Source organism: Heteronotia binoei, chromosome 13 (genome assembly GCF_032191835.1).
Source record: "Heteronotia binoei isolate CCM8104 ecotype False Entrance Well chromosome 13, APGP_CSIRO_Hbin_v1, whole genome shotgun sequence".
In the NCBI taxonomy this organism is placed as follows: Eukaryota; Metazoa; Chordata; class Lepidosauria; order Squamata; family Gekkonidae; genus Heteronotia; species Heteronotia binoei.
The window spans coordinates 3839085-3908497 of NC_083235.1; the positions used below are offsets into that span (position 1 = coordinate 3839085).

At 51.1% G+C, this 69413-nt stretch overlaps 4 protein-coding genes across 4 annotated transcripts in view; 1 reads left to right on the forward strand and 3 right to left on the reverse strand.

The window, feature by feature from the left end:
- The first annotated feature begins 2610 nt into the window (after positions 1-2610).
- PSPN (persephin) lies at positions 2611-12287 on the forward strand. Its single transcript, XM_060253237.1, has 2 exons — positions 2611-2746; positions 11865-12287. The coding sequence occupies exons 1-2, from the start codon at positions 2611-2613 to the stop codon at positions 12281-12283; spliced, it is 555 nt and encodes a 184-aa protein (XP_060109220.1). The 3' UTR covers positions 12284-12287.
- A 4417-nt stretch (positions 12288-16704) lies between these two features.
- Positions 16705-24608, reverse strand: ALKBH7 (alkB homolog 7). The gene is made up of 4 exons (XM_060253238.1): positions 24441-24608; positions 19984-20157; positions 18567-18691; positions 16705-17143 (listed from the first exon to the last, which is right to left on the reverse strand). Exons 1-4 carry the CDS (start codon positions 24606-24608, stop codon positions 17014-17016), a joined length of 597 nt encoding a protein of 198 aa, XP_060109221.1. The 3' UTR covers positions 16705-17013.
- A 4241-nt stretch (positions 24609-28849) lies between these two features.
- LOC132581029 (afadin- and alpha-actinin-binding protein-like) lies at positions 28850-60387 on the reverse strand. The gene is made up of 14 exons (XM_060252062.1): positions 60253-60387; positions 58811-58888; positions 57068-57243; positions 55200-55415; positions 51074-51184; positions 46242-46377; positions 42997-43072; positions 41382-41532; positions 41208-41268; positions 40041-40189; positions 35993-36166; positions 32882-32999; positions 30656-30845; positions 28850-29420 (listed from the first exon to the last, which is right to left on the reverse strand). The coding sequence occupies exons 1-14, from the start codon at positions 60380-60382 to the stop codon at positions 29255-29257; spliced, it is 1932 nt and encodes a 643-aa protein (XP_060108045.1). The 5' UTR covers positions 60383-60387; the 3' UTR covers positions 28850-29254.
- A 6012-nt stretch (positions 60388-66399) lies between these two features.
- Positions 66400-69413, reverse strand: part of CLPP (caseinolytic mitochondrial matrix peptidase proteolytic subunit) — an 18475-nt gene continuing 15461 nt past the window's right edge. The window contains exons 6-7 of the mRNA XM_060252234.1: positions 69195-69300; positions 66400-66874 (exon numbers count right to left, since the gene is read on the reverse strand). Coding sequence (XP_060108217.1) covers positions 66702-66874; positions 69195-69300 — 279 coding nt within the window. The 3' untranslated portion in view covers positions 66400-66701. The remainder of the gene's footprint in view (positions 66875-69194; positions 69301-69413) is intronic.

Below are 69413 nucleotides of genomic sequence, written 5' to 3' on the forward strand. Positions count from 1 at the left end.
AAAAACACACGAGAAGCCATGTTGGATCAGGCCAATGGCCCATCCAGTCCAACACTCTTTGTCACACAGTGGCCAAAAAAACCAGGTGCCATCAGGAGGTCCACCAGTGGGGCCAGGACACTAGAAGCCCTCCCACTGTTGCCTCCCCACAAGCGCCAAGAATACAGAGCATCACTTGCCCCAGACATAAGAACATAAGAGAAGCCGTGTTGGATCAGGCCAGTGGCCCATCCAGTTCAACACTCTGTATCGCACAATGGCCAAAAAAACCCCAGGTGCCATCAGGAGGTCCACCAGTGGGGCCAGGACACGAGAAGCCCTCCCACTGTTGCCCCTCCCAAGCACCAAGAATACAGAGCATCCCTGCCCCAGACAGAGAGTTCCGTCTATACCCTGCAGCTAACAAGTTTATCCAATCCCCTCTTGGACGGAAGGGGTTCCTGCTTGGGGGTTTGCAGGTGGGCAGGAGATGGGAGTGGCCCAGGGAACTCTTTTGGCTTGGAGATTTCTAGCATCACCATATAGTGACACCTAATAACATGTTTCCGCCTCTCACCTCACTCAGCCGCTTAATCGCCCCCCACACACACATGGCTTTCCCTCCCCATCCTACATTCACTCCCAAGTTCTATTATGCTCCTATTGATTCAGGTCTCATTTTGGGCAGGAGGACACAGGAGTGGAGATCCAGAACCTCTGAATTTTATTGTGCTCTTTCTTTCTTACATCTCCCCCCAAAAAACTTGCTTCTGGGCTCCGTTGTTCAAACCCCCTGGAAGAATTCTGCTGAACTCTAAGATCTCAGCGGAAGCTGGGTTCAGGTAGCTGGCTCAAGGTTGACTCAGCCTTCCATCCTTCCAATGTGGGTAAAATGAGTCCTCAGCTTGCTGGGGTGAAAGCGTAGATGACTGGGGAAGGCAATGGCAAACCACCCCGTCAAAAGTCTGCCGTGAAAACGTCGTGATGAGACGACACCCCAGAGTTGGAAACGACTGGTGCTTGCACAGGGAAATACCTTTACGTTTTACCTTTAAGATTTGACAAACTTTCTAATATTTTTCACCACAAAAACAAATGGGAAAAAAGCAAGACATATTAAGCAGACAGATGGCTTTCTATGTTTCACGCCACTGTGGCCACGTAGGAAAAAGTCATTTTAAAATTACGATGGGAGTAAGGTTTTATCGAGACAATTCTAATTCAAGAAGCATTTTAAGGTAGACCCTGAGGTAATATAATTCAGTACACCTTCTGGTGATGTGTGGCATACAAATGAGTTGGGCTAATGACTTCTGGCGCCTGTTTTTCTACAAAATGACCCAAGATATCGTCCTTTTGGACTGACTTGTCCCAAACGAGATGCTCCCCAGCTCATCAGCTTTCCCTCGGGGAGTTAATTTTAAAAACTGCTCTGCCACCCTTCTGATAGTAATAACCAACAGCCCTTGTGCTCAAGTGAAGCAATCTGTCCCTTTTGCACAGATTTGACTTGTCCCAGAAACTTCCCCGGTGCCTGACAAATCTAAACCTTTCCTCCTGGCACCAATTTCTCATCCACGCCTTGAGACCCCTGACCTGGGTCCTTCTAGCTGGCCCTGCGCATGGAACCAGGAGCATTTCTGAGAAGGCTACTTCTGAGGCGACTTTCGAGAAGGCTGCCTCCCTCTGGCTGGCAGCTCTAGCTGAGGGGTGTCCAAAGTGTGGTTTGGAGCCACAGGTGGCTCTTTCACACATATCGTGTGGCTCTTGAAGCCCCCAATCCCACCCCATTGGCTGGCTTGGAGAAGGCATTTGTCTGAAGAAGAAGAAGAAGAAGAAGAAGGTGATGATGATGAAGATGATGGTATTGGATTTATATCCCACCCTCCACTCCGAATGTGAGTCTCAGAGCGGCTCACAATCTCCTTTATCTCCCTCCCCCACAACAGACACCCTGTGAGGTGGGTGGGGCTGGAGAGGGCTCTCCCAGCAGCTGCCCTTTCAAGGACAACCTCTGCCAGAGCTATGGCTGACCCAAGGCCATTCCAGCAGGTGCAAGTGGAGGAGTGGGGAATCAAACCCGGTTCTCCCAGATAAGAGTCCGCACACTTAACCACTACACCAAAACTGGCTCTCTTTTGGAAAAGGCATTTGTCTCTTTAAACCACTTCTCCAAGCCAAGCCAGCTGACAGCTCGGGTAATGCATTTAAAGTTGCTTTCTTTTCACCTCTCCTTCCCCCATCTTTTTGCCGGCCTGCCTGCCTGCCTTCACTCCCTCCCACCCTCCCAGCTCTCAAACATCTGATGTTCATCTCTTGCGGCTCTGAAACATCTGATGTTTAGTCTATGTGGCTCTTACATTAAGCAAGTTTGGCCACCTCTGCTCTAGAGGCACGGCTGGAACCTGCCTGAAGCATCTCTGGAAAGCTGCAGTGATTTACGGGCCTTTTCTCAATGACACCTTAAGCCATCATCCGCTTCCTCCATCGGTAGCCGTGAACGAGAGCAAGGGTTAACGCTTGTCCTCCAACTGGTGATTCCCCCCTCCCTCCCACAGTTCCAAAGAAGATATAAATAAAGGGAAAGGAGTCCTTTTCCCTATAGAACTTGGCCAGAGAACCGGCGAAGGGATGGCCACTGTCCGATTCCTTGATGCCCTCGCGCTCATCCTATTGCTCCAACTCATTTCTTCCAGGCCTGCTGAAGGCAAAATGATACGGAAGAAGCCGGGGATTAGGACCGGAGACGTGCTGCAGACGCCTCCAGGTATGGCAAAGGGTAATCAACACATGGAAATTCACTGCCACAAGAGGTGGTGGTGGCTACAAGCATACACAGCTTCAAGAGAGGATTGGATAAGCATCTGGAGCAAGGGTCTCTCAGTGGCTATCAGCCTCAGCGTATCGTTGGAACTCTCTGTCTGGGGCAAGTGATGCTCTGTATTCTTGGTGCTGGGGGGCGGGGGGGGGGGAACAATGTGAGGACCTCTAGTGTCCTGGTCCCACTGATGGACCTCCTGATGGCACCTGGGTTTCTTGGCCACTGTGTGAAGCAGAGTGTTGGACTGGAGGGGCCATTGGCCTGATCCAACATGGCTTCTCTTATGTTCTTATATCTGGGGCAAATGATGCTCTGTATTCTTGGTGCTTGTGGGGGGGCACAGTGGGAGGGTTTCTGGTGTCCTGGCCCCACTGGTGGACCTCCTGATGGCACCTGGGGTTTTTTGGCCACTGTGTGACACAGAGTGTTAGACTGGATGGGCCACTGGCCTGATCCAGCATGGCTTCTCTTATGTTCTTATGTCTGGGGCAGTGATGTTCTGTATTCTTGGTGCTTGTGGGGGGGCACAGTGGGAGGGCTTCTGGTGTCCTGGCCCCACTGGTGGACCTCCTGATAGCACCTGGTTTTTTTGGCCACTGTGTGGCACAGAGTGTTGGAGTGGATGGGCCATTGGCCTGATCCAACATGGCTTCTCTTATGTTCTTCTGTGACACAGAGTGTTGGACTGGATGGGCCACTGGCCTGATCCAGCATGGCTTCTCTTATGTTCTTTATTGCCTTCGATAGCAGGAAAAGGCTGATGCCTGGGAAATGGACATTTTCTTGCACGTATGAATGTATGCATGTATGCTGTGTGTATGCGTGTTTATCAAGGGTGACTGTAGGCTGGGGGTGCTTATGGTGTGGTTCAGGAAACAAGCAGCGTGGGCTCTAACCCCTGATCCTTTACAGATCCCCTGGTTATGACCAGCTGCCCTAATTCCCCCACCCCATCCACCCACCCATCAGTCCTTGAATAACGGCAGGGCTAGCTTGATGGCGTAAGAAGTTGCTTGGGAAGCAACAGCTTTGGGGCCACCAACACAACCACCTGTGAGCCAAGAGGTGTTCCTCAAGGCCTTCTGAAGAGACAAGGGTGGCAGAAAGTACCATCAAGTTGCAGCCAATTTAGGGCAACCCGGTAGAGTTTTCAAGGCGAGAGATGTTCAGAAGTCATTTGCTGTTGCCTGGACTTCCTTGGTGGTCTCCCAACCAAGGACTAAGCAGGGCCCAACTTGCTTAGCTTCTGAGATCTGATGAGATCAGGTTAGCTAAGGCCATCCAAGTCAAGGCAAGAAACAAACAGAGATGGTTTGCCCTTGCTGGTCTCTGCATAGCAACCCCGGACTTCCTTGGTGGTCTCCCATTCAAGTACTAACCACAGCTGACCCTGGTTAGCTTCTGAGATCTGATGAGTATCCTAATGCCCCTGTATAAATCAATGGTGCGGGCTCATTTGGAGTCCCGTGTACAATTCTGGCCACCGCACCTCAAAAAAGATACTATAGCATTGGAAAAAGAGCAGAGAAGGGCAACTAGAATGATTCAAGGGCTGGAACACTTTCCCTATGAAGAAAGGTTAAAACGCTTGGGGCTCTTTAGCTTGGAGAAACGTCGACTGCGGGGTGACATGATCGAGGTATACAAGATTGTGCATGGTAGAGAGAAGGTAGAGAAAGAAGTCCTTTTCTCTCTTTCTCACTTGTGGGCATTCAATGAAATTTCTGAGCAGTCAGGTTAGAATGGATAAAAGGAAGTCCTTCTTCACCCAAAGGGTGATTAACATGTGGAATTCACTGCCGCAGGAGGTGGTGGCAGCTACAAGCATAGCCAGCTTCAAGAGGGGATTGGATAAGCATCTGGAGCAGAGGTCCATCAGTGGCTATTAGCCGCACCGTATTGTTGGAACTCTCTGTCTGGGGCAGTGATGCTCTGTATTCTTGGTGCTTGTGGGGGGGCCACAGTGGGAGGGCTTCTACTTTTCTGGCCCCACTGATGGACCTCCTGATGGCACCTGGTTTGTTGGCCACAGTGTGACACAGAATGGTGGACTGGATGGGTCATTGGCCTGATCCAACATGGATTCTCTTATGTTCTTATGTGACACAGAGTGTTGGACTGGATGGGCCATTGGCCTGATCCAACATGGATTCTCTTATGTTCTTATGTGACACAGAGTGTTGGACTGGATGGGCCATTGGCCTGATCCAACAGGGCTTCTCTTATGTTCTTCTGTGACACAGAGTGTTGGACTGGAGGGGCCATTGGCCTGATCCAACAGGGCTTCTCTTATGTTCTTATGTGACACAGAGTGTTGGACTGGATGGGCCATTGGCCTGATCCAACAGGGCTTCTCTTATGTTCTTATGTGACACAGAGTGTTGGACTGCAGGAGCCACTTGCCTGATCCAACATGGCTTCTCTTGTGTTCTTATGTGACACATAGTGTTGGACTGGAGGGGCCATTGGCCTGATCCAACATGGATTCTCTTATGTTCTTATGTGACACAGAGTGTTGGACTGGATGGGCCACTGGCCTGATCCAACATGGCTTCTCTTATGTTCTTATGTGACACAGAGTGTTGGACTGGATGGGCCATTGGCCTGATCCAACATGGCTTCTCTTATGTTCTTATGTGACACAGAATGTTGGACTGGATGGGGCACTGGCCTGATCCAACAGGGCTTCTCTTATGTTCTTATGTGACACAGAGTGTTGGACTGGATGGGCCATTGGCCTGATCCAACATGGCTTCTCTTATGTTCTTATGTGACACAGAGTGTTGGACTGGATGGGCCATTGGCCTGATCCAACAGGGCTTCTCTTATGTTCTTTTGTGACACAGAGTGTTGGACTGGAGGGGCCTTTGGCCTGATCCAACAGGGCTTCTCTTATGTTCTTATGTGACACAGAGTGTTGGACTGGAGGGGCCACTGGCCTGATCCAACATGCCTTCTCTTATGTTCTTATGGAATGAGCATCCAGAACTGTGCGGCTATCTTCAAGTGGGGCCCAGACAGAACTCCAAAAATATGTGATGGCACTTGCTGTGAGAACTGCCAGACGGAAGGGGCAGTTTGTCCCTTTCATCCATGGCATCAGCAAGCGCAGAGAAAGTCTTGATGGGCCACCAGAAGGTACTGAGGAGAAAGATCTGGGCCACAATCTCTGATAAGAGATGACTGGATAATCTTCAGTCTTCCCCCTCATACAGGCTAACCCACCATAAATAGGTTTGCCAATCCACAGGTGGGGGCAGGGGATCCCCCAATGTTGAGGCCCTCCCCCCACTTCAGGGTCATCAGAAAGGGGGGGGGAGGGAAATGTCTGCTGGGCACTCCATTATACTCGATGGCAGGGGTGGCCACACGTGGCTCTTTCACACATATTGTGTGGCTCTTGAAGCCCCCACTGCCCCGTCAGCTGACTTGGAGAAAGCATTTGCCTCTTTAAATCAGGAGAGCCAGTTTGGTGTAGTGGTGAAGTGTGCGGACTCTTATCTGGGAGAACCGGGTTTGATTCCCCACTTCTCCACTTTGCAGCTGCTGGAATGGCCTTGGGTCAGCCAGAGCTCTCTTATCTGGGAGAACCGGGTTTGATTCACCACTCCTCCACTTTGCAGCTGCTGGAATGGCCTTGGGTCAGCCATAGCTCTCTTATCTGGGAGAACCGGGTTTGATTCCCCACTCCTCCACTTGCAGCTGCTGGAATGGCCTTGGGTCACCCATAGCTCTCTTGTCTGGGAGAACTGGGTTTGATTCCCCACTCTTCCACTTGCACCTGCTGGAATGGCCTTGGGTCAGCCAGAGCTCTCTTATCTGGGAGAACTGGGTTTGATTCCCCACTCCTTCACTTGCACCTGCTAGCATGGCCTTGGGCAGGCCAGAGCTCTGGCAGAGGTTGTCCTTGAAAGGGCAGCTGCTGTGAGAGCCCTCTCCAGCCCCACCCTCCTCACAGGGTGTCTGTTGTGGGGGAAGAAGGTAAAGGAGATTGTGAGCCACTCTGAGACTCTTCGGAGTGGAGGGCGGGATATAAATCCAATATCTTCATCTACCTCACAGGGTGTCTGTTGTGGGGGAGGAAGGTAAAGGAGATTGTGAGCCGCTCTGAGACTCTTCAAAGTGGAGGGCAGGATATAAATCCAATATCTTCTTCTTCTCTCAGCCCCACCCACCTCACAGGGTGTCTGTTGTGGGGGAGGAACGTAAAGGAGATTGTGAGCCGTTCTGAGACTCTTCGGAGTGGAGGGCGGGATATAAATCCAATATCTTCATCTACCTCACAGGGTGTCTGTTGTGGGGGAGGAAGGTAAAGAAGATTGTGAGCCGCTCTGAGACTCTTCGAAGTGGAGGGCAGGATATAAATCCAATATCTTCTTCTTCTCTCAGCCCCACCCACCTCACAGGGTGTCTGTTGTGGGGGAGGAACGTAAAGGAGATTGTGAGCCGCTCTGAGACTCTTCGAAGTGGAGGACGGGATATAAATCCAGTATCTTCTTCTTCTTCTCCACGCCAAGCCAGATGGCGGCTTGAAGAATGCATTTAAAGTTGCTTTCTTTCCACCTCTCCTTCCATTCTCATCTTCCTTCCTTCCTCCTGGCTCTCGAACATCTGATGTTCTTGTTTTGTGGCTCTCAAACATCTGACATTCATGTCTTACGGCTCTCAAATGTTTGACGTTTATGTCTTGAGGCTCTCAAGCATCTGATGTTTATTCTATGTGGCTCTTACATTGAGCAGGTTTGGCTGCCTCTCCTCTATGGGGACCGATTCCCATAGATTATAATGGAGAATTGATCTGTGGGCATCTGGAGCTCTGGAGGGGCTGTTCTTTGAGATAGAGGCACCAGATTTTCAGCATAGCATTTGGCCCCTCTCCTCAAAACACCTGCCAAGTTTCAAAAGGATTAGACCAGGGGGTCCAATTCTATGAGCTCCCAAAGAAAGTGCCCCTATCCTTCACTATTTAAAATGGAGGGAAGGCAGTTAAAAGGTGTGAGGTCCCTTTCATCGTGATGGTCAGAACTCCCTTTGGAGTTCAATCGTGCTTGTCACAACCTTGCGCCTGGCTCCACCCCCAATGTCTCCTAGCTCCACCCCCCATAGTCTCCAGATATTTCTTGAACTGGACCAGCAATGCTAGGCCCAATCTGCAGATACCTAAATCTGCGGAATGGGGTCTTGCGGACTATACAGCAGGTAGGGTTGCCAAGTCCAATTTAAGAAATATCTGGGGACTTTGGGGGTGGAGCCAGGAGACTTTGGGGGTGGAGTCAGGAGACATTAGGGGTGGAGCCAAGATCAAGGCTGTGACAAGCATAATTGAACTCCAAAGGGAGTTCTGGCCATCACATTTAAAGGGACGGCACACCTTTAATTGACAAAACAGATCTTTCTACAAACCTGAGAATGGTATGCAGAAAAATCAGAAAGCTAAAGAAAAATACTCTGGGTGGTTTGTGGCCATTGCTAGGCAATCACAACACTATTGCCAGGTAAAGCCTTGGTTTCTCTCAGTAAAAGCACTGGGACAAGGCAGCACTCTTTCCAGGGCTGTTTGGCCTTTGAGAGAGGACTCATCATGATCAGACCTGTAATAAATCCCTAGTCCAAGGGTGTTTGCTTAATGGGGCTGCAGAACACAAAATTACAAAATCCTGACAATGTGAACCTTCACTCACCAGTCTGGTAAGGTGCCACCAACCCCTTTTACCATCCCAACAGTCAGAAGACAAGAGGCAAACTTCTAACCTTCCTGGAACTAAACAAGAAAGTCAGCCCTGCAAGGTTGGACACTTGCAAAAATGAGTTTCCACAAACAATTAAACTGTAGGCAAGCACTTGGCCTAGGAACTTAAATTAGGATTGAAGCCACTTGAGCACAAAAGTTCACAAATATAATTAAAAATAGATTTATTTAAAGTGTGCAAGAATATTTCAAAAGAGAACAAGCAGCAGGAAATCAGATCAATAAAGTTATTTGTATGAGACTAACTACACAAAAATACAAATTGCAAGATGTTACCATTCCAAAGTTGCTCAGCAAGCAAAGTCTGTCTCCAGAGTTTGCATGGGCAGAGTGTCTGATCCATGTCAAGTAGTTTTCAAAGAATGCATCCAAAATCAAGGAGCAAGAAGCTACTCATGCCTTGCCAGTTGTGAACTGCTAATTGAAAAGGCTAACACTGAAGATGGGATCCAACGTGGTTTGGGTCTGTAAGGAGTGGAAAGTGGTCTAAAGGCCCCACCAGCGTGACTACCGCCAGGCCAGCCAGGGACACTCACCTGCTGCTGCTGCCGCGGGAGACTGCCGCCCGAGTGGAGTGGAGCGGCGCCGATAAGGGCGCGACGGCGCCAACGCCAGGCCAGCCAGGGACACTCACCTGCTGCTGCTGCCGCCGCCGCCGCCGCGGGAGACTGCCGCCCGAGCGGAGTGCAGCAGAGTGCAGCGGCAGCGAGGAGGGCGCGACGGCGCCAAGCCAGGCCAGCCAGGGACACTCACCTGCTGCTGCTGCCGCCGCCGCGGGAGACTGCCGCCCGTTTGGAGTGCAGCAGAGTGCAGCGGCAGCGAGGAGGGCGCGACGGCGCCAAGCCAGGCCAGCCAGGGACACTCACCTGCTGCTGCCGCCGCCGCGGGAGACTGCCGCCCGAGCGGAGTGTAGCGGAGTGCAGCAGCACCGAAGAGGGCGCGACGGCGCCAACGCCAGGCTAGCTTCCCCTTCTCCCGCTTCCGTTTTTTTAGGGAGCGGGGGGAAAGGCTGAAAAACCTGGGGTCCCCCGCTAGGGCGGGAGGGTTGGCAGCCCTAACAGCAGGGGTGGGGAACCTTTTTTCTGCCAAGCGCCATAAGGATATTTATAACATCATTCGCGGGCCATACAAAATTATCAACTAAAAAAACAGTGCTCCATCAAGGGAGAATGATTCAGGCCAGCAAAATTAATCCAAATAATTGTTTTTCTATCAGAAGTCATGTGGGGAAAGCCTAATCTGGCACGCACACACACACACACACACGGCCCGCCGCCCTAGGCAAATGCCTAGGTCCAGGGCTTTTTTGTAGAAAAAGCCCAGCAGGAACTCAGCATATTAGACCACGTCCCCTAATATTAGCATATTAGGTCACACTCTCTGGGATAATCAAGTGCAAACTGAACGGTGACAGTAACTTCTCCAGGCCCTGCAGTAGGGTTGCCAATCCCCAGGTGGGGGCACGGGATCCCCCGGTTTGGAGACCCTCTCCCCGCTTCAGGGTCGTCAGAAAGCGGGGGGGGGGGGGGAGGGGAGGGAAATGTCTTCTGGGAACTCTATTATTCCCTATAGAGATTTATTCCCATAGAAAATCATGGAGAATTGATCCGCGGGTATCTGGGGCTCTGGGAGGGCTGTTTTGGGGGGTAGAGGCACCACATTTTCAGTATAGCATCTAGCACCTCTCCCCAAAATACCCCCCAAGTTTCAAAAATATTGGACCAGGGGGTCCAATTCTATGAGCCCCCAAAGAAGGTGCCCCTATCCTTCATTATTTCCTATGGAAGGAAGGAATTTAAAAGGTGTGCCGTCCCTTTAAATGTGATGGCCAGAACTCCCTTGGAGTTCATTTATGCTTGTCACAGCCTTGATCTTGGCTCCACCCCTAATGTCTCCTGGCTCCGCCCCCAAAGTCCCCAGAGATTTCTTGAATTGGACTTGGCAACCCTACGCTGCAGCAATTCTGGCCGGTCAGCCAGGCCCCAGGGAGGCTGCTGCACAGTACATCTGGGCCCTGCGATCCCTGCCTGGCCCTGGGAAGGCTGTTGCACAGTGTGTTTGGGCCCCACGATCCTCGCTGGCCAGCCAGGCACCAGGGAGGCTGCCACATGGCTCTGTTCGGCCCAGCAATCCCTGAGGGCCACACCAAGTAATCTCGAGGGCCGCATACGGCCCTCAGGACAGAGGTTCCCCACCCCTGCTATACAGATTCACTTCCTCTGTCCTGGAGGCATGTTAAGAGTGGAGTTTGAGAGCCTCTCTAGGCCCAAAGCAGCTCCTAGGACTTACCTTTGGAATTCTTGTTCTTGTGGTGGCAGCTTCTGCTGAAACAATGTTTGTTTGTGTGTGTGTGTGTGTGTGTGCACTTGTGCTTGCATTCCTGGAAGTCATAGTGACTGGGGCTTGGATGTGTTTCCGGGAGATGGCTATATTGCCTGCCTTTGCGTCCCAGCCCTGGTATTCCTTTGCAGGTGTCCCATCCAAGTCCTTGCCAGGGTCGGCCCTGCTTCGCTTCTGAGATCTGATGAGATCAGGCTTGTGTGGGCTACCCAGGCCAGGGTCCAAAACGAGGTCAATCAAACCTCCAGTCACCCACCTGAAGCCCTGCTGGGCAAAAGCCCCATGTGGCCCCCACACCTTTCTACAAACACGGGATGGGCGCAAGGGAAGATATTGGTGGGCAGCACAGTGCCCGGGGGCACCAGGCTCGGGAACCTTGGTCTGGCACACGGGTGGCCAAAATTGCTTAACTTTAAGAGTCACGTAGAATAAATCTCAGATGTTTGAGAGCAGCAAGGTGTGAACATCAGATGTTTGAGAGCCAGGAAGGAAAGGAGGGAGAGAGGGAGGGAGAGAGAGAGGGAGAGAGAGGGAGAGAGAGAGAGGGAGAGAGAGAGGGAGGGAGAGCGAGGGAGAGAGAGAGGGAGAGAGAGGGAGAGAGGGAGGGAGAGTGAGGGAGAGAGAGAGGGAGGGAGAGCGAGGGAGAGAGAGAGGGAGGGAGAGCGAGGGAGAAAGAGGGAGAGAGAGAGAGAGAGAAGGAAGGCAGGAAAGAAGGAAGGAAGGAAGGAAGGAAGAGGAGGGAGGGAAAGGTGGAAAGAAAGCAACTTTAAATACATTCTCCAATACATTCTTCTCTTGGAGAAGTGATTTAAAGAGACAAATACCTTCTCCAAGCTGGCCGATTTAAGAGCCACATAATATGCATGAAAGAGCCACACGTGGCTCCCGAACCACAGTTCAGCCACCCCTGGTCCAGCACGTCCCTACAGCAAGATGCCGCTTTTCTACGCTCTTCTTCTCCTCGTTCTGTTGCAGACATCCAGCCCTCCGAAGGAGCACCTTGGACCAGCGACAACCCCCCCGGCCCCCTCGAGAGCCCCCCACCCAGACGGTCCCCCGGCCCCTCCGGCAGCCGGCCAAAGCGCCACGTGCGGGACCAGCCCGAAGAGCCGGAGTGCCACCTCCGCAGCTTGCTGGTGCGCGTCAAAGACCTGGGCTTGGGCTACGACTCGGAGGAAAGCATCCTCTTCAAGTACTGCGCCGGCCGCTGCCCCAAGGCCCGCAGCAACCACGCCATGACCCTCGCCCTCCTGCTGCAGAAGAACGGGATCCCGGCCCTGGGGGAGCCATGCTGCCGGCCCTCCCGCTATGAGGACGTGGCCTTCCTGGACGACGGCCACCAGTGGCACGAGGTGGAGCAGCTCTCGGCGGCTTCCTGCGGTTGCGTGGGGTGACCACCGGGGGGCAGCAGCAAAGCAGGACCTTGCCACGTTTCGAACCTGGGCTCTCAGTAACCGGATTTAGCAAAGGCCGCCTGCATATCCCCAGCTCCATCGCTCCAGAGAGTCCCAAGTTGGGGAGAAACAAATGGCGCCGCCCGATCCCCACATCCAGACCTTGTTTGGGGCAGCTCACAGAAGTGGAGCTCTGGAACTTCTACATTCTATTGTGCTCTTTCTTTCTTAACCCTCCCCCACCCCAAAAAAATACTTGCTTCTGGGCTCCATGGTTCAAACCCCCTGGGAGAATTTCGCTGTGCTCCAAGAGAGCCAGTTTGGTGTAGCGGTTAAGTGTGCGGACTCTTATCTGGGAGAACCGGGTTTGATTCTGCACTCCTCCGCTTGCAGCTGCTGGAATGGCCTTGGGTCAGCCATAGCTCTCGCAGAGCTGTCCTTGAAAGGGCAGCTGCTGTGAGAGCTCTCTCAGCCTCACCCACCTCAAAGGGTTTGATTCCCCACTCCTCCACTTGCAGCTGCTGGAATGGCCTTGGGTCAGCCATCGCTCTCGCAGAGCTGTCCTTGAAAGGGCAGCTGCTGTGAGAGCCCTCTCAGCCCCACTCACCTCACAGGGTGTCTGTTGTGGGGGGAGAAGATATAGGAGATTGTAAGCAGCTCCGAGTCTCTGATTCAGAGTATAAATCTGCAGTCTTCTTCTAAGATTTGAAAAACTGTCTAATATTTCCCCACACAAACAAAAGGGAAAATAACCAAAACCTATAAAGAAGACAGATGAAAATCTTTATCAGGCCACTGTGGAGAAACTAATTGAAAAAGCGCAGTGTTCCCTCTAAGCTGTGAAGTCTTGTGAGCAAAAATTCTACTTTGGGAGCTACTGGCATTAAAGTTGTGAGCTAATGCAGAAATCAGCTTGCTTTAGTACCATTTTTCCTGAGCCAACACACAAAAAAGTGTGAGCCAGAGGCTAAAAAATTGTGATCTAGCTCACACTAACTCAGCCTAGAGGGAACACTGGATGGGAGTCAGGTTTTACTAGGACAATTCTAATTCAAGAAGCATTTGAAGGGAGATGCAGAGCGGATTATGACTGAGTACACCTTCCGGCAATGTCAGGGCTCTGTGTGGCATATGCAAATGAGTTGCGCCAATGAGCTCCAGCATCTCTTTTTCTACAAAACGCCCCCTGCCTGCATCAGTGGAGCCCCTGGTGCCTTCAGTCAACCCAATGCCGCTCCTCAGATGGAATCCAGGCAGGAGGGGGTGGCTCATTAAACAAGCCGAGATATTTATGAAAGATTTGTAACTTATTTAATTTATTCCTTCTCCTAAATATGGGGAGGGATTGACATTCTCCCCCCGCCCCCCCCCCCCAGTCTCCCTTTATTTATTTGCTTATTTCTCTGGTGAAAAAAGCCAGGGACATCTGTTCCCAGACTTACATTGAGAAAGAATGACTCATTTGTACCCTCCAGTGGCTGAGAAACAGACAGATGAACCAAGGAGACACAATTTCCAGGCCTGGGGATGACCATCAATCATTTGGAGATGAGGATTGTTGCCAGTTTGGTGCAGTGGTTAAATGTGCGGGCTTTCTTCTGAGAGAACCGGGTTTGATTCCCCACTCCTCCACTTGCAGCTGCTGGAATAGCCTTGGGTCAACCATGGCTCTCGCAGAGTTGTCCTTGAAAGGGCAGCTTCTGGGAGCGCTCTCTCAGCCCTGCCCATCTCACAGGGAGTCTGCTGTGGTGGAGGAAGGGAAAGGAGATTGTAGGCTGCTCTGAGACTCTGTCCTTGAAAGGGCAGCTTCTGGGAGAGCTCTCTCAGCCCCACCTACCTCACAGGGTGTCTGTTGTGGGGGAGGAAGGGGAAGGAGATTGTAGGCTGCTCTGAGACTCTGTCCTTGAAAGGGCAACTGCTGTGAGAGCCCTCTCCAGCCCCACCCACCTCATAGGGTGTCTGTTGTGGGGGAGGAAAGGGAAGGAGATTGTAGGTCGCTCCAAGACTCTGAGATTTGGATTATATAAATCCAATACTTTCTTCTTCTTCTAACTTCAGTCGTGAGGACACGATCCCTCCTCACTCTTTACTGACAGTTTGCGCTGTGACCCAGATAAAGTTTGGAATTCACGCTTTAACAGTCTCGCTCTACAACTTCTCATTCTTGTTTCAATGCTAGATGAAAGAAAATAAATCATTATTGTGTACCTAAGTCATACCAGGTACCGGGCAGTATTTTTGGGGGGGTTGAGAGGGGAAAGGTGGAATTAAAACCTCTCCACAAACTTAAATTCAAAGGAAAAAGTTCCAAACATCTCAACACTCACAGCATTTATCAGCATATCGCCGGCGCAATTCACAGCTCCTCTGCTTGGAAGGCAACACGGAGGGTATAATTTAGAGTGTTTTTTTTAAAGAGAGGAAAAGAGTAGAGAGCAGGAGAAAGAGTGAGAAAGGAGAAAACAGAAAGATAAACGTACAAAGCAACCAGTTAAAAATAAAACCTAGATTCGAGACCAGGGGCACCTTAGAAACCAATGAGATGCTGGGGGCATCAGCTTTCAATAGCCAAAGGAAGGTGACGAAGATGGTGAGGGGTCTGGAGACCAAGTCCTATGAAGAAAGGCTGAAGGAGCTGGGCATGTTTAGCCTGGAGAGGAGGCTAAACTCCATCCTCTGTTAGACAGCCCTTCAAGTACTGTACAAAACAGGAAAATGGACTCAAGCGGGAAAGGTCTGATCCAGCCCAGTGTCTCCTGTGTTCTTCACTATTTCCCCCCTTTCCACATTCACTCTAAAGAGCCAAATGCCTTCTTTAGGTTTTATAACTGTATCTGCTTGATCACAACTGTTCTTTTTGTTTAATGAAAACGTGAAGGGAGTTCAGAAGCGTGTGAAACTCCCTTTGGTATTTTTGAGGGAAAGCCGCATAGCGCAGAAAGCCGAAAACTCATTCTGTAGCACCGGGCTACAAGATCCCAGGGCATTAAGTTGGAAGAAACAACCCTGCATTTTCTAAAAACTGCTTGTCCACTCAGATGTACACATAATTCTGACCAGAGGTTTTTTTGTAGCAGGAACAACTTTGCCTGTTAGGCCACACCCCCCTGATGTAGCCAATCCTCCTGGAGCTTACAGGGCCTACTGTAAGCTCTTGGAGGATTGGCTACATCAGGGGGGTGCGGCCTAATAGGCAAAGGAGTTCCTGCTACAAAAAAGAAGCCCTGCCTCTATTCACACTGGTGAGTCACAAATTGGCAGCTCTGTGATTTCTCCTTCTGCTAAGATGCTTTACGGTGCTCCTCCACCGGACACACTTGTATTATTGTGAATGCAGTTCAAGAAAGGGAGATAGGATCAGAGCTGGAAGGGACCTCCAGGGTCACCTAGTCCAACGCCCTGCACAATGCAGGAAACACAATGCCGCCACAACACACCCACCCACCCAGTGACCCCTGCAGGCTCCATGCCCAATAAATGGCAACAAACCCTCCAGGATTCCTGGCTAAACTGGCCTGGAGAAAAATTGTTGCCTGACGCCAAAGTCCGATGGAGTGTGTAAAGCCGGGTTCCCAACCCTTTCCCAATCTGCAAGCACCTTTTTGATTCTAATTAAACATGGGAGGCACAGTCACAAAATGGCTGCCGCAGGCGGTGGAACCCGTCGCAAAATAGATGCACCAGCTTCCCTTCAGTCACACAGTGTAGATCCTTGTGCCGTGGTGGCTGAAGCAACTTAAAAAAAGCAAAAACAAAAACTGCGCAGCCAAATCAATCAGAAGCCTTCCAGGCAGAAGCCCCACCCGTCCACTCCAAAGGTCAATCAGAAGCCTTCAAGGCACAAGTCCTACCCACCCCAATGGACAATCAGAAGCCTTCAAGGAAGAAGCCCCACCCACTTCCAGGCAGAAGCCCCTCCCACCCACTCCAATGGCCAATCAGAAGCCTTCAAGGCAGAAGCCCCACCCAATCAGAAGCCTTCAAGGCACAAGTCCCACCCACCCACTCCAATGGCCAATCAGAAGCCTTCAAGGAAGAAGCCCCACCCACTTCCAGGCAGAAGCCCCTCCCATCCACTCCAATGGCCAATCAGAAGCCTTCAAGGCAGAAGCCCTACCCACCCAATCAGAAGCCTTCAAGCCACAAGTCCCACCCACCCACTCCAATGGCCAATCAGAAGCCTTCAAGGCAGAAGCCCCGCCCACCCAATGGCCAATCAGAAGCTTTCAAGACCGCTCACTTTCTACAAACATCTGGCAGACACCGGGAAAGAGGTCAGCATGCGTCACAGAGCCCCCGGCCACGAGGTTGGGGACCCCCGGGGCAAGGCCTATGCCAAACTAACCTTCTCCATTGACAAAGGCTCCCCATGTTTTGGCATGCGCCTATTTTATGCCCGGCCACTGCAAGACACACCCACGAAAGAAGCAAAGAGCTTTTATTTCCTGAGATCAACAATATTTCCCCCAAGTGCAATCAGGCCTATTTCTCTCCACTCTTAGCAGGTTCTCCCCCCCACACAACTGCCCCTGCTGGTCATTTCTTAAGAGTGAACAGGATCCAAAACAGCTCCTGAGATCTGGAACCTCTTCCATGAACCGCAGAGCAGACTTTGTCTCAGCTGCACAGCATGGGGGGGGGGGGGGGGTAGCCATTTCAGGCCCACTCCATTCAGGTAAGAACATGACGTTCCAGACGGGACGAGCCATCAGTCTCTGCAGTTCCCAGTTCTACGATGACGGCAGAGGAAGGTTCCGGCAGATGATGGCGATCCTTCGTTCTCGAGGGACCTTCTGGCCGTCAAAAAAGGACTCCTCATCTTTCAGGATCTCGTGGGTGAATTCATAGCGAGCCGGTCCCCTTCACCCAAAGAAGAAATCACACAAAATATCCACATGAAGCTGGCTCTGCCACTGAGCCAGGGTCTCAGGCCAAGGTCTTTCCCATCACCTCCTGCCTGGTTCTTCTAACTGGAGATGCCGGGGATTGAACCTGGGACCTTCTGCATGCAAAGCAGAGGCTCTGCCACTGAGCCAGGGTCTCAGGTCAGGGTCTTTCCCATCACCTCCTGCCTGTTCCTTTTAACTGGAGATGCTGGGGATTGAACCTGGGACCTTCTGCATGCCAAGCAGAGGCTCTTCCACTGAGCCAGGGACTTGGGTCAAGGTACTTCCCATCCCCTCCTGCCTGGTCCTTTCAACTGGCGATGCCGGCGATTGAACCTGGGACCTTCTGCATGCCAAGCAGAGACTTACCAAGTGGCAGAGCCTCTGCTTGGCAGGCAGAAGGTCCCAGATTCAATCTTCAGCATCTCCAGTTAGAAGAACCAGGCAGGAGGTGATGGGAAAGACCTTGACCTGAGACCCTGGGTCAGTGGCAGAGTCTCTGCTTGGCGTGCAGAAGGTCCCAGGTTCAATCCCCGGCATCTCCAACTAAAAAGGGTCCAGGCAAATAGGTGTGAAAACCCACAGCTGGAGACCCTGGAGAGCTGCTGCCAGTCTGAGTAGACAAGACTGATTTGGGAAGGGACAGTGGCTCAGTGGCAGAGCATCTGCTTGGTAAGGAGCAGGTCCCAGGTTCAATCCCCAGCATCTCCAATAAAAAGGGTCCAGGCAAAGAGGTGTGAATAACCTCAGCTTGAGACCCTGGAGAGCCATGAATGGGGCTGTGGCTCAGTGGTAGAGCATCTGCTGGGTAAGCAGAAGGTCCCAGGTTCAATCCCCGGCATCTCCAACTCAAAAGGGTCCAGGCAAATAGGTGTGAAAAACTTCAGCCTGAGACCTTGGAGAGCCGCTTCCAGTCTAAGTAGACAATACCGACTTTGATGGACCAAGGGTCTGATTCAGTATAAGGCAGCTTCATATGTTCATAGGTTGGTGCTAATAAACAAAAGCCCTGACGCATTTAGCTATAAACTCCATACTCTATTCGCAAAACTCACCACCTCCCTTGGATGAGGGATCTTTTCCTGATGCCCCTTCCAGAGGGCCCTCCTTCTCCGTCTGCAACTCTCTAGACAGAGAACCACCCTGCCTCCCTCTCCAGGAAAGAACACACCCTGTCTGGGCTTGGCCATTTTATGCTCTCCTCCCGGATCCCACACCTCTCTGGGCCAGTTTCCCTCCAAAACCTTGCCACCCAATCAGAGGAACAGAGGGGATCCTGGGAAATGTAGGCTTTGCCCAGTAACTCCTAGGCAGGCTTCCCTGGGGCCTGCAAGCCTCACTAGGCCCAGGATGCTGGACTAGATGGGCCCTGGGACTGGTCCAACTAGGCTATTTACCTGAGGATGTAGAGGGAGCGACGCTCCAAGAGCAGATCCAACCGGTCCTGCGGATTCTGCTCACTGACTAGGCGCATCACGCTCGAGGAAAGAAGGGAGAGGCCAGCGATGGTGCAGCCACAGAACTAGCAGGAGGGAATCAAAAAGAAATTACAACAGATCCCAAGGGTAGGAATGGCCATTTTCCAAAGTCTGGTTTGCTTCCATTACAGGCTGCAGCCAAGCCCTGGCCACTGCCGCTCCTTTAACATTCCCACAACCAGATCTTTCCTGGGGGATGACTCTTGCATGTCCACCAAGAAGTCATCCAGAACATCAGAAGAGCCCTGCTGGGTCAGACCAGGGAAGGTCCATCTAGTCCAGCCTCCTGTCTCACACAAGGGCCAACCAGTTCCTCTGAGGGCCTACAACAGGGCAGAGAGGCCGAGGCCTTCCCCTGAGAAGAACCTCAGGAGAGCCCTGCTGGATCAGACCAGGGAGGGTCCATCTAGTCCAGCCTCCTGTCTCACACAGGGGCCAGCCAGTTCCTCTGGAGGGCCAGCAACAGGGCAGAGAGGCCAAGGCCTTCCCCAGAAAAGAACACCGGAAGAGCCCTGCTGGGTCAGACAAGGGAGGGTCCATCTAGTCCAGCCTCCTGTCTCACACAGTGACCAGCCAGGTCCTCTGGAAGGCCAACAACAGGGCAGAGAGGCCGAGGCCTTCTCCTGAGAAGAACATCAGAAGAGCCCTGCTGGATCAGACCAGGGAGGGTCCATCCAGTCCAGCCTCCTGTCTCACACAGTGGCCAGCCAGTTCCTCTGGAGGGCCAACAACAGGGCAGAGAGGCCGAGGCCTTCCCCTGAGAAGAACATCAGAAGAGCCCTGCTGGGTCACACCAGGGAGGATCCATCTAGTCCAGCTTCCTGTCTCACACAGTGGCCACCCAGTTCCTCTGGAGGGCCAACAACAGGGCAGAGAGGCCGAGGCCTTCCCCTGAGAAGAACCTCAGGAGAGCCCTGCTGGATCAGACCAGGGAGGGTCCATCTAATTCAGCCTCCTGTCTCACACAGTGGCCAGCCAGTTCCTCTGGAGGGCCAACAGCAGGGCAGAGAGGCTGAGGCCTTCCCCTGAGAAGGACATCAGAAGAGCCCTGCTGGATCAGACTACTGAGGGTCCATCTAGTCCAGCCTCCTGTCTCACACAGGGACCAGCCAGTTCCTCTGGAGGGCCAACAACAGGGCAGAGAGGCTGAGGCCTTCCCCTGAGAAGAACCTCAGAAGAGCCCTGCTGGATCCGACCAGTGAGGGTCCCTCTAGTCCAACCTCCTGTCTCACACAGGGGCCAACCAGTTCTTCTGGAGGGTCAACAACAGGACATCCCACCCCCCACGGCTGCAGAACAAAACGAAAGGTGTGTTTCACCTTCATGCGCTGGTTACCTTGATGCTGTCTATGTGGGGCTTTATGTAGCCTGTTTTATCCAAATCCAGAACATGAACCTGGGCGAGCTGCGGCACTTGCGGAGGAAACGCCACGTCCCGGACCCTTTGCAAGATCTCCTGATTCTCCTGGCTCCAGTGCAATTTTTCCGTCTCACGGTATCTGTGAATTGCCTGCAACAGAGAGAAGAGAAATATATGATGAACGGCCTAGGGAAGGGAGGGAAGAGGAAGAAGAAGATATTGGATTTATATCCCGCCCTCCACTCCGAAGAGTCTCAGAACGGCTCACAATCTCCTTCACCTTCCTCCCCCACAACAGACACCCTGTGAGGTGGGTGGGGCTAAGAGGGCTCTCACAGCAGCTGCCCTTTCAAAGACAACTCTGCCAGAGCTATGGCTGACCCAAGGCCATTCCAGCAGGTGCAAGTGGAGGAGTGGGGAATCAAACCCGGTTCTCCCAGATAAGAGAGCTCTGGCTGACCCAAGGCCATTCCAGCAGCTGCAAGTGGAGGAGTGGGGAATCAAACCCGGTTCTCCCAGATAAGAGAGCTCTGGCTGACCCAAGGCCATTCCAGCGGGTGCAAGTGGAGGAGGGGGGAATCAAACCCGGTTCTCCCAGATAAGAGTCTGCGCACTTAACCACTACACCAAACTGTCTCTCTTTCAGCTCCCCAGGATGGAAAAGCTACTCTGCTCAACTGAAGATGATGACATTGGATTTATACCCCGCCTGACACTTTGTTTTAAAAGTTTTATTGGTTTTCTAAAAAGCTGAGGGGGGTGGGTAAGAGGGAATAGGAAGTTGTAGTTACAAATATACTCTAATCTGCATGTAATATACTTTCTTAGAATACATATTATTATCTCTTAACATTAAATCATCAGCATCAAGATAACGTGTGTTGATACATTTATGTTGTAAGTCTCCTTGTTGAAGGATCTACTTAAGCTAACATTTCCAATAAAAAGGATATTGTAATAAAGGATCCAGGGGAAAGGAGCTATAAATTCACACCAAAGAATCTTAAGAGTCTTGAGTATCTAGCCAGGTATATCGTTTCACCCAGTTTTTTCTTGCTTCTTCCTTAGATTTCCCAGCCAACAACTGGGAAAAATAGGCCAGCTCAGCCGTTTCCAGAATTTCCCCCACCAAGTCCATTCTCGTGGGGATGTCCTGAAGCTTCCACCCACCTTACACTTTGATTGCATCTCGCAATCCACGCTCGGTTCTTGCATGGAAGGAAGGGCGCCTCCAGGGCGATAAACCCCTCGCCGGTAAAGCCCCACGGATCAGAGGTGGGGAAACTCTGGGCATCTCCCAGCCGACCTAGATTCGCCTGCAAAATCCACTCGCCGCCCCCCCTGTGGGCTCCCCAGCTGCTCGGGCAGGAGCTTCCATTCCCTTGACAGGCAAGCGGGATGTATGCCAAGGTCTGCCAGTGCCGGTGTTCTCTGGCCCCCTCCTCCCCCCAGCCCCGAAACAGGTGCATGCACTAGGGTTGCCAAGTCCAAGAAATATCTGGGCCAGGGGTGGCCACCAAGAAGTCATCCAGAACATCAGAAGAGCCCTGCTGGATCAGACCAGGGAGGGTCCATCTAGTCCAGCCTCCTGTCTCACACAGGAGCCAACCAGTTCCTCTGGAGGTCCAGCAACAGGGCAGAGAGGCTGAGGCCTTCCCCTGAGAAGAACATCAGAAGAGCCCTGCTGGATCAGACCAGCGAGGGTCCATCTGGTTCAGCCTCCTATCTCACACAGTGGCCAACCAGTTCCTCTGGAGGTCCAGCAACAGGGCAGAGAGGCTGAGGCCTTCCCCTGAGAAGAACATCAGAAGAGCCCTGCTGCATCAGACCAGGGAGGGTCCATCTAGTCCAGCCTCCTGTCTCACACAGGAGCCAACCAGTTCCTCTGGAGGGCCAACAACAGGGCAGAGAGGCTGAGGCCTTCCCCTGAGAAGAACATCGGAAGAGCCCTGCTGGATCAGACCAGGGAGGGTCCATTTAGTCCAGCCTCCTGTCTCACACAGTGGCCAACCAGTTCCTCTGGAGGGCCAACAACAGGGCAGAGAGGCCAAGGCCTTCCCCTGAGAAGAACATCAGAGAGCCCTGCTGGGTCAGACCAGGGAGGGTCCCTCTAGTCCAGCATCCTGCCTCACACAGGAGCCAACCAGTTCCTCTGGAGGGCCAACAACAGGGCAGAGAGGCTGAGGCCTTCCCCTGAGAAGAACATCGGAAGAGCCCTGCTGGATCAGACCAGGGAGGGTCCATTTAGTCCAGCCTCCTGTCTCACACAGTGGCCAGCCAGTTCCTCTGGAGGGCCAACAACAGGGCAGAGAGGCTGAGGCCTTCCCCTGAGAAGAACATCGGAAGAGTCCTGCTGGATCAGACCAGGGAGGGTCCATCTAGTCCAGCCTCCTGTCTCACACAGGAGCCAACCAGTTCCTCTGGAGGGCCAACAACTGGGCAGAGAGGCTGAGGCCTTCCCCTGAGAAGAACATCGGAAGAGCCCTGCTGGGTCAGACCAGGGAGGGTCCATCTAGTCCAGCCTCCTGTCTCACACACAGGCCAGCCACATTTGGCTCTTTCACACATATTGTGTGGCTCTTGAAGCGCCCACTGCCCCATCGGCCAGCTTGGAGAAGGCATTTGTCTCTTGAAATCACTTCTCCAAGCCAAGCCAGCTGGCTGCTTGGAGAATGCATTTAAAGTTAAAGTTGCTTTCTTTTCACCACTTCCTCCCCACCTCTTCCTCCCTTCCTTTTGGCTCTCAGACATTCACGTCTTGCAGCTCTCAAACATTTATTCTATGTTAGGAAAAAATCTGTATATGAGTAAGATCTGAAATTCTGGAAATGTAGCACTGAGTACGATCGTATGAAATTGTTGGTTTTAATTAGATGATTTTAAGGGAATCTTAAGGAAATTGTATAATGTTGTAGATTATTGTTTTATTATGTAATCTTTGTATTTTATATTATGTTGTGAGCCGCCCTGAGCCTGCTTCGGCGGGGGGGGGGGGGAGGGTATAAATTAAATATTATTATTATTATGTTTATTCTTACATTAAGCAAGTTTGGTCACGCCTAATCTGGGGACTTTGGGGGTGGAGCCAGGAGCAAGGGTGTGACAAGCATGATTGAACTCAAAGGGAGTTCCGGCCATCACATTTAAAGGGACCGCACCCCTTTTAAATGCCTTCCCTCCATTGGAAAGAATGAAGGTTAGGGGCACCTTCTTTGGGACTCATTGAATTTTGTGCCTCTGCCTCAACAAACAGCCCCCCACCAAGCCCCAGATACCTGCAGATCAATTCTCCATTATGCCCTATGGGAATCAGTCTCCCTAGGGAATAATGGAGTGCCCAGCAGACATTTCTCTCCCCTCTCCCCGCTTTCTGATGACCCTGAAGCGGGGGAAGGGCCTCCAAACCCGGGGATCCCCTGCCCCCACCTGGGGATTGGTAGCCCTAGTTGCCAAGTCCAATTCAAGGAATATCTGGGGACTTTGGGGGTGGAGCCAGGAGACCTTGGGGGTGGAGCCAGGAGCAAGGGTGTGACAAGCTCAATTCAGCTCCAAAGGGAGTTCGGGCCATCACATTCAAAGGGACTGCACACCTTTTAAATCCTTTCCCTCCTTTGGAAATAATGCAGGATAGGGGCACCTTCTTTGGGGACTCATAGAAATGGACCCCTTGATCCAATCTTTTTGAAACTTGGAGGGTCTTTTGAGGAGAGCCATTGGATGCTATGCTGCAAATTGAGTGCTTCTAGGTCAAATAATCCCAGAGCCCCAGATAGCTGCAGATCAATTTTCTATTATACTCTAGAAATCCTTAAGGAATCATAGAGTGTCCAGCAGACATTTCCCTCCCCCTTGCTTTCTGGTGACCCTGAAGCGGGGGGAGGGCCAAACTGGGGGATCCCCTGCCCCCACCTGGGGATTGGCAACTCTAATTGCCAAGTCCAATTCAAGAAATATCTGGGGACTTTGGGGTGAAGCCAGAAGACATTGGGGGCGGAGCCAGGAGCAAGGTTGCGACCAGCATCATTGTTCTTCCGGCCATTGCACTGAAAGGGAACCGCACACCTTTGGAACGCCTTCCCTCCTTTGGAAATAATGAAGGACAGGGGCACCGTCTTTGGGGACTCCTAGAAATGGACCCCTCAATCCGATCTTTTTGAAACTTGGAGGACGTTTTGAGGAGAGGCACTGGATGCTATGCTGAGAATTTGGGGCCTCTACCTCAACAAACAGCCTCCCCCCCACCCGAGCCCCAGATAGCTGCAGATCAATTCTCCATTACACCCTCCGTAGGGAATCATGGAGTGCCCAGCAGACCCTGAAGCAGGGGGAGGGCTTCCAAACCGGGGGATCCCCCGCCCCCACCTGGGGACTGGCAACCCTAGCATGCACCCCCGCCTGACCCGACCCGCGTCTCGTGGGAACGCGTGACCCACCCCGTCCCAGTGCTGATCCTGGTAGGGCCGGCGGCGCAAATGGGGCTCCACCTCGCCGGCCAGCAGCGCCTCCTCGCCCTCGCCCACGAAGCCCCGCAGCACCGCCAAGCCCGCCGCCTCCAGCCGCCGCCGCAGCAGCCCCGCAGCCCCAGCCGGGCTCCGCTGCATGGCCACCCTCCCGAGGCATGCCGGGACCGCCCGCCTCCTTTGCATAGCCCCGCCCTCTTTGCATAGCCCCGCCCACCATTGCGCGGCTGCGCCCATGCCTGGCCCGGGGAGGGGGAGGAGCAGCAGCAGACTCCGCTCGCCTCCCCGTCCGGACGCTAGGTGGCGGCAGAGGGCAGTCGGGAAGCGCTTGGGTTGGGAAGGGAAACTGATGGGGGAAGGGAGAGAGAGCTGGAAAGAAAGCAACTTTAACTTGAAATGCCTCCCCCCCCCCTCCACCGCGAGCGGCTGGAGAAGCGATTGAAAGAGACAAATGTCTTCTCCAAGCCAGCCGATGGGATGGGGGGCAAAGAGAAATGCTCACGCTTCGGTGGCTAAATTTCGATTCATCAACTTTTGTGTTACCCATAGGGTTGCCAAGTCCAATTCAAGAAATATCTGGGGACTTTGGGGGTGGAGCCAGGAGACATTAGGGGCGAAGCCAGGAGCAAGGGTGTGACAAGCATAAATGAACTCCAAGGGAGTTCTGGCCATCACATTTAAAGGGACGGCACACCTTTTCAATTCCTTCCTTCCATAGGAAATAATGAAGGATAGGGGCACCTTCTTTTGGGGCTCATAGAACTGGACCCCCTGGTCCAATCTTTTTGAAACTTGGAGGGTATTTTGGGGAGAGGCACTAGGTGCTATACTAGAAATTTGGTGCATCTACCCCCCAAAACAGCCCCCCCCCTGCAGAGCCCCAGATACCTGTGGATCAATTCTCCATGATTTTCTATGGGAATAAATCTCCATAGGGAATAATAGCGTTCCCAGCAGACATTTCCCTCCCCTCCCCCTGCTTTCTGACGACTCTGAAGCGGGGGGAGGGTCTCCAAACTGGGGGATCCCCTGCCCCCACCTGGGGATTGGCAACCCTAGTTACCCAAAGATTCCAAATGAACTGCCATTTCATGTTTCCCCCTCATTAAAAAAAACAAACTACTAGAAGTTTGCTGCCAACATCCCCGCTCCCCCGCTACTGAAGTGTCCATTAAATGAATCAGGTTTTCTTTTTTTAATCATAAACTGCCGTCTTAGAACTATCCTGTTGAGTGGGTGTTGGTGTTTGTAACAATAACGTTATTTTCATAATGTATGATCGAAGGTTAGCACGCTTCTCTGCGGTGCTGTTAACAGTTAACACTGCCTACCAGATCTGTACGGCTCTGCTCAGCTCTGTATGGCTTTGCTCACTGTGCTGGATTCCTCGTCTGATGAAGAGTGCTTAAGAGCACACGAAAGCTGATGTTCTAAATAAAAATTGGTCGGTCTTAAAGGTGAAACTTGACTCCTGCTTTGTTCAACTGCTTCAGACCAACACGGCTGCCCGCTTGGATCTATCTCGTTCTAATTAAGGAATAAACAGTAAAGGATGTAAAAAAAGAGAGAGAAATGCTCACCAATTTTATAACAATGGCAGTTAGGAGAAAAGGAGGTTGAGGGGGGACAAGACCTGAGTTTGATCCGGGCGGAAGCTGGGTTCAGGTCACCGGCTCCAGGTTGACTCAGCCTTCCATCCTTCCAAGGTCGGTCAAATGGGGGGAAAGCTTGCTGGGGGGAAAGCTTAGATGACTGGGGAAAGCAATGGCAAACCACCCCGTAAAAAGTCTGCCGTGAAAACGTTGTGAAAGCAACCTCACCCCAGAATCGGAAACGACTGGTGCTTGCACGGGGGACCTTTCCTTGACCTTTACCACTTAAAGGGCAGGAAGAGGAAAGGATTCACAGTCATCGATTTAAATTAAGGGCAGGAAGGCATCAGCTGGATATTAAGGAAAAACTTTTTTACAGGCAGAGTTGTTCAGCAGTGGAGTGGAATCAGCTCCCCGGGAAGGTGTTGAGCTCCCCCTCCCTGGCAGTCTTGAAGCAGCAGGACAAACCCGGCTGATCCTACATTGAGCAGGGGGTTGGACTAGATGGCCTCTGGGGCACCTTCCAGCTCTAGGATTCTGTAAGTTACGATCACTTCTCCCCACTCTGCATCACCTCAAGTTAGCCTAAAGGGAATGATATTTTGTACATACTTGCTCTGGCCTGGATGGTCCAGGCTTTTAGATTCTAACCTAGACTATGCCCTCATGTATAACCACAGCTATCGTGGCCAAAGAAGCTGAGTTTAAGGGCTCTGGTGATGTAGGAAGAAAGGGCTGTCCAATCATAGCGAATTCATGGTAGCCCCTGCAGGGTTTTAAGCCCCTGCAGGAATCATAGAATCCTACAGCTGAAAGGGACCTCCAGGGTCATCTAGTCCAACCCCCTGCACAATGCAGGAAACTTACAAACACCTCTCCCTAAATTCACAGGATCTTCATTGCTGTCCGATGGCCATCTAGCCTCTGTTGAAAAACCTCCAAGGAAGGAGAACCCACCACCTCCCGAGGAAGCCTGTTCCACCTAGGTACCGCTCTAAACTCACAAATACCTCCCCCTAAATTCAGAGGATCATCATTGCTGTCTGATGGCCATCTAGCCTCTGCTGAAAAATCCCCAAGGAAGGAGAGCCCACCACCTCCCAAGGAGGAAGCCTGTTCCACTGAGGAACTGCTCTAAACTCACAAATACCTCCCCCTAAAATCACAGGATCCTCATTGCTGTCAGATGGCCATCTAGCCTGTTTCAAAACCTCCAAGGAAGGAGAACCCACCACCACCCGAGGAAGCCTGTTCCACTGAAGTACCGCTCTAAACTCACAAATACCTCCCCCTAAATTCAGAGGATCGTCATTGCTGTCAGATGGCCATCCAGCCTCTGTTGAAAAACCTCCAAAGGAGAGCCCACCACCTCCTAAGAAGGAAGCCTGTTTCACTGAGGAACTGCTCTAACGGTCAGGAAGTTCTTCATAATGTTGAGCCAGAAACTCTTTTGATTTAATTTCAACCTGTGGTTCTGGTCTGACCTTCTGGGGCCACAGAAAACACAGGAGATTGTGGGCTCTCCTTCCTTGGAGGTTTTTCAACAGAGGCTGGATGGCCATCTGACAGCGATGAAGATCCTGTGAATTTAGGGGGAGGCGTTTGTGAGTTTCCTGCATTGTGCAGGGGGTTGGACTAGATGACCCTGGAGGTCCCTTCCAACCCTATGAGTCTATGATTCTAAGACAAGGGACATTGTTTTACTGTCTATTGATTGATCCAAGTGGGCAGCCGTGTTGGTCTGAAGCAGTTGAACAAAGCAGGAGTCAAGGTGCACCTTTAAGACCAACCATTTTTTATTCAGAACGTCAGCTTTCGTGTTCTCTTAAGCACACTTCATCAGACGAGGTCTATTGATTGACTGTTGCAGTGGAATTGTTGGTTTTAACTGTTTGACGTGTCGGAATCTGCCCAGAGCCCATTATGGGAATGGGTGGAATATAAATTCACAGAAATAAATAATTCCAAGGTGGTTTGCCCTTGCCTGCCTCTGCATAGCAACCCTTGACTTCTTTGGTGGTCTCCCATCTAAGGAATAACCCGGGCCAACCCTGCTTAGCTTCAGAGATCGGACGATATTGGGCCACCCCAGTCAGGGAAAGAGACAAACAGAGCTGGGTTTGCCATTTCCTGTCTCTGTATAGCAACCTCAGGCTTTCTTGGTGGTCTCTCATCCAGGAATAACCAGGCTGTCGTTGCCTAGCTTCCGAGAACTGGAAAGATCAAGCTATCTTGATTTTATACTATCTGACGTTCAGTATATTATGATGCGCCCAACTGAGCCACCCAATTGTACGGTTTGCTTTTATTGCTTTTAATTGTTTTGCTGTTCTAAAAGGTTGTTATCCGCCCTGAGCGCACGTGGCAAACGGCAGAATATAAATGATTTAAACTAGATAAATAAAAACCAATCCTGGGCCATCCAGGCGAGAGCAAATAAGAACATAAGAGAAGCCATGTTGGATCAGGCCAACGGCCCATCAAGTCCAACACTCTGTGTCACACAGTGGCAAAAAATTTTATACACACACATACACTGTGGCTAATAGCCACTGATGGACCTGTCCTCCATATTTTTATCTAAACCCCTCTTGAAGGTGGCTATACTTGTGGCCGCCACCACCTCCTGTGGCAGTGACTTCTGGTCCACAGTAGTTCGGAAAACCACATTTTCTAGCACAGCCCTCTCCCCCCCCCCTTGGAACAGGTTATTAACCAGGCCGTGATGCCAAAATGTAAGGTCCCGCGCACAATGCAAACCCTTCCCCAAGTCAGATCAGGGACCACACATTCTTAAAAACAGAGCCTTTATTATAAAAAAGGGCAGGAATAACAACAATGAAAATGTTTCCAGCTGACCCATTCATAAATACAAACAGGAAAAGATAAGCTCGCTTGGCCTGTTCCCTTCCTAAATAAAGCAGAAGTACACAACAGGAAAGCCGGCTCATCCAGGGAAGGATTTTTTCACCAGGTTTCACATGGGACAGCTCTCATGCAGCTTCCGCGTACAGGCACAAAATTCAACGGTGTTGACAGTTTATTTCTGGAGCCCGCGGCTCTCTTCTGCGGGCAAGAGTGCCTCGCGGAGGGAGAAAGGATCCCTGCTAACAGAACAGATCTACAGGATCCCGGCCTACAATCTCCTCTCCTCTTTCCCTACAATTTCGCGGCCAGATATGTTCAGACCCAAATTTACAGATATTCCTGGATCCCAATCACATGGCATCCCAAGAAAGAACTTTCGGCGGAGCAATCCAAGAGGTCGTCCTCAAAGTTCTCTTCCTTAGCAGGCTCCGTTTGGGAAGCGGCGTCTTGGCGACTCGCCTTTCTTTGGCTGAGCTGCGGTGAAGAGACAGGCCTCGGGAGAGAGGAGAGAGGGAAGACCGAAAATGAGCGAGATACCTGAAGAAGTGAGCGGTGACTCCCAAAAGCTCCTAGCCTGCTACAGTGCAATTTTGGGCTGTATCAACAGAAGGATCGTTTCCAGATCATGTGATGTGATGTGATGGTATCACTTTACTCTGCTCTGGTAAGACCTCCCCTGGAGTCTTGTGTTCAGTTTTGGGCACCACATTTTAAGAAGGATCTAGACAAGCTGGAAGGGGTCCAGAGGAGGGCGACGAAGATGGTGAGGGGTCTGGAGACCAAGTCCTACGAGGAAAGGTTGAAGGAGCTGGGCACGTTTAGTCTGGAGAGGAGACAACTGAGAGGTGATAGGATCACCATCTTCAAGTACTTGAAGGGCTGTCATGGAGAGGAGGGTGCTGTTTTCTATGGCCCCAGAATGTCAGACCAGAACCAGTAGGTTGAAATTAAATCAGAAGAGTTTTCAACGGAATTTGAAATTGTATCGCATGTTGAACTGTACGAATTGTTTTGTAATTCTATTTAAATGTTATGTTGCTTTAACTGCTGTTAGCCAGCCTGAGTCCATTAGGGGAGGGCGGGATACAAATGTAATAAAATAGATAAATTAAACATTAGGAAGAACTTCCTGATCGTTAGAGCGGTTCCTCAGTGGAACAGGCTTCCTCGGGAGGTGGTGGGCTCTCCTTCCTTGGAGGTTTTTCAACAGAAGCTAGATGGCCACCTGACAGCAATGCTGATTCTGTGAACTTAGGAATGGAGGAGGTATGAACTTAGGGGGAAGGTATTTGTGAGTTTCCTGCATTGGGTGGGGAGTTGGACTAGATGACCCTGGTGGTCCCATCCAACTCTATGATTCTCCCATAAGTTCCTGCCTGAGAATTGAGATCACAGGGACAGGCCCTTCGGACTGTCCCACCGATCCAAGAAGGCCATCTGGTGGACACACGACAAGGCCTTTTTGGTGGCAGCCCCACAATTCTGGAACAACCTTCCCTGGAAGAGATGCTCTTGGCCGCCTCACTTTCCATCTTCAGAAGCCAACTGAAGACTGCACCAGGCAGACAGGCAGATCTGTCTGAGAACAGTCCTCTTACTCAAAGCCTTTGGAAAAGATATCCATCTGCAACATATCCCATTGCTTAGGCTGAGTGTGTCTCCCAAGCCCCTTCATCCATCATACCCGATGAAACCAGGAAGAATTCTGTCGCTCGGGGTACAGCTTACCTGTGGGAGGGAGGGGGTGCCGTTAGTCTGTACAATTCTGCCCGGGCGGGAGTGCTGGAGTTATAGGTGGACTGCCACTGCTGGGTTCTGAAGAGCGCCACTGGGGTGCGGCTTGGTGTGAGGATGACTTTGGGGTAAGGGGTACTGACCGGCCGGGACTGTCTCCTTTGCCTGCGCAGGTAGTCGTGTTCTTTCAAAAGCAGGAGAGAAAGTTAGCAGAAAAACCACAGTGAGTTCCGAAGATGATCAAATAGATTCACAGAGGGCAAGTCTACCAATGGCTACAAGCCCTGTTGACTGAGCGGAACCTCCACATGCAGATATAGTCAACCTCTGAAGCCCAGAGCCAGGAGGCAACATCAGGGGAAGGCCTTGGCCTCTCAGCCCTGTTGCTGGCCCTCCAGAGGAACTGGTTGGCCACTGTGTGAGACAGGAGGCTGGACTAGATGGACCCTTCCTGGTCTGACCCAGCAGGGTTCTTCTGATGTTCTTCTCAGTGGAAGGCCTCAGCCTCTCTGCCCTGTTGTTGGCCCTCCAGAGGAACTGGTTGGCCTCTGTGTGAGACAGAAGGCTGGACTAGATGGACCCTCCCTGGTCTGATCCAGCAGGGCTCTTCTGATGTTCTTCTCAGGGGAAGGCCTCAGCCTCTCTGCTCTGTCGTTGGCCCTCCAGAGGAACTGGGTGGCCACTGTGTGAGACAGGAGGCTGGACTAGATGGACCCTCACTGGTCTGATCCAGCAGGGCTCTTCTGATGTTCTTCTCAGGGGAAGGCCTCAGCCTCTCTGCTCTGTCGTTGGCCCTCCAGAGGAACTGGGTGGCCACTGTGTGAGACAGGAGGCTGGACTAGATGGACCCTCACTGGTCTGATCCAGCAGGGCTCTTCTGATGTTCTTCTCAGGGGAAGGCCTCAGCCTCTCTGCTCTGTCGTTGGCCCTCCAGAGGAACTGGGTGGCCACTGTGTGAGACAGGAGGCTGGACTAGATGGACCCTCCCTGGCCTGATCCAGCAGGGCTCTTCTGATGTTCTTCTCAGGGGAAGGCCTCAGCCTCTCTGCCCTGTTGTTGGCCCTCCAGAGGAACTGGTTGGCCTCTGTGTGAGACAGGAGGCTGGACTAGAGGGACCCTCCCTGGTCTGACCCAGCAGGGCTCTTCTGATGTTCTTCTCAGGGGAAGGCCTCAGCCTCTCTGCCCTGTTGCTGTCCCTCCAGAGGAACTGGTTGGCCTCTGTGTGAGACAGGAGGCTGGACTAGAGGGACCCTCCCTGGTCTGACCCAGCAGGGCTCTTCTGATGTTCTTCTCAGGGGAAGGCCTCAGCCTCTCTGCTCTGTCGTTGGCCCTCCAGAGGAACTGGGTGGCCACTGTGTGAGACAGGAGGCTGGATTAGATGGGCCCCCACTGGTCTGATCCAGCAGGGCTCTTCTGATGTTCTTCTCAGGGGAAGGCCTCAGCCTCTCTGCTCTGTCGTTGGCCCTCCAGAGGAACTGGGTGGCCACTGTGTGAGACAGGAGGCTGGACTAGATGGACCCTCCCTGGTCTGACCCAGCAGGGCTCTTCTGATGTTCTTCTCAGGGGAAGGCCTCGGCCTCTCTGCCCTGTTGTTGGCCCTCCAGAGGAACTGGTTGGCCAACTACAGGGCAGAAAGACCGAGGTCTTCATAAGAACCTCAGAAGAGCCCTGCTGGATCCAACCAGTGGTCCCTCTAGTCCAGCATCCCATCTAGCACTGTAGCCAACCAGTTCCTCTGGAGGACACAGAGGCCGAGGCCTTCCCCTGAAGTTGCCTCCTGGCTCTGGGTTGCAGAGGATTAGTTAGCTTCTGAATGTGGAGGTTCCCCTCAGCCAGGGCTAGGAGCCGCTGAGAGACTTACCCTCCATGAATCTGTCCAATCTTCTTTTCAAGCTCTCTATGCCTGGGGCCATCACTAAACCATCTGGCAGCAAATTCCACCTCTTAATCCCTCCCTGTGTAAAGCACTATTTCCTTCGGTCCGTCCTGAACCTCCTGCCTTGTCAGCTTCACTCGAGTTCTAGTATTTCAGGAGAAGGAGAGAAATTTCTTTTGCTCAACTCTCTCCGAAAGAAAAGGCCTCCGCCATCAAAAAGAGAGAAGCTCGCCCACCTCCTTGACTGTTTCTGCTGTGCTCACACTATTCCTCTCCCGCCCACCCACCCACCGTGAGACATATTGGGAGGAGTTCCAGTATATGCCTCCCCACAGTCCACACACCTCCGGCGGCAACGGGGGCTGAAAGTCTCCGCTTGGGGTCTCGAACTTCTAGCCGCGGCAACGAGCGCAAGAATTCTTGCTTCAGCAGCAGTGCTTTCTCTTCCTCAAACTGCTTCTTCTGTCCAAGGGGAAAAGAATTCCAGATATAAATGAGCTATTTAGAAACTGCCCAGAGCATTTTCTTCTCTAAGGCCCGGCTCTTTCCTCTTCAGAGCATTTGGGAGGCAGTGTGGTGAAGTGGTTACAGCAGGGGTGTCAAACGTACGGCCCAAGGGCCGGATCAGGCCCCCGAAAGGCTCCTATCAGGCCCCTGAGCAACTGGCTGTCATTTGCTTCCTTCTCCCTCTCTCTTGCTTCCTTCTGCATCACAGCTTGCTTTGCAAGGCTTGCTCAATCGCACAGGAACTACAGAGCAAAGCCTCTAAAAAATAAATATTTTTTCCATTGGCTAACCTGCACATGAAGCAACTTACATACAAAAGCTAGCAATGCAGATCTTAGGCTCAAAGCATATACCCTGAAATTTCTGTAATGAACGTCAATCAACCAAAAGTAGGTTTGCCACTTACAGACACACACCTGAACAGCATACTCAAGATTGCTACAGCACAGACATTGTCTCCAGCTACTGATACAATAACTCAGAGTAAGAGGGGTCAGTTATCAGAAACCGTTAAATAAACAAAATATTACAAGGGTGCTAATCTTTAAAGCATGTTTTGTTTTAAGTTTTTTTTTAAAAAAAATCTTTAATTGCGTTTGTGTCCTTTATAAAGTTTATCTCTCTGCCTCCCGGCATAATATTTTATGACACACACGGCTGGGCCCAACAGAGTTTCATCTATGTCAGATCCAGCCCTCATAACAAATGAGTTCGACACCCCTGAGTTAGAGCGTCAGACTAGGATCTGGGAGAGCAGGGCTCGAATCCTCTCAACCTGACTTTCCTCACAGGGGACTTTTTTGTGAAGCTGAAATGGAAGAAGAAGAAGAAGGTATTGGATTTATATCCCGCCCTCCACTCCGAAGAGTCTCAGAGCAGCTCACAATCTCCTTTACCTTCCTCCCCCCCACAACAGACAACCTATGAGGTAGAAGAAGATATTGGATTTATATCCCGCCCTCCACTCCGAAGAGACTCAGAGCAGCTCCCAATCTCCTTTCCCTTCCCCCCCCCACGACAGACACTCTGTGAGGTGGGTGGGGCTGAGAGAAGAAGAAGATATTGAATTTATATCCCGCCCTCCACTCCGAAGAGTCTCAGAGCGGCTCACAATCTCCTTTACCTTCCCCCCGCCCACAACAGACACCCTGTGAGGTGGGTCCGGCTGAGAGAACAAGAAGAAGAAATTGAATTTATATCCCGCCGTCCACTCCGAAGAGTCTCAGAGCGGCTCACAATCTCCTTTCCCTTCCTCCCCCACAACAGACACCCTGTGAGGTGGGTGAGGCTGAGAGAGCTCTCACACCAGCTGCCCTTTCAAGGACAACCTCTGCCAGAGCTATGGCTGACCCAAGGCCATTCCAGCAGGTGCAAGTGGAGGAGTGGGGGATCAAACCCGGTTCTCCCAGATAAGAGAGCTCTGGCTGACCCAAGGCCACTCCAGCAGGTGCAAGTGGAGGAGTGGGGAATCAAACCCGGTTCTCCCAGAAAAGAGAGCTCTGGCTGACCTAAGGCCATTCCAGCAGGTGCAGGTGGGGGAGTGGGGAATCAAACCCGGTTCTCCCAGATAAGAGAGCTATGGCTGACCCAAGGCCATTCCAGCAGGTGCAAGTGGAAGAGTGGGGAATCAAACCCGGTTCTCCCAGATAAGAGAGCTCTGGCTGACCCAAGGCCATTCCAGCAGGTGCAGGTGGAGGAGTGGGGAATCAAACCCGGTTCTCCCAGATAAGAGAGCTCTGGCTGACCTAAGGCCATTCCAGCAGGTGCAGGTGGAGGAGTGGGGAATCAAACCCGGTTCTCCCAGAAAAGAGAGCTCTGGCTGACCTAAGGCCATTCCAGCAGGTGCAGGTGGAGGAGTGGGGAATCAAACCCGGTTCTCCCAGATAAGAGAGCTATGGCTGACCCAAGGCTATGCCAGCAGGTGCAAGTGGAGGAGGGGGGAATCAAACCCAGTTCTCCCAGATAAGAGAGCTCTGGCTGACCCAAGGCCATTCCAGCAGGTGCAAGTGGAAGAGTGGGGAATCAAACCCGGTTCTCCCAGAAAAGAGAGCTCTGGCTGACCTAAGGCCATTCCAGCAGGTGCAGGTGGAGGAGTGGGGAATCAAACCCGGTTCTCCCAGATAAGAGAGCTATGGCTGACCCAAGGCTATGCCAGCAGGTGCAAGTGGAGGAGGGGGGAATCAAACCCAGTTCTCCCAGATAAGAGAGCTCTGGCTGACCCAAGGCCATTCCAGCAGGTGCAAGTGGAAGAGTGGGGAATCAAACCCAGTTCTCCCAGATAAGAGAGCTCTGGCTAACCCAAGGCCATTCCAGCAGGTGCAAGTGGAAGAGTGGGGAATCAAACCCGGTTCTCCCAGATAAGAGAGCTCTGGCTGACCCAAGGCCATGCCAGCAGGTGCAGGTGGAGGAGTGGGGAATCAAACCCGGTTCTCCCAGATAAGAGAGCTATGGCTGACCCAAGGCCATGCAAGCAGGTGCAAGTGGAGGAGGGGGGAATCAAACCCAGTTCTCCCAGATAAGAGAGCTCTGGCTGACCCAAGGCCATTCCAGCAGCTGCAAGTGGAGGAGTGGGGAATCAAACCCAGTTCTCCCAGATAAGAGAGTTCTGGCTGACCCAAGGCCATTCCAGCAGGTGCAAGTGGAGGAGTGGGGAATCAAACCCGGTTCTCCCAGATAAGAGAGCTCTGGCTGACCCAAGGCCATTCCAGCAGGTACAAGTGGAGGAGTGGGGAATCAAACCGGGTTCTCCCAGATAAGAGAGCTACGGCTGACACAAGGCCATTCCAGCAGGTGCAAGTGGAGGAGGGGGGGAATCAAACCCGGTTCTTCCAGATAAGAGTCCAAACACTTAACCACTACACCAAACTGGCTCTGGAGGAGAGCAGCAGGCCCTCATTGGGGAGAAAGGCAGGGTAGAAATGACTTAAATAAAACCCATGGCCACCTACCTCCCACCCCAGCCGAATGGCCGCCTCGGTGAAGTTTCTTCGCTCTTCTTCGAATGCCCGCCGCTGCTCCTCAAAGAGGAGTCGTTCTTCCTCCAGCCGCTGCTCCTCCTCCAGGACATAGGAGCCCTTCAGGTGAGCCGGGAGCTCTGCATTGACTAAGGCATCCAATTGCTCCTAGAAGCAAGAGAGACCCATCGAGGGTGGGGAGGAGGAAGAGAAGAATTGCAGATTTATACCCCGCCCTTCTCTCTGAATCAGAATCTCAAAAGCGACTTACAATCTCCTTTATCTTCTTCCCCCACAATTTGTTTATTTTATTTCATTTTTGTTAATTTACATTTTGCCCTTTCCCGCAAGCGGGCTCAGGGCAGATAACCACAAATGTTAAAACAATTCAAACCTACAGCCTGAAACCATAAAATACAAAAAAAAAATGACACATACATCACAGGCGGTGGTTTCCCTTGGGCAGAGACACCCTGTGAGGTGGGTGGGGCTGAGAGAGCTCTCCCAGAACCTGCCCTTTTAAGGACAACTCCTGCAAGAGCTGTGGCTGACCCAAGGCCGTTCCAGCAGCTGCAAGTGGAGGCATGGGGAATCAAATCCGGTTCTCCCAGATAAGAAGAAGAAGACAACTGCAGATTTATACGCCACCCTTCTCTCTGAATCAGAACGCCTTACGAACTCCTATATCTTCTCCCCCCCCACCAACAACAGACACCCTGTGAGGTGGGTAGGGCTGAGAGGGCTCTCACAGCAGGTGCTGTTTCAAGAACAACTCCTGCAATAGCTATGGCTGACCCAAGGCGATTCCAGCACCTGCAAGTGGAGGAGTGGGGAATCAAACCCGGTTCTCCCAGATAAGAGAGCTCTGGCTGACCCAAGGCCATTCCAGCAGGTGCAAGTGGAGGAGTGGGGAATCAAACCCAGTTCTCCCAGATGAGTCTCCCACTTAACCACTACACCAAACTGGTTCTCAAATGTTAGAAATGGCATTGCCTCTTATGAACCCACATGCCTGGGCCTCCCGCTACAAACTTATAGCTCTTTTATACCACATTAACTCTCAAGGCCTCCTCAAGCCATCCTTGGAGTCATCTTGCAGGAAGATGTTGTGAATTTTATCAAGGGTCTCCATCTCCATCCACAGGTCCCAGCTTCAATCCCCGGCATCTCCAGTTAAAAGGACCAGGCAGGAGGGGATGGAAAAGACCCTGACCTGAGACCCTGGCTCAGTGGCAGAGCCTCTGCTTGGCATGCAGAAGGTCCCAGGTTCAATCCCCAGCATCTCCAGTTAAAAGGACCAGGCAGGAGGGGATGGGAAAGACCTTGGTCTGAAACCCTGGTTCAGTGGCAGAGCCTCTGCTTGGCATGCAGAAGGTCCAGGTTCAATCCCCAGCATCTCCAGTTAAAAGGACCAGGCAGGAGGGGATGGGAAAGACCTTGACCTGAGACCCTGGCTCAGTGGCAGAGCCTCTGCTTGGCAGGCAGAAGGTCCCAGGTTCAATCCCCAGCATCTCCAGTTAAAAGGATCAGGCAGGAGGGGATGGGAAAGACCTTGACCTTGGCTCAGTGGCAGAGCCTCTGCTTGGCATGCAGAAGGTCCCAGGTCCAATCCCCGGCATCTCCAGTTCAAAGGACCAGGCAGGAGGGGATGGGAAAGACCTTGGCCTGAGACCCTGAAGAGCTGCTGCCAGTCTGAGTACACAAGACTGACTTTGATGGACCAAGGCCTTGATTCTGTAGGAGGTAGCTTCATATGTTCAAGCTACTATCTTAACTCAGGAAAAATGGTCCCAGAACAAAGTAGTTGATGCAGTCGCTCACAACTTTAATGCCAGTTGCTCAAGAAGTAGAATTTTTGCTAAATACCCTCCACCCCCAACAGATATATCAAGTTTGACCCTTAAGAACATATGTTTATTGGTTTTTAATGGAATTAATGTGATGTTGTGAGCCGCCCTGAGTCCGCTTGCGGAGAGGGCGGGATATAAGCTTAACGAAAAGAAAGAAAGAAAGAAAGAAAGAAAGAAAGAAAGAAAGAAAGAAAGAAAGAAAGAAAGAAAGAAAGAAAGAAAGAGAAGCCATGTTGGATCAGGCCAGTGGCCCATCCAATCCTACACTCTGTGTCACATAAGAACATAAGAGAAGCCCTGTTGGATCAGGCCAGTGACCCATCCAGTCCAACACTCTGTGTCACATAAGAACATAAGAGAAGCCCTGTTGGATCAGGCCAGTGACCCATCCAGTCCAACACTCTGTGTCACATAAGAACATAAGAGAAGCCATGTTGGATCAGCCAATGGCCCATCCAGTCCAACACTCTGTGTCACATAAGAACATAAGAGAAGCCATGTTGGATCAGGCCAGTGACCCATCCAGTCCAACACTCTGTGTCACATAAGAACATAAGAGAAGCCATGTTGGATCAGGCCAGTGACCCATCCAGTCCAACACTCTGTGTCACATAAGAACATAAGAGAAGCCCTGTTGGATCAGGCCAGTGGCCCATCCAGTCCAACACTCTGTGTCACATAAGAACATAAGAGAAGCCATGTTGGATCAGCCAATGGCCCATCCAGTCCAACACTCTGTGTCACAAAGTGGCCAAAAAAACTCCCCAAGTGCCATCAAGAGGTTCACAAGTGGGACTAGAAGTCCTTCCACTTTGCCTCCCGCCCCAAGCACCAAGCATACAGAGCATCACTGCCCCAGACAGAGTTCCAACAATATGCTGTGTCTAATAGCCACTGATGGACCTCTGCTCCAGATGCTTATCCAATCCCCTCTTGAAGCTGGCTACGCTTGTAGCCGCCACCACCTCCTGAGCCTTAACGGAAAGCAGAGTCGTGCTACAGACAGACACACGCTTAAGCAGTCCAGCCACTAGACGGAACCCCAAGACAGGGAAAGGCAGCAAGATCTGCTGTATTGGAGTCAACAAAGTAAAAAGTGGGTTTTCTGATGTTTGGAGAAATCACTGAGTGTCCATACCCCTCTCCTCCAGCCCTGATCACCTCTGCAATGCCACAGACAGTAGAATTGCGCTTCTTTTAAAATCCCCCCTTTATTTAAAAGAAAAGAATACAACGTCCAGAAGGGTTGCTTCGTTCTATTGCAAAGTCGCACAAGCAACCCCAGGGGGAAAATCTCAACCATTAGAAAAGACAAAGCATCAAGTGATGGGGTGAGGGGGGGGGGCAAGGCAGGATGCCTTCTCGCTCCTCCCCACAACTAGTAGGGATAGGAACAAGCTGCGTAAAACCAAGCCTAGCCTTGATACACACGCCTCCTGGGTTGCCAGCCTCCAGGTGGGGCCTGGAGATCTCCTGCAATTCCAACTGATCTCCAGGCCAGAGTGTCCAGTTCCTCTGGTGTAAAGGGGGGAATGGCTGCTCTGGAGGGGGAGGGCTCTGTGGCATTATATCCTCCCCAAACCCTGACCTAACCAGGCTCTCTCTCACAAATCTCCTGGAACTCCCCAACCCAGAGTTGGCAACCATATGGGGCCCGTGAGTCTCTGTAGTTCCAGGTCCTGCAGAGGCCATGGACAGTTCCAGTTTGGTGTAGTGGTAAAGTGCGCGGATTCTTATTTTGGAGAACCGGGTTTGATTCCCCACTCCTCTACATGCAGCTGCTGGGATAGCCTTGGGTCAGCCATAGCTCTCACAGAGCTGCCTTTGAAAGGGCAGCTTCTGGGAGAGCTCTCTCAGCCCCACCCACCTCACAGGGTGTCTGTTGTGGGGGAGGAAGGGAAAGGAGATTGTAGGTTGCTCTGAGACTCTCTCCTTGAAAGGCAGCTTCTGGGAGAGCTCTCTCAGCCCCACACACCTCACAGGGTGTCTGTTGTGGGGGAGGAAGGGAAAGGAGATTGTAGGCTGCTCTGAGACTCTCTCCTTGAAAGGGCAGCTTCTGTGAGAGCTCTCTCAGCCCCACTCACCTCACAGGGTGTCTGTTGTGGGGGAGGAAGATAAAGGACATTGTAGGCCACTCTGAGATTTAGAGTGGAGGGTAGGATATAAATCTGATATCACCTTCTTCCCTTTACCTGGAAGCAGCGCTGTTGCAGGGAAATCACTCCTCTGCTTTGTTCGATCTCTTTCTTCAGCTTCAGGATCTCCTTGTCATGGTCAATGATGCTGATGACGGGGTCTTGACCACCCCCGCAAGGCTCGCGGGAACCGCAATCTCCCACACCTGCAGAGCGGAAGGCAGAAGAGAGTGGGGGCTGTGTTGGGCCTCACAAGGCGTCAAGCTTCGGGGAGAAAAGCCAGGAGCAGACGTGAAGTCCTTCTTCATCCAAAAGGTGATTCATGCGTGGGATTCACGGCCACAAGAGGTGGTGGCAGCTATAAGCATAGACAGCTTCAGGAGGGGGTTGGGTGTGGCAAACGAGGTTCAATGTGGCCAAGTGCAAAGTAATACACGTTGGGGCCAACAATCCTAGCAGGGCTCTTCTGATGTTCTTTGTGGGGGGGTGCACAGTGGGAGGGCTTCTAGTGTCCTGGCCCCACTGATGGACCTCCTGATGGGGCCTGGGTTTTTGGCCACTGTGTAACACAGAGTGTTGGACTGGATGGACCACTGGCCTGATCCAACATGCCTTCTCTGGAATGGAATGGAATTTGTACTGAATCTGATCATCAAAGATAGCATTGTCTACTCAGACCGGCAGCAGCTGTCCAGGGTCTCAGGTAGAGGTCTTTTCCATCATGTACTGCCTGGTCCTTTTAAGTGGAGATGCTGGGAATTGAACCGGAGACCTTCTGCATGCCAAGCAGAGGCTCTGCCACTGAGCCAGGGTCTCATGTCAAAGTCTTTCCCATCACCTCCTGCCTGGACCTTCTAACTGGAGATGCCGGGGATCGAACCTGGGGCCTTCTGCATGCCAAGCAGAGGCTCTGCCACTGAGCCAGGGTCTCAGGTCAAGGTCTTCCCCATCACCTCCTGCCTAGTTCTTCTAACTGGAGATGCTGGGGATCGAACCTGGGACCTTCTGCATGCCAAGCAGAGGCTCTGCCACTGAGCCATGGCCCCTCCCCTAAGAGGGCTGCCTCTGGAAGATTTCCTTTTGGGAACATCCAATTTGAGATGTAATATGGAAGTTGTACTTTAGAACACGTTTCCAGGCCCAGAGTCATCTGCTGAAACGTTCCGGCTTAACCCACCAGATCTGCCTCCGTATCTATAAGATGGGAATAGCAACTTTCCTCACCATCTCGGAATTGACACCACTGCTCCTGGAAGACCTCGTATGGGAAGTTTTGCTCCGCACCCTGAAAGGAGAATAGTGGGTGAGCATCGACGGCAGGCGTGGGCACCGAAACAGAGGTGGCAACAGCTCCCCAAGGCCTGGCGTGGGTTGGCAGCAGCTCCCCAAAGCTCTTACCTGGGTAATGCCTCCATCGGTGCCCATCAGCTGCTGCAAGTCCTGGCCCACTTGGGTCAACAGCTGCTTCAGCTTGGCATTCTCCAGGGCCAGGCCCTGCTCCCGTTGTTCCTGCCTGGCCAGTTGGACACGGTAGAGCTCTTCCTCTTTCCTGGGAGGCCAAAAAAACAGACCCCCTTTCTGTCTACAGCCAGGCTTCATCACCGCAAAGATACATAAGACAGCCTCATAGGCCAGAGAGGTGTCTGAGACAGTGGTTCAGTTTTTTAAGCACGTGGGCACCTTTGGAATTCTGACATACAGTGGTGGGCAAAACCACAAAATGGCCGCCACAGGAGGCAGATCCAGCCACAAAATGGCCACCACATGAGGCAGATCCAGCCACAAAATGGCCGCCACAGGAGAAGAAGGTATACACCCAGTGAAAACCCAAGCGCAAAGAAGAATGGCAATTTTAAAAATACAATTAGAAAGAGGTGTGAGATGGAAAACAAAACCAATGCTGGGGTGGCAGCTGCCCCCAAAATGTTATTTCAATCAGTTCTTCAGCGGCCAATCAGAAACCCTGCTGAAAGAGCCCCATCCACTTCTCGAGAACACCTGGTAGCCACCAGGAAAAATGTTGGCAAAGACCGTGGTGTCCAGAGATGTGCCCATGTTGGGGAACATAAGAACATAAGAGAAGCCATGTTGGATCAGGCCAATGGCCCACCCAATCCAACACTGTGTGTCACACAGTAGCCAAAAAAAACCCCCACGTGCCATCAGGAGGTTCACAATTGGGGCTAGAAGTCCTTCCACTTTGCCCCCCGCCACAAGCACCAAGAATACAGAGCATCACTGCCTCAGATAGTTCCAACAATACACTGTAGCTAATAGCCACTGATGGACCTCTGCTCCATATTTTTATCCAACCCCCTCTATTCTTGTAGCTGCCACCACCTCCTGCGGCAGTGCGTTCCTGAAGAAGTACTTCCTTTTATCTGTTCTAACCCGACTGCTCAGCAATTTCATCGAATGCCCACGAGTTCTTGTATTGTGACAAAGGGAGAAAAGTACTTCTTTCTCTACCTTCTCCATCCCATGCATAATCTTATAAACCTCTATCATGTCACCCCGCAGTCAACCTTTCTCCAAGCTAAAGAGCCCCAAGCGTTTTAACCTGTCTTCATAGGGAAAGTGTTCCAAACCTTTAATCATTCTAGTTGCCCTTTTCTGCACTTTTTCCGATGCTATAATATCCTTTTGGAGGTGCGGTGACCAGAATTACACACAGTATTCCAAATGAGACCGCACCATCGATTTATACAGGGGCATTATGACTCCTGACATAAGCAATATTCTCAGGGACCGTAGGCCTAAACTTAGCAGTATTATGCCAAACACGTAAAATACAAATACACTCCGTCTGTGTGATTTGTACAGGTTTGCGGGTTTAGTTTGTTCTTGGTTTCTTTTTGGAGCAAGGCTTTGGGAACAATCTCGATTCACAGCAAGAGCCCATAACCAGAAGAGAGACAGATTAACCAAGAGGTACCCTGTGCTCCACACCCCCCAGCTTGTCTGAACCCTGGCCCTGCTTCCAGAAGCATGGCTGGAACAGCCACCTACTTACTTGCCGAGAGACTTCCCTGTTTTCCAGGTTGACCTCTTACCGTCTGGGCGGGTCAAGACATTGAGGATCTCGATTGCTGGGGACAGCAAAACGAATACTTCAGAGACACAACAGGCCACCATACCTTCCTCTGTCCCTGTTGCCCTCCTCCAAGGATCTAAAACAGGGGTGTCAAACTCATTTGTTATGAGGGACAGATTTGACATAAATGAGACCTTGTCAGGCAGGGGCTACGTGTACCATAAAAGGTAATGTCCGGTAGCAGAGATATAAACTCTATAAAGGACACATAAGAACATAAGAGAAGCCATGTTGGATCAGGCCAGTGGCCCCTCCAGTCCAACACTCCGTGTCACAGAAGAACATAAGAGAAGCCATGTTGGATCAGGCTAATGGCCCATCCAGTCCAACACTCTGTGTCACATAAGAACGTAAGAGAAGCCATGTTGGATCAGGCCAGTGGCCCCTCCAGTCCAACACTCTGTGTCACATAAGAACATAAGAGAAGCCATGTTGGATCAGGCCAGTGGCCCCTCCAGTCCAACACTCTGTGTCACACAAGAACATAAGAGAAGCCCTGTTGGATCAGGCCAGTGGCCCATCCAGTCCAACACTCTGTGTCACATAAGAACATAAGAGAAGCCCTGTTGGATCAGGCCAGTGGCCCATCCAGTCCAACACTCTGTGTCACATAAGAACATAAGAAAAGCCATGTTAGATCAGGCCAATGGCCCATCCAGTCCAACACTCTGTGTCACATAAGAACGTAAGAGAAGCCATGTTGGATCAGGCCAGTGGCCCCTCCAGTCCAACACTCTGTGTCACATAAGAACATAAGAGAAGCCATGTTGGATCAGGCCAGTGGCCCCTCCAGTCCAACACTCTGTGTCACACAAGAACATAAGAGAAGCCCTGTTGGATCAGGCCAGTGGCCCATCCAGTCCAACACTCTGTGTCACATAAGAACATAAGAGAAGCCCTGTTGGATCAGGCCAGTGGCCCATCCAGTCCAACACTCTGTGTCACATAAGAACATAAGAGAAGCCCTGTTGGATCAGGCCAGTGGCCCATCCAGTCCAACACTCTGTGTCACATAAGAACATAAGAAAAGCCATGTTAGATCAGGCCAGTGGCCCCTCCAGTCCAACACTCTGTGTCACATAAGAACATAAGAGAAGCCATGTTGGATCAGGCCAATGGCCCATCCAGTCCAATACTCTGTGTCACACAGTGGCCACAGTGTGTGTATATACACACACACATATACATACATACACACAAGCACACACACATATATATATACTGCAGCTAATAGCCACTGATGGACTTCTGCTCCATATTTTTATCCAATCCCCTCCTAAAGCTGGCTATGCTTGTCACCGCCACCACCTCCTGTGGCAGTGGATTCCAGGTGTTAATCACCCTTTGGGTGAAGAAGGACTTCCTTCTATCCGTTTTAACCCAACTGCTCAGCAATTTCATTGAATGCCCATGAGTTCTTGTATTGTGAGAAAGGGAGAAAAGGACTTCTTTCTCTACTTTCTCCATCCCATGGATAATCTTGTAAACACAAGCACAAACACAATTCAATATTTTTTAAAACTTCAAATATGCTTAAAAGATTAGCACTCTCGCAATATTTTTATTTATCAGTTTCTGATAAATGCCCCTCTTGTTCTGAATTATTGCATCAGAATCTGAAGACAATATCCGTGCTGTAGCAATTCTGGGTAGGCTGTTCAGGTGTGCACCTGTAAATTGCAAACCTACTTTTGATTTATTGACATTCATTAAAGAAATCTCATGGTCAATGCTTTGAGCCTAAGACCCAAGGAAAAGCATGAAATGGCTGGGCATTGCAAGCTTTTGTACTTAAGTTGCTTCATGTGCTGGCCAGCCAATGGAGAAAATAGAAGCTTTGCTCTGTAGCTCCTGTGCGATTGAGCAAGCCTGGCAAAGAAAGCTGCGATGCAAAAAGAAGCAAGAGAGAGAGAGAAGGAAGCAGATGACAATGAATTCCTCATGGGAGCCATCCAGGGGCCTGATATGGCCCTTGGGCCGCACTTTTGACACCCCTGATCTGAGGAAATCAGTTCTTGTCACCATTATCCAAGAGCATGATTTCCCCTTAAGGAATCTACTGAAGAGCCAAAACCACTGCAATTGTTACGTTTCCAGCACAAGACCGCCATATGTATGACCATCTTGGAACGCACAATTGCCATTTTGTCTGAATATTTAGTTGATTTATACTCCACCTCTCTCTCCACAGAAGACCTAAGCAGCTTGGTATAGTTCTCCTCTCCACAACCCCATGAGGTAGGTGAGGCTGGGGGGTGAGCTGGGCCCAAGGCCACTCAGCAAGCTGCCACGGCAGAGCGGGGATTCGAACCCGGGTCTCCCACTTCCTAGTCTGACCCCCTAACCGCCACACTGTTAGTGCTCTCTAAACAGGGCAACACACACATATTCCAGCTTTGACACGCACAGCGAGAAACTGAGATTTTGGAGGATGCCTGTTTGTACGCAGCAAACCTGGAGTTATTTATGAATGCGTTGCCTGATTCAGATAAAATGGCAATTGCACATATCGGGGCACAACACACTCTCAGTTGTGCCATCAGCAGAGAAATTGGTAAATCTTTCAGGGACAGGGCTTTTTTTGCAGCAGGAACTCCTTTGCATATTAGGCCACACCCAGGGGTGGAATTCTAAGAGGAGCTCCTTTGCATTTTAGGCCACACACCCTGGTGTAGCCAATCCTCCAAGAGTTTACCAAAAAGAGCCCTGCAAGCTCTTGAAGGATTGGCTACCATCAGGGGTGCATGGCTTAATATGCAAAGGAGCTCCTGCTAGAATTCCACCCTTGGCCACACCCCTCTGATGTAGCCAATCCTCCGGGAGCTTACAATAGGCCCTGCACTAAGAGCCCTGTAAGCTCCCAAAGGATTGGCTACACAAGAGGGGCATGGCCTAATATGCAAAGGCGCTCCTGCTAGAATTTCACCCTTGTCCACACCCCTCTGATGTAGCCAATCCTCCGGGAGCTTACAGTAGGCCCTGCACTAAGAGCCCTGTAAGCTCCCAGGGGATTGGCTACACAAGAAGGGTGTGGCCTAATATGCAAAGGCGCTCCTGCTAGAATTCCACCCTCGGCCACACTCCCATAATCCCATGTTCCCGCTTCCCATAAGCCCTGCTACGGGAGGACAATTTTCACTGCATCAGCCCCCCACGACACGCACTTCCTCTCCGGTCCTTCTTCTCCGTCACCAGCTGGCTCATCTTCTCCTTCAGCCTGGTCAGCTCCTGCTCCTTCCTCTTCATCTCGTGGAGGTGGTGAGATGCTCGGCTGGCCAGGGTGCTCCAGAGTCTGGCGATCTGTGGACGGCAGGGAAGTCACTGGCACAGAATGTCACAGAGGCTGTCCTCCAAAGCTGCCATTTTCTCCAGGGGAACCAACCACTGCTGCTGTAGGGATCTCCAAGCTCCTGCCAGGAGGCTGGCAACCCTAGAAAGCGCTCATTTGCTTGCAGCCTGGATGACCTAGCAGGCTCCAAGTATGCAGCTGACACGGTCGACGGCTGAAAAGACAGCCATAACCCTGGCAGCCAATCCACTCCCAAGCCCAGTTCAATGGGTCAGTTTTGTCCCCAGCTATTCAAAGGTCCATCTCCGCCCATACCAGGGGTGGGGAATAGTGGTTCTCCAGATGTTTTTTGCCTACAAATCCCATCAGCCCCAGCCATTGGACATGCTGGCTGGGGCTGATGGGAGTTGTAGGCAAAAAACATCTGGAGAGCCACTGTTCCCCACCCCTGGCCCATACGTTCCTGCCTGGGAAATAAGATCACCATGAGGTGGGCGGCCATCGGGAGGCCACTATGGGCACCGGGCGAGCATTGGAAGGCCACTATGGGCAGCTATGTCTATCCCAACTGAAGTGCACCCGGCGTATAAGACGACCCCCCCCCCCACTTGGAGGCATGTTTTTCAGGCCAAAAAAGTAGTCTTATACGCCAGCAAATACTGTAACTTTATTACTTCCGTTGGCACAATCCACAGCGGTTTCCTCTCATCTCCATACTTTTGGTATTTCAACCAAGTTTTAAGCAAACTACTTCTTACATACTCTCTCTCTCTCGGCTTGGCTTCGCGAACGAAGATTTAAGAAGGGTGCAATAGTCCACGTCTGCTGCAGGCTCGCTGGTGGCTGACAAGACCAATGTGGGACAGGCAGGTCCGGCCACAGCGGCTGCAGGGAAAAGTCTGATTTAGGGTTGGTCCTGTAGCAGTGCGATTCTTTGTTGTTATTTTTCGACCGCAAGTAAGGATGCCCGTTGACCGCGGCTAGCCAACTGGGGTGGGGGAGACGAGCTTTGTTTAGGCCACCTTTTCTAGGCCCCTCTCCATGTGGAGCAAGCAGTGCTGTCCCTAGATAAGGCTGCTTGGTCGTTCAGGGTGCTGCCGAAAGATGCTTTCGTCTCCGGGTTAGCATCAGGCGACCAATATCCTGAACCGCCTACATGCAGGATCGGGACTGCGGCTTCCAGTGGCACCTTCCACCTGCCGTTTCGCCCCTTGCCTATCGCTGCAGGACTTGATGCGTTGTGGGTTGTGTGTGTGGATATGCCCTTCAGGCCTGCGCAGAGGAATTTTTTAGGTGAAGCGCAGTGTGCGCGGTACTGGCTCCACCCTTTCACCTGGGGGTCATCTGCCATGGCCCAGTAAGCCGGGACGCCGGCAGTGAGTCCTCCAGGTGGTAGGTGTTACATTAACGAGCTCTATCTGCCCGGGTTTGATGTTAGAGTTTTCCTTCTCTTAGGCTGACGAAGTTGGTGGGCCCAGCCTGCCCATCCGGTTATACCGCCGGACAATTCGGTCGCACCATGACGTAGCAAACTCTGTGAAAACGGGGGGGACCAGCGAGAAGGTGTTGCTACGGATGCAGTAATGCAGGAGAGGCCATTGCAGTGACCATCTGCCAGGCATAGCCAGACAGTGACCACGCGGCGTTCACTACACCGGGAGAGGAGAGGCTATGTATTGCGCATGCACTTTCCCTGGGGGGGTAGGATTCCCAGAGGGAGCCCACCCCCACCACCCCCTACTTCTTACATAATGATGTGAGAAAAAACCATCCATTTTACTTTTCCCATAGCACGAATATGCATGCCAAACAAAAACCTTTCCATGGCCTTCTAATGTTTCAAGACCCAGCAGGAATCATAGAATCCTAGAGTTGGAAGGTCCCTCCAGGGGTCATCTAGTCCAACCACCTGCACAATGCAGGAAACCCACAAATACCTACCCCAAATTCACAGGATCGCATTGCTGTCAGATGGCCATCTAGCCTCTGTTTAAAAACCTCCAAGGAAGGAGAGCCCACCACCTCCCAAGGAGGAAGCCTCTTCCACTGAGGAACCGCTCTAACGGTCAGGAAGTTCTTCCTAATAGAATCCTAGAGTTGGAAGGGACCTCCAGGGTCATCTAGTCCAACCCCCTGCACAATGCAGGAAACTCGCAAATATCTCCCCTTAAATCCACAGGATCTTCATGGCTGTCAGATGGCCATCCAGCCTCTGTAGAAAAGCCTCCAAGGAAGGAGAGCCCACCACCTCCCCAGGAGGAAGCCTGTTCCACTGAGGAATCGCTCTAACGGTCAGGAAGTTCTTTGTAATGTTGACCTAGAAACTCTTTTGATTTCATTTCAACCCATTGCTTCTGAAATTATATTATAGTGCTATATTGTATTACTTTGTTGATTATTTGGAAGTTGAATTTCCCTTGTCAGGGTGGGCCTTGCTGTTTCATATTTGTTCTCAATTATACATGTTTAATACTTTTGAGTGTTGTTAACTATTTAAGTCTGGTGTTACCCTGGGGCTTTTATTGTATTTTACAGCCACGTAATTACCCTAGGTCCCCTTTATTCCCTTTAGTTGATTATACTGAATCAGAGCATTGATCCATCAAGGTCAGTGTCGTCTACTCAGGCTGGCAGCTGCTCTCCAGGGTCTCCGGCCGAGGTCTTTCACACTACCTCCTGCCTGGTCCTTTCAACTGGAGATGCCGGGGATTGAACCTGGGACCTTCTGCATGCCAAGCAGAGGCTCTGCCACTGAGCCTGGGTCTCAGGTCAAGGTCATTCCCATCCCCTCCTGCCTGGTCCTTTCAACCGGATATGCCGGGGATTGAACCTGGGACCTTCTGCATGCCAAGCACGGGCTCTGCCACTGAGCCAGGGTTTCAGGTCGAGGTCTTTTCCATCCCCTCCTGCCTGGTCCCTTTAACTGGAGATGCTGGGGATTGAACCTGGGACCTTCTGCATGCCAAGCAGATGCTCTGCCTCTCAACTACAGCCCTACACCAATAAATACACACATGAGGCTGTCTCCTTTGGAATCAGAGTAAGAGTCTATCCAAGTCAGTATTGTCTACTCAGATTGGCAGCCGCTCTCCTGGGTTGCAGAAACAGATCTTTCACATCTTTATGCATGGGATGGAAAAAGAAGATCTTTATGCATGGGATGGAGGAAGTAGAGAAAGAAGTCCTTTGCTCCCTTTCTCACAATACAAGAACCTGTGGGCATTCAATGAAATTGCTCAGCAGTTAGGCTAAAATGGATAAAAGGAAGTCCTTCTTCACCCAAAGGGTGATTAACATGTGGAATTCACTGCCTCAGAAGGTCGTGGTGGCTACAAGCATAGCCAGCTTCAAGAGGGGATTGGATAAAAATATGGAGCAGAGGTCCATCAGTGCCTATTAGCCACAATATATGTATATATATATGTGTGTTTGTATGTATATGTGTGTGTGTATATATATACGCACACACACATATATTGGCCACTGTGTGACACAGATGGTTGGACTGGATGGGCCATTGGCCTGATCCAACATGGCTTCTCTTATGTTCTTATGTGACACAGAGTGTTGGACTGGAGGGGCCACTGGCCTGATCCAACAGGGCTTCTCTTATGTTCTTATGTGACACAGAGGGTTGGACTGGAGGGGCCATTGGCCTGATCCAACAGAGCTTCTCTTATGTTCTTCTGTGACACAGAGTGTTGGACTGGAGGGGCCATTGGCCTGATCCAACATGGCTTCTCTTATGTTCTTATGTGACACAGAGTGTTGGACTGGATGGGCCACTGGCCTGTTCCAACATGGCTTCTCTTATGTTCTTATGTGACACAGAGTGTTGGACTGGATGGGCCATTGGCCTGTTCCAACATGGCTTCTCTTATGTTCTTATGTGTCACAGAGTGTTGGACTGGAGGGGCCATTGGCCTGATCCAACATGGCTTCTCTTATGTTCTTATGTGACACAGAGTGTTGGACTGGATGGGCCATTGGCCTGTTCCAACATGGCTTCTCTTATGTTCTTATCATGTGGTCTTTTTAACAGGAGATGTCAGGGATTGAACTAGGAACCTTTAGACCAGGGGTGTCGAACTCATTTGTTATGGGGGCCAAATCTGACATAAATGAGACCTTGTCGGGCTGGGCCATGTGTGTACCTATTTAAGGTTAGGTAGCAGAGATATGAACTTTTTAAAGGACACAGAAAAATATGACTAATTTTTTTTTAAAAAACCCTTTAAATAAAACATGTTTAAAACATTAGCATTTGTTGGTCTTAAAAGTGCTTTCTTTGTATCTCTCCCATGGGATCTGGGGAACTGGCAAAGGAAGCTCTGGCTCTTTCCCACCCTCCCCAGGGGACCAACGGAGAAAATTGAGGTTTTCTCTGTAGCTCTGCTGTGTGATTGAGCAAGCCTGGCAAAGCAAGCTGAGATGCAGAAGGAAGCCAGAGAGAGGGAGAAGGAATCAGACAAGTTGCTCGGGGGTTTGAGAGGAGCCCCCCAGTGGCCTGATTCGGCCTCCAGGCTGCATGATTGAAACCTCTGCTTTAGACCCTTCACTGAGCCACACAGTCCATCCCCATTTCAACAAGACTCACTCAAGAGCAGTCCTCACAGTTGAAGTGCCCCACATTAAGGCCCCGTTTGGATTTTCCACCTCCGGCACCTTCTCCTCCTCTTCCTCCCTCCGCTGCTGTTGCCTGCTCACCTCGTCCTTTTCGCCTCTCAGCAAGTTACTCAGCTGCTTGTTTTTGCTCTCCAGCTGCTGTTCCTTCTTCTGCACAGCTGCAATTTCCCTCTCGCAAGTTTCCACCTGATCCTGACGTTGCCGGGTGCAAGACGGAGAGAAGGGAAATGGTGAGACGGACAGCATTGTGGGGGGAAGAGAGAGAGAGAGTGCAGAGTTTGCACCCAGAACACAAAGCACAACATTCCACGTACTGCAAGTAGACCCTGAACACATAAGAACATAAAAGAAGCCATGTTGGATCAGGCCAATGGCCCATCCAGTCCAACACTCTGTGTCACATAAGAACATAAGAGAAGCCCTGTTGGATCAGGCCAGTGGCCCATCCAGTCCAACACTCTGTGTCACAGAAGAACATAAGAGAAGCCATATTGGATCAGGCCGATGGCCCATCCAGTCCAACACTCTGTGTCACACAGTGGCCAAAATATATATATACTATGGCTAATAGCCACTGATGGACCTCTGCTCCATATTTTTATCCAAACCCCTCTTGAAGCTGGCTATGCTTGTAGCTGCCACCACCTCCTGTGGCAATGAATTCCACATGTTAATCACCCTTTGGGTTAAGAAGTACTTCCTTTTATCTGTTTTAACCCGACTGCTCAGCAATTTCATCAAATGCCCACGAGTTCTTGTCTTATGAGAAAAGGAGAAAAGTACTTCTTTCTCTACTTTCTCTATCCCATGCATAATCTTACAAACCTCTGTCACCCCGCAGTCGACGTTTCTCCAAGCTAAAGAGCCCCAAGCATTTTAACCTTTCTTCATAGGGAAAGTGTTCCAATGCTTTAATCATTCTAGTTGCCCTTTTCTGGACTTTTCCCAATGCTATTATATCCTTTTTAAGGTGCGGTGACCAGAATTGTACACAGTATTCCAAATGAGACTGCACCATCGATTTATACAGGGGCATTATGATACTGGCTGATTTGTTTTCAATTCCCTTCCTAAGAATTCCCAGCATGGTGTTGGCCTTTTTTATTGCAATCGCACACTGTCTTGACATTTTCAGTGAGTTCTCTACCACGACACCAAGATCTCTCTCTTGGTCAGTCTCTGCCAGTTCACACCCCATCAACTTGTATTTGTAGCTGGGATTCTTGGCCCCAATGTGCATTACTTTGCACTTGGCCACGTTGAACCTCATCTGCCACGTTGACGCCCACTCACCCAGCCTCAACAGATCCCTTTGGAGTGCCTCACAATCTTCTCTGGTTCTCACCACCCGGAACAATTTAGTGTCATCTGCAGGCTTGGCCACTTCACTGCTTACTCCCAACTCCAGATCATTAATGAACAAGTTAAAGAGCATGGGACCCAGTACTGAGCCCTGTGGCACCCCGCTGCTTACCATCCTTCACTGCAAAAACTGCCCATTTATATTCACTCTCTGCTTCCTATTAATCAGCCAGTTTTTGATCCACAAGAGGACCTGTCCTTTTACTCCATGACTCTCGAGCTTACTAAGAAGCCTTTGATGAGGAACTTTATCAAAAGCTTTCTGGAAGTCAAGGTAAACAACATCTATTGGGTCGCCTTTGTCCACCAGGAAACATGGAGCAGAGATCCATCAGTGGCTCTTAGCCACAGGGTATTGATAGAACTCTCTGTCTGGAGCAGTGATGCTCTGTATTCTTGGTGCTTTGGGTGGGGGGGACAGTGGGAGGGTTTCTAGTGTCCCGACACCACTGATGGACCTCCTAATGAGACCCAGTTTGGTGTAGTGGTTAAGTGTGTGCACTCTTATCTGGGAAAACTGAGCTTGATTCCCCACTCCTCTACTTGCACCTGCTGGAGTGGCCTTGGGTCAGCCATATCTCTTGCAAAGTTGTCTTTGAAAGGGCAGCTTCTGGAAGAGCTCTCTCAGCCCCACCGACCTCACAGGGTGTCTGTTGTGGGAGGAGAAGATATAGGAGATGGTAAACTGCTCTGAGTCTCTGATACAGGGAGAAGGGCGGGGTATAAATCTGCAGTCTTCTTCTAATGGCCCCTCGGTTTTGGCCACCATGTGACACAGAGTGTTGGACTGGATAGGCCACTGGCCTGATCCAATGAGGCTTCTCTTATGTGGGTGGGGCTGCAGAGCCAATTTGGTGTAGTGGTGAAGTGTGTGGACTCTTATCTGGAAGAACCGGGTTTGATTCCCCACTCTTCCACTTACAGCTGCTGGAATGGACTTGGGTCAGCCATACTTCTCTTATCTGGGAGAACCGGGTTTGATTCCCCACTCCTCCACTTGCAGCTGCTGGAATGGCCTTGGTCAGCCAGAGCTCTCTTATCTGGTAGAACTGGGTTTGATTCCCCACTTCTCCACTTGCAGCTGCTGGAATGGCCTTGGGTCAGCCAGAGCTCTCTTATCTGGGAGAACCGGGTTTGATTCCCCACTCCTCCACTTGCAGCTGCTGGAATGGCCTTGGGTCAGCCAGAGCTCTCTTATCTGGGAGAACCGGGTTTGATTCTCCACTCCTCCACTTGCAGCTGCTGGAATGGCCTTGGGTCAGCCAGAGCTCTCTTATCTGGGAGAACCGGGTTTGATTCTCCACTCCTCCACTTGCACCTGCTAGCATGGCCTTGGGTCAGCCATAGCTCTGGCAGAGGTTGTCCTTGAAAGGGCAGCTGCTGTGAGAGCCCTCTCCAGCCCCACCCACCTCACAGGGTGTCTGTTGTGGGGGAGGAAGGGAAAGGAGATTGTGAGCTGCTCTGAGACTCTCCGGAGTGGAGGGCAGGATATAAATCCAATATCTTCATCTACCTCACAGGGTGTCTGTTGTGGGGGAGGAAGGGAAAGGAGATTGTGAGCCGCTCTGAGACTCTTCAGAGTGGAGGGTGGGATATAAATCCAATATTATCTTCTTCTTCTATTTATGGCTTCTCTTATGTTCTTTTGTTATATGAGGATCCTGTGAATTTAGGGGGAGGTGTTTGTGAGTTTCCTGCATTGTGCAGGGGGTTGGACTAGATGACCCTGGAGGTCCCTTCCAGCTCTATGATTCTATAAGATCTGATGAGATTGGACTAGTTTGGGGGTGGGACTTACTCCCTCAGTAATACTGCCTCATAGCATTTCATGGAATAATCTGGTGGATCAACTCCCAAGTAAAAGGAAGCAACTCAGGGCAGGGGGCTGTCGAGGGGGCCCACCACCCTACACACCCGAACGCCCCACCAGCCTCCTGGAGTTGAGTTTCTGGCAATTATAGGGCCAAATACAGTGAGATTAAAACAACATCGATTCTGGGCTTCACCCAGAAAGGAAAAAACCCATTTTTTAACCCCATTTGCCCGGTAGAAGCTTAAGCCTGCTTTATGTTCCAGAGAAAAACATTTTTTTAAACATACAGCTCATTGTAAAAATCAAATGGACCATTGAACAGACACAGCCTAAGGACATCGATAACCCCTTCCTTCCTTCCTCTCTCTCTCTCTTTCCTTCCTTCCTCTCTCTCTCTCTTTCTCTATCTCCTTCCCTCCTTCCTTCCTCTCTCTCTCTCTCTCTCTTTCTCTCTCTCTCCTTCCTTCCTTCCCTCTCTCTCTCTCTTTCTCTCTCCTTCCTTCCTTCCTTCCTTGGAGAATCGAAGAGGCTTGATCCTGAAGCAGATACCTGGCGCTTGGCAACTTTTGTCCATTTTGCATTGCTGTGTTGAATTATACAAGGTATCCTTCACAACCTTGAGAGCCGGCAGTGTTGCAACACACAGTCCAGGATCTTGTTGTTCCCACAAAGCGTTCAAAAAGGGTTTTGTGCTTGTAGCGGAATAGCCTTGCTTCGACACAGTGCTGTACGAAAGCCGTCCTTGAGTGGGGGCGCTTCGATACAAGAAGCGTTCTCACGCTGATTTGTCCGTTGCCATTACATTTTTGAACTATTTGCTATGGGATGGGACAGTTACATTTCCTTCCGCAACGTTTTTTGCTGCGTTTAGGAGATTCCTTCGAAATTTGCGATGAGGTGACAAATATCGCGAGAACGAAGAGATGTTGGCTGCCCAGGCATTAAACTGCACCTTGGGCCAGATTTGCGGCATTCGGCCAATCACAAAACACCAGAAGTTCAGAGATGTGGGACCAGGGGTGGGGGTCCTACCTTGAGTTTTGCCTGTCGGGTCCGCAGGTATTCCCGCTCCCCAGACCGCTTAATCTCTTCTGCCTCCATATTCCCCAGCTTGGCCGAAACGCTTTGGTAGAGATTCAGCAGCCCGCAGGTACCGTTCACCAACGCCAGCAGGTTGAAGCCATGCTCAGCCTCTGCCCCGGAGGCCTCGTCCTTGTAGAGGGCAGGCAGCCCCAGAGCCCCCAGTTCCTGAGCAGAGGGGGAAAGTGGGAAACAGAAGAGTTACAGAAATAGCCACTTAGCACCTCTGGCTCTCCATGAGCCCCAGTCTGACCTTTCTACCTGCACAAGAACTTCCCCCTGACTCTTTCTCCAACTGCCCCTCACCTGTCAAAACACAGGACTGAACCTCCACATTCAGAGGCAATCAACCTCTGGATCCCAATATCAGGAGGCAACCACAGGGGAAAGCCTCGGCCTCTCTGCCCTGTTGCTGGCCCTCCAGAGGAACTGGTTGGCCACTGTGTGAGACAGGAGGCTAGACTAGATGGACCTTCAACTGGTCTGACCCAGCAGGGCTCTTTTGATGTTCTTCTCAGTGGAAGGCCTCGGCCTCTCTGCCCTGTTGTTGGCCCTCCAGAGGAACTAGCTGGCCTCTGTGTGAGACAGGAGGCTGGACTAGATGGATCCTCCCTGGTCTGATCCAGCAGGGCTCTTCTGATGTTCTTCTCAGGGGAAGGCCTCGGCCTCCCTGCCCTGTTGTTGGCCACTGTGTGAGACAGGAGGCTGGACTAGAAGGACCTTCACTGGTCTGATCCAGCAGGGCTCTTCTGATGTTCTTCTCAGGGGAAGGACTCAGCCTCTCTGCCCTGTTATTGGACCTCCAGAGGAACTGGTTGTCACTGTGTGAGGCAGGATGGTGGACTAGAAGGACCTTCACTGGTCTGATCCAGCAGGGCTCTTCTGATGTTCTTCTCAGGGGAAGGCCTCGGCCTCTCTGCCCTGTTGTTGGCCCTCCAGAGGAACTGGTTGGCCACTGTGTGAGACAGGATGCTGGACTAGATGGGCCCTCCCTGGTCTGATCCAGCAGGGCTCTTCTGATGTTCTTCTCAGGGGAAGGCCTCGGCCTCTCTGCCCTGTTGTTGGCCCTCCAGAGGAACTGGCTGGCCACTGTGTGAGACAGGAGACTGGACTAGATGGGCCCTCCCTGGTCTGATCCAGCAGGGCTCTTCTGATGTTCTTCTCAGGGGAAGGCCTCGGCCTCTCTGCCCTGTTGCTGGCCCTCCAGAGGAACTGGTTGGCCACTGTGTGAGATAGGATGCTGTACTAAGATGGACCTTCACTGGTCTGATCCAGCAGGGCTCTTCTGAGGTTCTTCTCAGGGGAAGGCCTCAGCCTCTCTGCCCTGTTGTTGGCCCTCCAGAGGAACTGGCTGGCCACTGTGTGAGACAGGATGCTGGACTAGATGGACCCTCCCTGGTCTGACCCAGCAGGGCTCTTCTGATGTTCTTCTCAGGAGAAGGCCTCAGCTTCTCTGCCCTGTTGTTGGCCCTCCAGAGGAACTGGCTGGCCACTGTGTGAGACAGGATGCTGGACTAGGAGAAAGGTTGTGATAAGCATTTAAAGGGACCGCACACCTTTTAAATGCCTTCCCTTCATTTGGAATAATGAAGAATAGGTGCCCCTTCTTTGGGAGCTCATAGTATTGGACCCCCTAGTCCAATTGTTTTGCAACTTGGAGGGTGTTTTGAGGAGAGGCACTGGCTGCTATGCTGAAAATCTGGGGCCTCTACCTCAAAAAAACAGCCCCCTAAGAACCCCAGATACCCACAAAGCAATTCTCCATTATACCCTATGGAGTGGCCAGGGATAACACACTGAGGCCGGGAACTGCTGTGTACCTTGTTGAGGTAGGAGATGCAGTGGCCCAAGTTGTCCCTCCAGGAAAAGATGATGCCCGTCTCTCCCAGCCCAGCCTGGAGGCCCAGAGAGCCCTCGAGGGGGGGCACCCCCCGCCAAAGGGAGGGAGACGGGCTGAACTCAGCAACATCGCCGTCAAGGAAGTCGGTCGTCATCCCTGTAAGGAAGATGGACAGAGCAGAACACAAGAAGGTCTGATCAGGAGGAAAAGGCACAGAGTGTGAAATGGAAGGCTGAGGGAACCCAAGAGTTAACATGTGGATCATTGTGAGCTGTGTGGGCTTTGGCAAAGCAAGGAAGAGGTCAGGGTCAGTGTGGTGCAGGCGTTAAGAGCAATGTTCCCTCTAAGCCAGTTTGGTGTAGTGGTTAAGTGCGTGGACTCTTATCTGGGAGAACCGGGTTTGATTCCCCACTCCTCCACTTGCACCTGCTGGAATGGCCTTGGGTCAGCCATAGCTCTCTCAGAGCTGTCCTTGAAAGGGGCAGTTTCTGTCAGAGCTCTCTCAGCTCCACCTACCTCTCAGGGTGTCTGTCTCCTAAGAGCCAGTTTCGTGTAGTGGTTAAGTACGTGGACTCTTATCTGGGAGAACTGGGTTTCCACTTGCACCTGCTAGCATGGCCTTGGGTCAGCCATAGCTCTGGCAGAGGTTGTCCTTGAAAGGGCAGCTGCTGGGAGAGCCCTCTCCAGCCCCACCCACTTTACAGGGTGTTTGTTGTGGGGGAGGAAGGTAAAGGAGATTGTGAGCCGCTCTGAGACTCTTCGGAGTGGAGGGCGGGATATAAATCCAATATCTTCTTCTTCTTCTAAGCTGCAGAGTCTTGTGAGCAAAAATTCCACTTTGTGAGCTCCTGGCCTTAAAGTTGTGAGCTCCTGCATCAATTAGTGTGCTCTGAGGGCATCCTTCCTGAGCTAAGACAAAAATATCTGCGCTGGAGGCTAAAAATCTGTGAGCTCGCTCACGTTAACTCAGCTTAGAAGGAACACTGGTTAAGAGTGTCACACTAATTTTTGGGAGAACCAGGTTTGAATCCCTGCTCTTGATGACTTTGGACCGGAGTGATGATCTGTCTTCTTGATGCTTGGGGTGGGGTGGGGGCAACAGTGGGAGGGCTTCTGGAGATTGGTGGAGAACCTCCTGATGGCACCTGGGGGTTGGCCCCTGTGTGACAGAGTGTTGGACTGGATGGGCCACGGGCCTGATCTAACATGGCTTCTCTTATATCTGGGACAGTGCTACTCTGTCTTCTTGGTGCATGGGGGGCCACAGTGGGAGGGCTTCTGGATTTCTGGCCCTGCTGATGGACCTTCTGCTGGTGCCTGGATTTTGGCCACTGTGTGACAGGAAGTGTTGCACTGGATAGGCCATTGGCCCGATCCAACATGGCTTCTCACCTGTTCTTATGCCTGAGGTAATGATGTTCTGTCTTCTTGGTGCTTGGGGAGGCCACAGTGGGAGGGCTTCTGGAGTTCTGGCCCTGCTGGTTGACTTCCTGATGACCCCTGGGTTTGGGCCACTGCGTGACACAAAGTGTTGGACTGGATGGGCCATTGGCCTGATCCAACATGGCTTCTCTCAGGTTCTTATGGACTTCCTGATGACACCTGGTTTTTGGCCACTGTGTGAGTGTTGGATTGGATGGGCCATTGGCCTGATCCAACATGGCTTCTCTGATGTCCTTATTGTAAGTGAAGCTGCTTCACCAGAGGGCTATGTTATAGTCACCTTCAAATGGTTTGGCTCCCAGAGGTGCCGGGGAAATCCATGGTTCCATGCTTCCAAGAGGGGGGGGGGCACTCAAACCTGAAAAAAAAGGAAAGAAATTAGACAAGCCGTGTGGAGAAATGCTATTTTGGCTGGTGTTTGTCGGGGAGTTGGCTACAAGGAGGTTGTCAAACTCAAAGAAGGTTTTAGGCCTAGTCTCTTCTTCTAGCCCCCTCCCCTCCTGTCTGGAAGCAGCACTTCTGAGGAGGCCTCCGAGAGCGACAGGAAGTCTGTCAGGCTGGTCTCCCAGAATGCTACAAGCAGGTAAACCAGTTTCTGGGCAGGAACGGGGTTTAATATTACAGATTTTGGGAGCGAAAAGCAGTTTGATTTGAGTCTTGGAGACTGGTGAGTGGGTTCTGGGTGGCATGGTCAGGGCCAGTTGCATAGTAGGGAAAGAAGGAGCGTTTTCCCCTAGTTTGATTTAGTTCTTCTGTTCACAATTTTATAATTCCTGTATATCAGGGGTGGCCAACAGTAGCTCTCCAGATGTTTTTTGCTTACAACTCCCATCAGCCCCAGTCATTGGCCATGCTGGCTGGGGCTGATGGAGTTGTAGGCAAAAGAAACATCTGGAGAGCTACCGTTGGCCACCCCTGCTGTATATAGTTGTATCTTTTAAATAAATATTTTGTCTGTTTAAAAAGTACCACCTAGTTTCCCCAACCACCTTAGACCACGCTACTGCAAGAGGAGAGTCCAGGGAAGGGGGAAGGCATGCAGGTGGCAAGGGTGACAATCCTCCAGGGGTCTCCCAAAGAAGGACTTTGGTCTCAGGGTTAACCAGGTGCTGGGTTTGCAAAGGACCTTGAGACCAGGCCTCAGAACTGGCAGGAAGGGGGAATTGGAAGTCCTGTTCCTCTCGGTCAGGAACCCCTAAATTGAGCAGGTGGTGGCAGCGTGCCCTAGTGGTGGGATAAGCTCCCTCCAGGAGTTGGCAACTCAAAAGGGAGTTAACGGGACCGGATCTGAAAGCAGAATCGGGCTGGTTCCGTCACAAGCTGCTTTGGGGGAAAGGTGCAGTGTTGCCTCTAAGCTGACTTAATGTGAGCTAGCTCACAGTCTTTTAGCCTCTGGCTCACACCTTTTTGTCTTAGCTCAAGAAAGATGACCCCAGAGCACACTGATTTAGGCAGCAGCTCACAACTTTAATGCCAGGGGCTCACAAAGCAGAATTTCTTTGCTCACAAGACTCCACAGCTTACAGGGAACGTTGGAGAGGCGGGGTATAAATCAAGTAAATAAATAAATGTCTACTGCATGCCTTTGAAAAACACCAAACCCTTCCCCATGAAATAAAGTTAAGGGTTTAAAAAAAAAAAACCAGCATAGTCCGCCTTTTTCGCAGCAGAGGCTCAAGGCGGAGTGCACCACCCAAGTGAATGCAATTAAGCCCAGGATACCTGTAAGGAATGCAAGACGCGAGCAAGCAGGAAAGAGGTGCAGAGCCGCGAAAAGCAGGCTGGCAGAAGCGCTTGAAGCCCCGAGGAGACCCGGCAAAGGAGACGGAATCCGGTGGCGCGTTGCAACCATCAGGTGCGCTCACCTGAGCTTAAGGGGTTTCTAAAGTTCCCGCCTCCAACCCTCGCTGCTTGCCATTGGATGGTGCTGCACCCAAAGCATGTCGGGATTTGTAGTTTGCTGCTGCAAACACGTGGAGGCAGCAGAAAGGGCGGTTTGACCCTAATCAGACCTGTCTAATCTAGGGTTGCCAATCCCCAGGTGGGGACAGGGAATCCTCCTGCCCTCCCCCCCGCTTCAGGGTCATCAGAAAGCGGGGGGAGAGGTGATGTCTGCTGGAAACTGATTCCCATAGGATATAATGGATAATTGATCTGTGGGTATCTGGGGCTCTGTAGGGTGGGGGGCAGGGGCTGTTTTTTTAAGTAGAGGCACCAAATTGGCAGCATAACATCTGGTGTCTCTCCTCAGAACACCATCCAATTTTCAAAAGGATTGGACCAGGGGGTCCAATTCTATGAGCCCCCAAAGAAGGTGCCCCTATCCTTCATTATTTCTAATGGAGGGAAGGCATTGAAAAGGTGTGCAGTCCCTTTAAACGTGATGGCCAGAACTCGCTTTGGAGTTCAATTAGGCTTGACACACCCTTGCTCCTGGCCCCACCCCCAAAGTCCCCAGGTATTTCTTGAATTGGGCATGGCAACCCTAAGGTGAAATAATAAACATCTCAAATACTACATTTCATTATCAAAACCCTTAGACTCTCATATCACTATCCATGCATCTAGGACAAACCAGAGAATCTCAAATACCGTCTCTTTCTTAGAGTCATATAGAGGACAGTCTAGATGGGAATCTTCTGTTTTCAAAGTGCATTCCAAAACACCAAGTCCAATTCAATTCTTGAAATAAAGAACGTTGTACTGAGAGGAGAAGCAGACTCTGAGCGTTCTTGCCTGTAATTTATCTTTGTTCATAGAAAGCCTGGAAAAAGCATTAGTGAAACCAGATACGTTGCTGCTACGATGACAGATTTATTTCAACATGGAATTTGACTTGCAATTTTGGAATGCACTCTGAAAATAGAAGATTTTCACCTATGAATAGACTGTAATCTATTGATATTAGGTTCTGATGCTTTTGATAATAAAATAAATTTGACATGTTTTTTATTTCACCTTAAATGTTGTATAATTTCTGTATTCTTTTGATTCTGTTGCACAGCGGCTAGCTTTGCTTCTCTTACCTCTATCTGTATTTCTCATTCAGTTATTCTATTACCTGAAGGTAGGCAACCCTACTTCTTAGTCCTCCTGCTCACCTGAAGAGTTTCCGGCTCAACATTAGGAAGAACTTCCTGACCATTAGAGCGATTCCTCAGTGGAACAGGCTTCCTCCTTGGGAGGTGGTGGGCTCTCCTTCCTTGGAGGTTTTTAAAGAGAGGCTGGATGGCCACCTGACAGCAATGAAGATCCTGTGAATTTAGGGGGAGGTGTTTGTGAGTTTCCTGCATTGTTCAGGGGGTTGGACTAGATGACCTTAGAGGTCCCTTCCAACTCTATGATTCTATGAAGCAACAGAACAAAGTGTGCATGCGCACAAGAGCCAGTATGGTGTAGTGGTTAAGTGTGCGGACTCTCATCTGGAAGAACCGGGTTTGATTCCCCACTCCTCCACTTGCAGCTGCTGGAATGGCCTTGGGTCAGCCATCACTCTTGCAGAGCTGTCCTTGAAAAGGCAGCTTCTGGGAGAGTTCTCTCAGCCCCACCTGCCTCACAGGGTGTCTGTTGTGGGGGAGGAAGGTAAAGGAGATTGTGAGCTGCTCTGTGCTTGAAAGGGCAGCTTCTGGGAGAGCTCTCTCAGCCCCACTCATCTCACAGGGTGTCTGTTGTGGAGGAGGAAGGTAAAGGAGATTGTAGGCCGCTCTGAGACTCTGTGCTTGAAAGGTCAGCTTGTGGGAGAGCTCTCTCAGCCCCACCTGCCTCACAGGGTGTCTGTTGTGGGGGAGAAAGGGAAAGGAGATTGTAAGCTGCTCTGAGACTCTGTCCTTGAAAGGGCAGCTTCTGGGAGAATTCTCTCAGCCCCACCCAACTCACAGGGTGTCTGTTGTGTGGGAGGAAGGTAAAGATTGTAGACCACTGTGAGATTCAGCGTGAAGGGTGGGGATATAAATCCAATATCTTCTCCTTCTTCTAGTTGTGTTTCTTCCCCAGCACTGAATGCTATGCTGTGTTCCACGGAGGGTCCAAGAACTGCTGTGGGGAACAAATGTTGTTGCCAGACCTCCTGGAATTGTAAATGATCTCCAGATTAGAGATCAGTTCCCTTGGAGGAAATAGCTGCTTTGGAGGCGGGACTATGCAGCAACATCTCCCTGAGCCATGGCTCCTCCCATAAACGTATGAAGCTGCCTTCTACTGAATCAGTCAGGTCAGTCTTGACTGCTCAGACTGGCAGCCGCTCTCCAGGGTCTCAGGCAAAGGTCTTTCCCATCACCTTCTGCCTGGTCCTTTTAACTGAAGATGCTGGGGCTTGGACCTGGGACCTTCTGCATGCCAAGCAGATGCTCTACTACTAAGCCATGGCCCCCGAATGAAGTGCCCTGTGTATGTGTACTAAGAATATAAGAAAAGCCCTGTTGGATCAGGCCAATGGCCCATCCAGTCCAACACTTTGTGTCACGCAGTGGCCAAAAAAACCCAGGTGCCATCAGGAGGTCCATCAGTGGGGCCATGACACTAGAAGCCCTCCCACTGTGCCCCCCACAAGCACCTAGAAGACAGAGTATCACTGCCCCAGACATAAGAACACAAGAGAAGCCATGTTGGATCAGGCCAATGGCCCATCCTGTCCAACGCTCTGTGTCACACAGTGGCCAAAAAGCCCAGGTGCTATCAGGAGGTCCATTAGTGGGGCCAGGACACTAGAAGCCCTCCCACTGTGCCCCCCCAAGCACCCAGAAGACAAAGCATCACTTGCTCCAGACATAGGAACATAAGAAAAGCCATGTCGGATCAGGCCAATGGCCCATCCAGTCCAACACTCTGTGTCACACAGTGGCCAAAAAAACCAGGTGCCATCAGGAGGTCCACCAGGGGGGCCAGGACACTAGAAGCCCTCCCACTGTTGCCCCTCCCAAGCATCAAGAATACAGAGCATCACTGCCCCAGACAGAGTACAGTCTATACCTCGTGACTAATAGCTACGGATGGACCTCTGCTCCAGATGTTGATCCAATCCCCTTAAAGCTGTCTATGCTTGTAGCCGCCACCACCTTCTGTGGCAGTGAATTCCACATGTTAATTACCCTTTGGGTGAAGGACTTCCTTTTATCCGTTCTAACCCAACTGTTCAGCCATTTCATTGAATGTCCACAAGTTCTCGTATTGTGAGAAAGGGAGAAAAGGACTTTTCTCTACCTTCTCTATCCCATGCATAATCTTGTAAACCTCTATCATGTAAAGAGCTCCAAGCGCTTTAATCTTTCTTTTTAGGGAACGTGTTCCAACGCTTTAATCATTCTAGTTGCCGTTTTTGAGGCGTGGTGACCAAAATTGTACACATTACTCCAAATGAGGCCACGTCATCGATTTATAAGGGGCATTATGATTCTAGGTGGGGGTCCTTGAACTACATTTACCTCAGCTTCTGTTTGTGGCATTCAAAGCCCTATCAAACGCACAATGATTCATGTGGATACTCATGGATACTCTCAAGGGAAGGGTAGCTATGAGTGTTTTTGTAGCAGGAACTCCTTTGTATATTAGGCCATACACGCCTGATGTATCCAATCATAAGAACATAAGAGAAGCCATGTTGGATCAGGCCAATGGCCCATCTAGTCCAACACTCTGTGTCACACGGTGGCCAAATTTTTTTATACATACACACACACTGTGGCTAATAGCCACTGATGGACCTCTGCTCCATATTTTTATCTAAACCCCTCTTGAAGGTGGCCATGCTTGTGGCCGCCACCACCTCCTGTGGCAGTGAATTCCACATGTTAATCACCCTTTGGTGAAGAAGTACTTCCTTTTATCCCTTTTAACCTGACTGCTCATTGAATGCCCACGAGTTCTTGTATTGTGAGAAAGGGAGAAAAGGACTTCTTTCTCTTCCTTCTCCATCCCATACATAATCTTGTAAACCTCTATCGTGTCACCCCGCAGTCGACGTTTCTCCAAGCTAAAGAGCCCCAAGCGTTTTAACTTTTCTTCATAGGGAAAGAGTTCCAAACATTTCATCATTCAAGTTGCCCTTTTCTGGACTTTTTCCAAGGCTATAATATCCTTTTTGAGGTGCGGTGACGAGAATTGCACACAGTATTCCAAATGAGGCCACACCATCCTCCAAGATCTTACAGGGCTCTTATTACAAGGCCTGCTAGCTAGCAAGAAAGGAAGGTCACATCAAATAGAAGTCATGTTTTAACTGTAGCAAGTAGTAACAAAAGCAAATTCTCCTGATGTAGATTACATTTGAAGGGGGGAAGAGAGGAACTGTGAGGAAAAATACTGTATTTTCTTGATACAAAGTGGTGTAGCGGTCAGAGGAGGAAGATTTATACCCTGCCCTTCACTCAGAGCAACTTACAATCTGCTTCTCTTCCTCTCCTCACAGTAAGCACCCTGTGAGGTTGGTGAGGCTGAGAGAGCTGCTCTTGAGAGAACAGCTCAGAGGAAACTGTGACTGGCGCAAGATCACACCAGCAGGTTTCATGTGGAGGAGTGGGGAATCAAACCTAGATCTCCAGATTACAGTCCACCACTTGTAACCACTACACGAAACAAGAGTGCTGGAACAGGATCTGTGAGACTCAGGTTGAAACCTTCACCTGTGCCATGGAAGCTCGCTGGGTGACCGTGGGCAGGTCACACACTCCCCAGCCTAGCCTACCGCACAGGGTTGTTGTGCGGATAAAATGGAAGTGATGAGAACAATGTACGCTGGGGAGAAAGGTATAAACCAGGGTTGGCCAAACTTGCTTAAATGTCAGATGTCTGAGAGCCACAAGACATAAACATCGGATATTTGAGACAAGGAAGGAAGGAAGGAAGGAAGGGAGGGAGGGAGGGAGGGAGGGAGGGAGGGAGGGAGGAAGGAAGGAAGGAAGGAAGGAAGGAAGGAAGGAAGGAAGGAAGGAAGGAAGGAAGGAAGGAAGGAAGGAAGGAAGGAAGGAAGGAAGGAAGGAAGGAAGGAAGGAAGGAAGGAAGGAAGGAAGGAAGGAAGGAAGGAAGGAATCCACTGCCACAGGAGGTGGTGGTGGCTACAAGCATAGCCAGCTTCAAGAGGGGGTTAGATAAAAATATGGAGCAGAGGTCCATCAGTGGCTTTTAGTCACTGTGTGTGTGTGTGTGGGTGTGTATATATATATATATAATTTCTTTGGCCACTGTGTGACACAGTGTTGGACTGGATGGGCCATTGGCCTCATCCAACATGGCTTCTCTTATGTCCTGATGGCCCCTGGTTTTTTGACCACTGTGTGACACAGAATGTTGGACTGGATGGGCCATTGGCCTGATCCAACGTGGCTTCTCTTATGTGACACAGAATGTTGGACTGGATGGGCCACTGGCCTGATCCAACATGGCTTCTCTTATGTTCTTATGAAGGAAGGAAGGCAGAGGGAGGGAGAGGTTGAAAGAAGGCAACTTTAACTTTAAATGCCAGCACCTGGCTTGTTTTGGAGAAGTGATTTAAAGAGAGAAATGCCTTCTCCAAGTCAGCCAACAATGTGGTAGGGGCTTCAAGAGCCACACAACATGTGTGAAAGAGCCACAGTTTGGCCACCCCTGGTATAAACGAAGTAAATCAGTGGAGTAAATAAATATCCTGGGGCCCTGGTGCATGATGGATCAGGACAGCTGCATTACGGGACAGGACTTGCCAGCGAGCTTTTAGAAACCAAGGACAGTATTTGGCAGGTATAACATTTGCCAGAGTTCTATTGCTTGAGGCATCCATTTCCCACCTGCCTGCCTACTTATGTGATCGGAATCCACCGCAGGAAGAAACACCTAGAAGACGAGAGACCGCAAACCACACAGCTGACGAGAGGAAAGCCAGGAAAACCAGACCGAGAGTGCCAAAGAGCTCAACATTTCATTTAAAACCATCACTCTATAAACAGCGCCGACACTGGGGGAGGTGGTGGTGGGGAGATCCCTCCTACTGGAAGAATGAAATGTCAGATCTGGCAGGGCAGGAGGTAACAGGCTGGCTCCTTAAGAACTCAGCCGGTCAGCCACGCTCTCTGCCTGCTAAAGAGAGCAATATCCGGGGGGGTGGGCTGTGAAATCCGGACAGCCAGGCCACAGCAGTCCTTGCTTCATGGGGCCAGCAAAGCCACAATCGCCCCAGGTGCAAAACCGAGGCTGCCGGTTTCTCAGGGTTCGGCTGACGAAGAGGCCGGGGGAGCGGGGGCAGGCGGAGCCTCCTTGCGGACCAGCTCCGGTTCATCTTCTCCGTCGTGCGGCGGATGGACAAGCACTTTGTCCAGGATGCCAAACTCCTGGGCCTCTACGGGACTCATGTAACGGTCCCTCTCCATAGTGGACTCTGGGAGAGTGAGAAGACAGCGCAGTTAATACATTTTTATTTAGCAGAACGTTGATATTCCACCTTGCCTTGTGGTTCAAAGCCAGGGGTGGCCAAACTGTAGCTCAGAAGCCGCATGTGGTTCTTTTGCACACATTCTGTGGCTCTTGAAGCCCCCACCACCTCACTGGCTGGCTTGGAGAAGGCATACCTCTCTTGAAGCCAGTTGGGTGTAGAGGTTAAGTGCATGGACTCTTATCTGGGAGAACCGGGTTTGATTCCCCACTCCTGCACTTGCACCTGCTGGAATGGCCTTGGGTCAGCCTTAGCTCTAGCAGAGGTGTCCTTGAAAGGGCAGCTTCTGGGAGAGCTCTCTCAGCCCCACCCACCTCACAGGGTGTCTGTTGTGGGGGAGGAAGGTAACGATTGTAGACCACTCTGAGATTCAGAATGAAGGGTGGGGATATAAATCCAATATCTTATCTGGGAGAACCGGGTTTGATTCCCCACTCCTCCACTTGCAGCTGCTGGAAAGGCCTTGGGTTAGTCATAGCTATCGCAGGAGTAGTCCTTGAAAGGGCAGCAGCTGTGAGAGCCCTCTCAGCCCCACCCACCTCACAGTGTGTCTGTTGTGGGGGAAGGAGGAGGAGGAGAAGAATTGCAGATTTCTACCCTGCCCTTCTCTCTGAATCAGAGACTCAGAGCAGCTTACAATCTCCTTTATCTTCTCTCCCCACAACAGGCACCCTGTGAGGTGGGTGGGGTTGAGAGGGCTCTCACAGCAGCTGCCCTTTCAAGGAAAACCTCTGAGATAGGCTAGTCCAAGGCCATTCCAGCAGGTGCAAGTGGAGGAGTGGGGAATCAAACCCGGTTCTCCCAGATAAGAGTCCACGCACTTAACCTCTACACCAAACTGGAGATTGTAAACCACTCTGAGTCTCTGATTCAGAGAGAAGGGCGGGGTATAAATCTGCAATTCTTCTTCTTTAAATCACTTCTCCAAGTAAAGCCAGTTGACAGCTTGGAGAATGCATTTAATGTTAAAGTTGCTTTCTTTCCATCTCCCCCCAAATCCATTTCCCTTCTTCCTTCCTTCCTGTCTTGCAGCTCTCAGACACCTGACATTTATTCTACGTGGCTCTTACATTAAGTAAGTTTGGCCACCCCGATTCAAAGCCCTTCTCTGATTATCATTTTCAGTTAAGGCCAAAAAGAAAAACTGTGCCTTTAGCACTGCCAGGTCGCTTCCGATTTATGGAGACCCCATGAATTTATGACCTCCAAAACGTCTTGTCCCTAATTGCCTTGACCAGGTCTTGAGAACTAGCAAGTCACAACTCCTTCCTTCCCCCCTGCTTAAGAGCCGGTGAAAGTGACAACTGGCACTAGCGGAAGAGGCAATTTGCCGGTGAAAATTCTAGCGGTGGAGAATGCAGTGGTGCAGGTCCTCACAGGTACGCTGTGGAAAGCGCATACTCCACCGGTGCTCTGCCAGCTTAACTGGCTCCAAATGGAGTACCGGATCAGGTTTAAGGTCCCAGTGTTGACATTCAAAGCTCAAATGGTCTGGAACTGTTTTTTGCCTACAACTCCCATCAGCCCCAGCCATTGGCCATGCTGGCTGGGGCTGATGGGAGTTGTAGGCAAAAAAAACATCTGGAGAGTTACCGTTGGCCATCCTGGATATAGAGGATGATGTGAAATTGTTTTCTGAAAGGGCTGAAATTAAATCAGAAGAGTTTCCGCCTTAACATTAGGAAGAATTTCCTGACCGTTAGAGCGGTTCCTCAGTGGAACAGGCTTCCTCCTTGGGAGGTGGTGGGCTCTCCTTCCTTGGAGGTTTTTAAACAGAGGCTGGATGGCCATCTGACAGCAATGAGGATTCTGCGAATTTAGGGGGAGGTATTTGTGAGTTTAGAGCGGTTCCTCAGTGGAACAGGCTTCCTCCTTGGGAGGTGGTGGGCTCTCCTTCCTCGGAGGTTTTTAAGCAGAGGCTAGATGGCCATCTGACAGCAATGAGGATCCTGTGAATTTAGGGGGAGGTATTTGTGAATTTCCTGCATTGTGCAGTGGGTTGGACTAGATGACCCTGGAGGTTTCTTCCTACTCTATGATTCTACTGCATAAATTATTGTGCTCTAGGGTCATCCTTCCTGAGCGAAGACAAAAAATGTGAGAGCTGGAGGCTAAAAAACTGAGCTAGCTCACACTCACTCAGCTTAGAGAGTCCCAGCCCCTCTCGGCCCACCTGACCCCAAACCTTGCCAGGTCATGCTTGGTTCTGTCTCCCCACACCTTGCAGTGGGGCCCAACTCTGCCCCGGTGGGCCCAAGGAGCTTACCAATCACCTCCAGGGTCTGCTTTGTGTGTTTAGCATACAGGCAATTGATCTGTTTCTTCAGCTTCAAGATTTCCTCCGCTTGGATAGCAATATCTGTCGCTTGGCCCTGGAAGCGGAAGCAGAGAGGGGGAAGCATTTGCCTCTTTAGTTATTCTTTATGCAGAGAGCCAGTTTGGTGTAGTGGTCAAGTGGAAGAATCACATTCGATTCCCCCCTCAT

Coding starts and splice junctions, on each gene's coding strand:
- PSPN (XM_060253237.1), top strand. CDS start 2,611: ATGGCCACTGTCCGATTCCTTGATGCCCTCGCGCTCATCCTATTGCTC. Junction 2,747..11,864: donor CGTGCTGCAGACGCCTCCAG/GTATGGCAAAGG, acceptor GTTCTGTTGCAG/ACATCCAGCCCTCCGAAGGA.
- ALKBH7 (XM_060253238.1), bottom strand. CDS start 24,608: ATGCAGCGGAGCCCGGCTGGGGCTGCGGGGCTGCTGCGGCGGCGGCTG. Junction 20,158..24,440: donor AGGATCAGCACTGGGACGGG/GTGGGTCACGCG, acceptor TCTCTGTTGCAG/GCAATTCACAGATACCGTGA. Junction 18,692..19,983: donor CCCACATAGACAGCATCAAG/GTAACCAGCGCA, acceptor CCCTCCTGCTAG/TTCTGTGGCTGCACCATCGC.
- LOC132581029 (XM_060252062.1), bottom strand. CDS start 60,382: ATGGTTGCAACGCGCCACCGGATTCCGTCTCCTTTGCCGGGTCTCCTC. Junction 55,416..57,067: donor GCATCTCCTACCTCAACAAG/GTACACAGCAGT, acceptor CCCTCTGCTCAG/GAACTGGGGGCTCTGGGGCT. Junction 43,073..46,241: donor GAAGAAGGACCGGAGAGGAA/GTGCGTGTCGTG, acceptor TGCTGTCCCCAG/CAATCGAGATCCTCAATGTC.